This window comes from Miscanthus floridulus, chromosome 18 (assembly GCF_019320115.1).
Source record: "Miscanthus floridulus cultivar M001 chromosome 18, ASM1932011v1, whole genome shotgun sequence".
In the NCBI taxonomy this organism is placed as follows: Eukaryota; Viridiplantae; Streptophyta; class Magnoliopsida; order Poales; family Poaceae; genus Miscanthus; species Miscanthus floridulus.
Window position 1 is genome coordinate 44,142,898 of NC_089597.1, and position 72,089 is coordinate 44,214,986.

The following is a 72,089-nucleotide window of genomic DNA, read 5'->3' on the forward strand; positions in this document are numbered from 1 at the left end:
CGGACGCTGGGTGCCAGAGTCCGGTCAACTCCAATAAGGCTCTAGAGAGGGAGAATCCTGATTGGACGTGTCCTATCAGTGCTGACCGAACGCTGGTCAGGTTTTGGCTAGTGATCGGATGCTGGGTGCCAGAGTCCGGTCAACATCAGTAAGGTTCCAAAGGGCAGTTTTCGTGATCGGACGTGTCCGGTCAGTGTTGACTGGACGCTAGCCTATGTCCGGTCACAACTTAAACTGCACAGAGGGGGTGAACTGACCGGAGCGTTCAGTCACCTTGATCGAAGCGTCCGGTCACCCCACAGAGGCACATAACGGTTTGTTTTGAATGAGGGGTTATAAATACTTCCTCTATTCACTCAAGAGATCACTTTTGCTCATTCCAACAGCTGAGAAACACCCTTGAGAGTGCCAAGAAGAGCAAGGTCCTAGTGAGGTGATTGAGATTTGAGAATCCAAGAGAGAGGCCTCATTAGTGAAAGCAAGAGTAGCAAAGTGTTCATCCACCCTTCTCATTAGGCTTGTCATGGTCAAGTGAGAGTTTGTGCTTGTTACTCTTGGTGATCGCCATCACCTAGATGGCTTGGTGGTGATTGGGAGCTTGGTGATCATCCGGCGGAGCTTGTGGATGACCCAACTCAAGTTGTGAGCGGTTGTGGGTGATTCACCGCGATGGAGTGTCGAAGAATCAACCCATAGAGAGCACTTGATCCTTGCGTGGATCAAGGGGGAGCTACACCCTTGCGTGGGTGCTCCAACGAGGACTAGTGGGGAGTGGCGACTCTCTGATACCTCGGCAAAACATCGCTACGTTCCTCCTTCTCTCTTTACTTTGAGCAATTCAATTTGTGTCTTTACATTCATAGAATTGCCATGCTAGAGTATCATTGGAACATAGGTTGCTAAATGTTTGTGTGTTAGAACAATAAAAACACTTTCTAGGCACAAAGGGTGAAGTGGGCTAACCGTAGGGTTTAATTATTGCAAAGAATTTTAGAATTAGCCCAATTCACCCCCCCTCTCTTGGGCATCTTGATCCTTTCACTCACCATCCTCCCCAGGCGCCACAGCACCCGCAACAACGGGCTATCCCATCAGTGAAGGTGTGTCCTGCATAGGCGACGATGGAGGCGGCTTCATCACGCACTGAGCAACCATAACCGAAGAACTGGTGTCCACCAACGAAGTTTGAACCTCCTATGGGACGGATGCTACAACATGCCGGCACCCAGTCGCCGGAGTGACCGCTGGCCGGCTCGCAACGAGCGAGGCAGAAAACTCGTCCAACATCGGGTCAACCGAGACGAGCAAAGTGGGAGGGCCTACGCCCATGCACAGCGTCTTCGCCAGCGGATCTAGCTCAAGGAAGCGGCATGAGGCAGTCGAAGGAGAGGCGTTGTTGGTGTCAGCAGGCGCGCCCATGCGGATGTCTATCGCTGGCTCGCCCCTACGCCGCCGACGTCGTCTCTAGTGTCGACGGTTGCCGTCGACACCCCCTATGCCTCCCTATGTGAACCCATCCGAGGTCAGTGGGCAACCGAGAGGTGCGTGCTACGAGGCCGGTGGGTTGTTAGAATGAGCTAAGTGGCGAGGCAGGCCACCACCCTTCAGTGCCGACTTGGACCGCTTGTAGTCCCTCACGAGGTGGCGAAATTCGCGACAGCACAGGCAACGGCGTGGCAACTGGCAAGTCGCTACTCGGTGCGAGTAGGAGAGGCAGTTGAGACATCTATCGTAGAGCTATGCAGGGATGTTCTAAGCATGTGCACGCGGACCTAGGGTGCTACGGGGCTCAACTGAGGCAGCCACAGGTGCCGCCTCCTGTCGGGGTAGGATCTCCCGCCACCCATCAGCGTTGGGGGTAGAGACCCATCTGCGGGTGCCGATGCGTTGGCAGGCAGGGACCTGACCATCCACTGGACAAGCAGGGAAGCCATGCACCAGTTGGGGGCATGGCTGGCTGCACTTCCTCTGCCTTTGCATGGGTCCCTATCTAGCGTCCGCTCTGTCGCACCCCAGAACCATGACCGAATGGGTCTAGGCACGCACGGGGGACGCAGTGGGCGCCTTCGCCAGGCGACGAGCGGCCTCTAGGTAGGTCGCGGGGTGGTCACCGTTGGTCTCCTCCTCCTCATCGTCAGCCCACTGCTGGCTCTTGGAGCGCCCCACTATGCTGCCAACCGGATCGAAGGGGGTGGCGAAGGGGGAGAGGGAGGACGGCGACGCTATAGTGGAGCCACGCCCGGTGGTTGCCTCCAGGTCGAGCGCTGCTGCCCTGACCCGCGGCACGGGCCCTGCACCCACCAGCTGGGCGAGCGCAGCAGCAGGCCCGGTCACCGCCTGGCCATGCGGGGCTACCTCTGCCGTAGCCTGGCCGCACACTGGTGACGTGGGTGGCGGTGGCTGCGCATCTAGCGCGCCAACGCCGGCGACCGCGGTGCCCGGCTCAAGCGACGGCGGCGGCGATGAGCCTAGAGCGGCACCACCCACGGTAGCCAGCTGCTCGGGACCGACTTTCACCGGCACCTTCTCCTTCGGCGATGTCATGGGCCATGGCGGCAGCAGCGGCTGTGTCCGCACCGCGGCTGCTTGATCGCTGCTGGCCATGGATCCGACCGCCCGAGGCCCGTCTACACGGGAATCGGTCGCCTCCTCGGTCTATGGCGGTGGTAGCGCCCCATCACCGGCTTGCGCGAGCTGGGAGGCCGCGATGGTGGTAGCGGCAACGCTAGGCCCCAGCGGTGGAGGAGGGGGAGCGCACGAGGGGCGGGGGGGAGGAGTTCAGGGAGGGGCGGAGGCGGCCTCCGTGGCCGCGGTCGCGGCCGCCGTGGCTGGGGCGGCCCGCGCCGGTGCCGTCACTGTCGAGGATGGGGAGCATGGCATGGAGATGGTGGCTCGTGGGGGTGGGGGTGAGAGTGGGAGGGGGAGACAGGCGCCAGCAACGGGGTGGCGGTGCCGCCAGCTAGGGTTGGGTTGGTGGTTGGGCGTCGTATTGCTTTCTCTGTTCCTGAACGCTCGGCGCTCGTCTGCCTCCGTGAAGCTGCTCGGTCATTGAAATTCCATACTTGATGACAACCAATAAGTTCCGAATATCCATGTACATGGGACTGATGCGTAGCGAATAATCCATCATTTCATCATTTCAATGAAAGCTAGCCAATATTATGAAGACCAATATATGATGAAAACCAGTATTTGCCAAAGGTTAGTGACTGTATGAAAACCATACTAGATGGAGAACAAGATAACTCGTGTATAATGCTGCACCTGAGGAACAAACATACCACATAAACGATTAGGTGAGAAATACTCACAATGATGGATTCTTGCATGTTAGAGATACAAAATTGTTCGATCACGCCATTGCTTAGGCGTTGTGCGAGGGCGCAGGGCCTCCTACTTGGGTCGTCTCGATCAACCCGAAGTTGGACGAGATTGCTGCCTCGCTGTGCCTCCAGGCTACGGCAACCACCTCTTAGGAGGTTAAAGCTTCGTTGGTGGACACACGTCCTCCGGCAACGGCTCCTCAGTGCACAACGGACTCGCCTCTATTGTCTCCTGTGCAGGGCTCACCACCACAAACGGGACAACCCGTTGTCGTGGGTGCTGAGGCGCCAGGGGAGGATGGTGAGGTCTGGCCACCTAGGTTTGAGCCGACCAAGCACATGGCAGGTACTTCTACGCCGACGTAGGACGACCAAGCCACACTCAACCCTTCTACACCGACGAAGGATGGCCAGCCGAACAGCGACGCGACGCCCACGCCACGCGAGGTCGCTCGGCGCCTCGTACGGTTTACCGAGGAGGTGCAGCTCAAGCGAAGGTCACCCTTAATCGTCACCCTACTAAAGCAGAAGGCGGCAACCAAAAGGCCCCTGCCAACCAAGAGTAGATGGATTGCCGCTCAACCGCTAGCGCACGTACCGACCTCCGAGCGGGGCGAGGTACTCCTCATGAAAAGGATGGGCTCCCTATCACAGGTAACACCAACTTCATCCGTGTCCAAGCGAGCATACGACGCCATCTTCACAGGGAACTTGACGTCGAGCCAAGTTGTAGCTCTGGACAAGTTGTTTCCAGCGACCAATAATAGGGCTGGTAGAAGAGCCGCTCATACCCGCGCAGACCGCAGCTCGGTTGTATACCATTTATGTAATATCGAAATTTGAATCTGTATACTAGAAAGGTCAACCGGTAGACCTCCTAGGGCGCTCATCAGAATACGTCGTTTGTATGGTTAAACTCTTATTCTTAATTACAATGATGAGCAAATCTTTTGCGTATTCGAGAAAAATTGTAAAATACAAAATATTATCCTTTCAGAAAGGACACTAAGGCTAAGTGAGAAAGCCGCTTGGGCGATTTTTAATCAACAACTAAAATTGTTGCAATTATTTCTGCCATATTGGTAGGCATTATAAGATGAGTAAGAAGTACTTACAAGGATGTAAGAACCTGTAAAATGAAGATGGCTACTTTTGGGAACTTAACTGTTAGAAGTTCACACTGATGGAATTGCAACAGGGCTAAAACTAGGGATTATACCGATGTAATAATATGATGGCAGTGAACATATATAGAGATTAAGATATGTGAAGTCAAACTGTTCGTACAAAATGATTAGTAGAGCTTAAAATAAGCGAAAGTGCTCACGAGGAGATTTTCAATCTTTAAGTATCATGTTACCTCGGTTGCGTTCTGCTTCTAGATTTCTGAAATTAATGAAAATCCATTATCTAAAAAAAAGAAAGTGAAAACTTTGACGAAAACACGTAACTCTGCAGGAAGCCGGTTACTCCGATAGTCTATCAGAAACAGATGTGGTGCTGCGAGGATACTTCGCAGAGGCACCTGACTTGCCGGAGGTACATGCTTATTGCTTACCGCAGAGCCAAAATTGCCGGAAGAAACCATTGGTAAGGCGAAGCCTTGAAGTCCGGAAAATCCAAATATCAATCAAGAAACCAATGCTGAATTTCTGATAGAGTTGATGCGGAGGATAGGCCAAAGGTTGCCCAGAAAGTGAGAAGGCTGAGCTCAGAGCCTCAGACCGAAGAAGTGAAATGAAGTGACCTCGGTAACAGTTGGTGATAAAAAAAAAGGTAGCCTTCGCTGATAACACGAAAGGTCCTGAGATTCCTGAGTTAGCCTCAATGTTTTCTAAAGGTAATGTGATACTAATTTTGTGTTTGTAGAAGATATGGAGCGTCGTTGCTTGACACAACAGATTTTTATCTATAGCTGATAGTATAATGCAGGCATAGGAGCTAGTGCCCTTGTCAACATTCAGAACCATGACCTTCAAACAGCAGAGTAGTTCACTACTCAATACCTTCGACATGCGCCTGTCCTGCTGATGAAGCATGTCCCTTGGATTGCACAGAGTACTTGCTCTATGGAGCAGACGACGTCCAGTGAGAAGCGTCCCTAAGCCAGTCGCGGCTCCACGGTGACCTTCGACATTGCAGCGAGTTCATGCTTCTCCACCATCACCTCCTTTGGCGGTACAGGGAGGGGATGGATGGTGTACAAACATGTTTGACTTTCACTCTATATTTATTCATTGTACACAATATTGCAATCATGAAGGAACGTTAACGTCCTGATTCTTGACTTTGGCCCAACAATATAGGATATGCACTGCACAGCACAGGTGTGGTACAAGTGCCAAACTGTAAGCCGCTGTACCCTCTAGGCTCTAGCATAGGCAGGCTGATGAAATCCTATTAACCTTAAGAAGACGACGACTGCTGCTATATTATATTCTAACATATTTTCTAGATAAAGATTATATTCTACTAACACATTGACATATATATCTTGGCATATATGTTTCTGCATAAATCAACTGCTAGCTCAGTGCTGTTGGGAAAGGTTTGTTTGGCCGGAGACATATGTATCAAGACTTACTTCACTACGGGGCTGCGCTGCTCCCGAACGGTAGAGACAGAGATCAGAGACCGCGCGGCAGCGTCGCAGTGGAGGGCGGGCCGGTGTGCGCATCAGCGCCACGGCCACGGGACGCACAGCCGCACAGGGAGCTTAGTCTGACACTGGGAGCCGCACGGCATCGGCAAAATTTGGTACTGTACTCATGGCCGTACTGCTTCGATCTGTGGCGACGAAGATGAGGGGGATGGCCGTCTCCCCTCTTCATCACCCCCTCTCGCTGGGTGGCCGCCGACCTGGACCAACAAGCTCACGACAGCCTTTTAGCTCTTCTTCCTCTGCCCCTAGCGGCTCAACTCCGCCGCCAATCAACGACAAGGTACGGGCTCTGCTCTTAACAATTTTGTATTCCGTTTCTGTCACTGTTAGACATACCTGAGAGACCGGGGAGGCGTCGCGGGGGCGAACCACCTAGGTGCCATCGTTGGAGTATTAACTTTGCAATCACCAAATGTTTCAACTGATCGAGAAACGGAAATAAAAAAATATAGATATATGTAATTAAAACGATTGTGCTCATGCTTTAGTCATCACAGATCCCTGTAGTTCAGAATCAGATATATAATAATAGACTGCTGTAATACTGTTCAATTTAGTCCCTCTTAAGCTGCCCGCAAATACTGGTCAAAATTCGGTTATCTGTAACTCTGAAACATTTGTTACTCCCCGAATAGGTAGACTTGTTCGTACGAAATACTTAAGATATGTTAGATTTAATAAGATATGCTAGATTTAATAGATATATTCTAATAGAAAAACAAACCAAAGCTAAATTAGAGACTTGTCTTTACGGCTGGTGTATATTACATCTCTTTATTCAATTTCTTCCATTATATGTTGTTTGATGTGTTCTTTTCTATTATCATCATCTTCTTCAGAATCTCAGTCAGAACAAGAATGCTCCTGGTGAATTGCACAGGTAAGAACTTCGCTTGTTCCACTATGTGAGAATTTGAGGATATGCAATTGTATAATAAACTAAGGATTTACTGATTCACATCTCACTAAATCATGACCCCTTCACCACATGTCATCAAAGACAAAAACCACAAATCAGTTCCCACTATGGAGACTCATATCCTGAATTATTTCCAACTTTTGGACCTATAAATGTTTTATAGTAGTATATAATAATAACAAAAATTCCACTTGCACTTGTGATTTTCAGTGCAAAGCCTGCATACGTGAGATTTGCACCCAAAGTGTCTTACTTAACGCTGTTTGGTTCTGCGGCGTTTATCTATTTTTGGGTGAATCCGAGATTGGAAGAATTGGTCAACGAACTGAATGCTCTTCGTAGAGAGAGGTCAATCCTGATCAAAGCTGTGGAGGACTGTCAAAGAGAAAATATTCAAGCCAAAGGTGTGTTGTCCAATTCTTGTGAAGCCCAAAGCATATTAGGTATTAGTTTTATACACCATCTGTTCTTTTTTCTTTTAAGTTGTGCTCACATTTCAATGTGCAGACTTCATGACCTTAGAAAAACTGATTGGTGCTAGAATTTTTTTTTTAAAAAACAATTGATGCTAGAGTGTTCTTCATGATACGTGACTATGCTAACATTTTGGATCGGACAAACTTGGGGCGATCATTTGGGGCCCCCACTTAATGCTTTTGAAATGTTTTGGCTGGTCAAAGTGTTTTTAGGAAAAAAGTGGCCTCCAACCAAATAGTGGCAAAAAATTTCATGGGAAAGGCCAAATTTTGTCTTGGTACACTGAGGCCTAGAACTACTTTCCTGTGACTGTGGTCTTGTTAAAAAGATATACTACAAGAGAAAGTAACTATAGAAGTTTAGTTTTGGGGACCGCATAGAGTCAAACTGCACCTTACAACAAGTTGAAACTTGGGAGGGAGTACTAGATTGAGAGAAACTATCAGAGAACAGAATTGACTAGATACCTTGCTATTTTACATCTTGACATTAGGGAAGAAATTTGCAGACCACAACCCTGTAATGAATGGTTTGATTGTTTACCGTTTGGTTTTTTCGTCTTTTAACTCTTGTTTTCGGTGCAAGTTCATCCCTCTCCCTCCCTCCCGCATTTTCATTTTAGCTACTGTGCATTGGTAACATACATGTTGTTTTGCATTCTATCAGTGCAATTGCTAACTTTGATTGATCTATGCGACATCCAGGACATGGTAAGGAGAGTGATGGACAAAAAACTTCTTAGATGATTAAGATGTTGGAGTTGTTCCAAATTCACTCCAGGATATAGGCCAGGCTTCTGACGGAGCGAAGCGGAGGCCCGTCGCCGGAGGCTTGGGCCGGAGCGTAGCGGAGTCTGAAGCCGGCCCATCGGGTCTCGCCCCTGTGTTCGGGGGGTGCGGGGGGCGGAGCCCCCCGCGGTACGGTACGGTATATATACCCTTGCTAGGGTTTCGTGGAGACTTGATTCTCTTGTAAGCCGCCATAGGCGTGTAACCCAAAACTCTTGAGATAGTGAGATTGTTGCTGGCTGGTGCCCGTGGTTTTTCCCCTTCACATCGGAGGGGTTTTCCACGTTAAATCGTGTGTCTCCTCTGTGGTTTGATTCTTTACTTCATATTCCTATACGTCGTTCATAACAAGTAGGTACCGGAGCTTTGGTTGCTGTTAGGGTTCATGACGACGTCGATGAAGTTCGATCTTCCGCTGCTGAACTACGACACGCGGTTCTCGCTATGGCAAGTCAAGATGCGGGGGATTCTGGCGCAGACTCATGACTATGATGAGGCGCTGGATAGTTTCGGAAAGAGGAAGGCCGAGTGGACTCCAGAAGAGATCCGCAAGGATCAGAAGGCGCTCGCCCTAATTCAGTTGCATCTTCATAATGATATTTTGCAGGAGTGTCTGAAAGAGAAAACTGCTGCAGAACTATGGCTGAAACTGGAATCGATCTGTATGTCCAAGGATCTAACCAGTAAGATGCAGATGAAGATGAAGCTGTTCACCCTGAAGATGAAGGAGGAGGATTCAGTGATGAGCCACATCGCTGAATTCAAGAAGATCGTCGCCGACCTAGTGTCGATGGAGGTGAAGTATGATGATGAGGACTTAGGTCTTTTGCTGCTATGTTCTTTGCCAAATTCGTATGCAAATTTTCGTGACACCATACTTTTGAGCCGTGATGAACTAACCCTAAAGGAAGTTTATGAGGCTCTCCAGTCTAGGGAGAAGATGAGAGGCATGGTGCAGAATGACGGGACGTCGTCCTCCAAGGGCGATGCTTTGCATGTGAGAGGCAGAACTGAAAACAGATCCTCCAATGATGGCAATGATGGTAGAAAGAACTACGAAAGGAGAGGCCGTTCAAAGTCCAAGCCGCATGGTAATAAAAAGTTCTGTGTTTATTGCAAGCTGACAAATCATAATGTTGAGGATTGCAGAAAAGTACAGAATAAGGAGAAGAGGAAAAACAAGTCGGCTGGTAAGGTCTCTGTTGCTGCTGCTGCGTCTGATGATGATTCTGGAGATTGTCTGGTAGTATTTGCTGGTTGTGTTGCTGGTCATGATGAATGGATTCTCGATTCCGCATGTTCATTTCATATTTGCACTAACAGAAATTGGTTTAGCTCGTATAAGTCTGTGCAGAAAGGGGATGTTGTGCGGATGGGAGATGATAACCCGTGTGACATTGTGGGGATTGGATCAGTTCAGATCAAGACTGATGATGGCATGACACGCACGCTGAAAAACGTCAGGTATATACCAGGGATGTCCAGAAATCTTATCTCATTGAGCACGCTTGATGCAGAAGGTTACAAATATTCCGGTTCAGATGGCGTTCTGAAGGTATCAAAAGGTTCTCTTGTTTGCTTGAAAGGTGATCTTAATTCTGCAAAGTTATATGTCCTTAGAGGGATGTACTTTACCTGGTTCTGATTCCGCTGTTGCTGCTATTACTAATGATGAACCTAGTAAAACTAACCTTTGGCATATGCGTTTGGGACATATGAGTCACCATGGTATGGCAGAATTGATGAAGAGAAACCTGCTGGATGGCTGCACTTCGAGTAAAATAAAGTTTTGTGAGCATTGTATTTTCGGGAAGCATAAAAGGGTACATTTCAACACTTCAGTTCACACCACTAAAGGTACTCTTGATTATGTTCATGCTGATTTATGGGGTCCTTCCCGTAAGTCCTCACTTGGTGGTGCTCGTTACATGCTTACAATTATTGATGATTACTCTAGAAGGGTTTGGCCTTATTTTCTGAAACAGAAAGATGATACTTTTGTTGCTTTTAAGGACTGGAAAGTAATGATAGAAAGGCAAACTGAAAGGAAGGTAAAATTGCTTCGTACTGATAATGGTGGAGAATTTTGTTCGCGTGAATTTAATGATTATTGCAGATCGGAAGGCATTGTTAGGCATCACACCATACCCCATACTCCACAACAGAATGGTGTGGCCGAACGCATGAACAGAACCATCATGTCCAAGGCCCGTTGCATGCTGTCTAATGCCAGGATGAGCAAGCATTTTTGGGCTGAAGCTGCTAATACTGCCTGTTACTTGATAAACAGGTCGCCTTCTATTCCACTAAATAAAAGAACTCCCATTGAGGTATGGTCTGGTACGCCTGCTGATTATTCACAGTTGAAAGTTTTTGGATGCACTGCTTATGCTCATGTTGATAATGGAAAATTAGAGCCTAGAGCTGTTAAGTGTCTTTTCCTTGGTTATAGTTCGGGAGTCAAAGGCTATAAATTGTGGAATCCTGAAACAGGAAAGACTTTTATGAGCAGGAGTGTTGTTTTCAATGAATCTGTGATGTTTACTGACAGTTTGCCCTCAGATCATGTTCCAGAAAAAGAGCTGCAGCGTATGCGCATGCAGGTGGAGCATGTTGATGATGATACAGGTGTGCAGGTGGAGCCTGTTGATGAGCATGGTGACCATGATAATGATGTTGCTGAGGATGATGCTCATGATGATGTTCAGCAAACTCCTCCTATTTTGCAGTTAGAGGAGGATTTACCTATTGCTCAACGCAAGTCCAAAAGGACAATTGCACCTCCTAAGCGTCTTATTGAAGAGTGTAATTTGTCTTACTATGCTTTGAGTTGTGCTGAACAGGTGGAGAATGTTCATGAGCCAGCAACCTATAAAGAAGCTATTCGTTGTGGTGATACTGAGAATTGGATTTCTGCTATGCATGAGGAGATGCAGTCTCTTGAGAAGAACAGTACATGGGAGATTGTACCTTTGCCTAGGAATAAGAAGACCATCAGCTGCAAATGGATCTTCAAGAGAAAGGAGGGTTTATCTCCAAGCGAGCCTCCAAAGTATAAGGCAAGGTTAGTTGCTAAAGGCTACAGTCAAATTCCGGGTGTTGACTACAATGATGTGTTCTCTCCAGTGGTAAAACACAGTTCAATTCGTACTTTCCTTAGTATTGTTGCTTCACATGATCTTGAGCTTGAGCAGTTAGATGTGAAGACTGCGTTTTTGCATGGAGAGCTTGAGGAGGACATATACATGGACCAACCAGAAGGGTTCATAGTGCCTGGCAAGGAAAAATATGTGTGCAAGTTGAAGAAATCCTTGTATGGTTTGAAACAGTCCCCTCGTCAGTGGAACAAGAGGTTTGATTCATTTATGTTAGCACACAGTTTTAAAAGATCTAAGTATGATAGCTGTGTTTACATCAAGCATGTTAATGGATCACCTATATATTTGCTGTTATATGTTGATGATATGCTGATTGCTGCCAAGAGCAAGATTGAAATCACTAAGTTAAAGAAGCTATTGAGTAGTGGTTTTGATATGAAAGATCTTGGTAGTGCTAAGAAAATTCTTGGTATGGAAATTAGTAGAGACAGAAAATCTGGCTTGCTATTTCTTAGTCAACAAAATTATATCAAGAAAGTTCTTCAGCGTTTCAACATGCAAAATGCTAAGGTTGTTAGTACCCCTATTGCACCTCACTTTAAGTTGTCAGCTACTCAGTGTCCTAGTACAGATGCAGAGATTGAATACATGTCAAGGGTTCCTTATTCTAGTGCTGTTGGGTCTTTGATGTATGCCATGGTTTGCTCTCGTCCAGATTTGTCATATGCTATGAGTCTTGTTAGTAGATATATGTCTAATCCTGGCAAAGAACATTGGAGGGCAGTTCAGTGGATTTTCAGGTACCTCAGAGGCACAGCAGATTCCTGTTTAAAGTTTGGAAGAACTGATAAGGGTCTTATTGGCTATGTGGATTCTGATTATGCTGCTGATCTAGACAGGCGAAGATCACTTACAGGTTATGTGTTTACTGTTGGCAGTTGTGCTGTGAGTTGGAGGGCTACTTTACAGTCAGTTGTTGTTTTGTCTACTACTGAAGCAGAATATATGGCTATTTGTGAAGCGTGCAAAGAATTAATTTGGCTGAAAGGTTTGTACGCTGAGCTTTGTGGAGTTGAATCTTGCATAAGTTTGCACTGTGACAGTCAAAGTGCAATTTACCTCACTAAAGATCAGATGTTCCATGAGAGAACTAAGCACATAGATATCAAGTATCATTTTGTGCGTGATGTGATTGAAGAAGGTAAGCTGAAGGTATGCAAAATTAGTACTCATGATAATCCTGCTGATATGATGACAAAGCCTGTTCCTGTTGCTAAGTTTGAGCTGTGCTCAAGCTTAGTTGGTTTAATTGGATAGTCCAAGAGACTATTGTTGGCACCAGTGGTTTTCTATCTTTGTTATGTTCAGGATGAAGGGTTGATTTATGATACAAGATGAATTTGTCTCAAGGTGGAGTTTGTTGGAGTTGTTCCAAATTCACTCCAGGATATAGGCCAGGCTTCTCACTCCAGAATTTGTCTCGCCCCTGTGTTCGGGGGGTGCGGGGGGCGGAGCCCCCCGCGGTACGGTACGGTATATATACCCTTGCTAGGGTTTCGTGGAGACTTGATTCTCTTGTAAGCCGCCATAGGCGTGTAACCCAAAAACTCTTGAGATAGTGAGATTGTTGCTGGCTGGTGCCCGTGGTTTTTCCCCTTCACATCGGAGGGGTTTTCCACGTTAAATCGTGTGTCTCCTCTGTGGTTTGATTCTTTACTTCATATTCCTATACGTCGTTCATAACATAAGATGATCCTTGAGCAATACAAAGTTGAGCTGAGAGGCAGGATCTATGGTTTGTTTTTTTTTCTTCCAGAAAGACTAAACAATGTCATCATCTTGGTTTTCATATTGTGACATGTTCTTTTAATTGGCATGAACTTTTAATCTAGTAGTGTATTATGATGAGTTAGTGTTGGCATGAACTTTTAATCTAGTATTGTATTATGATTTGCCTGTGTTGTGTTGCTACACGTTGGTTCTACAGCAATGGTGATGTAAATTAGTGTTCTACAGCAATGGAACATTTGCTATAGAACCTGCAACACTAATTTCTACTACAGCAATGGTGGTGTAAATTAGTGTTCTACAGCAATGGAACATTTGCTATAGAACCTGCAACACTAATTTCTACAACAGCGGTGGCGTATAACTAATTTACGCAATGGATTTGCAAGTTGAACATTTGCATTTATTTTTCTGTCCATCTTTTCCTTCCCTGAACCATCCTGCGCACAACATAGATATTAAGCGGCTTCTGTTAGCTGTTCTGAACTACCCGTATGCATTGAGGATTTCTTCTTCGGTGTACAAACAACAACATGTTTGACCTTCACTCTGTATTTATTGTACACAACATTGCAATCATGAAGGATATGCACTGCACAGCACAGGTGTGGTACAACTGCCAAACTGTAAGCCGCTGTACCGAAAATCTCAACAAATCTTATGTCGTCCTGAACTGAAGAAAAGTGTGTCACTTTGCTCCTCCTTGTATGTCATTCCCACCCTGCACTCCCTGCCCTCTAGCATAGGGAGCCTGATTAATCCTATTATGCCTAGGACTCCTACTATATTATATTCTGACATTAGTTTTTCAGATAAAGATTATTATGTTGGCATATATGTTTCTGCATAACTCAACTGTTAGCTCAGTGCGGTTGCGAAGGTAGTTTGGCTGCCCCCAAACGGCAGCGTCAGAGTTCAGAGACCGCTCGTTCTCGTTCAGCCTAAGATCCATCTCGGCACGATTAGATGCTCGTTGCTTGATTAGGAGGACAATATTTTATGAACCATCAAGGGACAAGAAGCAGAATCTGTTTGGTGTTGACTAAAAAACACAGAGTAGCAGGGAGAGAAGAGAGAGGACAAGGCAGTCCTAGTAAGCTAGGTATCAACACGGAGTTAAGTTTAGTATTTGAAGAACCAGCGATCCTCTTTCTCAACTGCATGTAGCAGACTGTATCCGTCATTAGAAAACTAGAGATCAGGGCATCATGCCGCATTGGCCGATGCCCCTCCAATCTCCATAGTCCATCCAAACAAAGATTTGTTCCTGCACGACACGACATATATATACGCAGTTGTTTATATTCGTGTTAATTTGTGGTACGATCAAACAACACATTCTCAGTTCGCTCTCTCGTCACGTAGGCTGATGGGCGCCATGTGACCGGATCCACCCCTGACACCAGCAGCCGCTCGCCGGTGAGGTCACTGCTGAACAAGTCACGATGGCAGCTGCTGCCTGCTGGTGGCCTGGTAGGGGAGAAGTGCTGCTCCAAGAACAGCTGTTCAGAGATCTCTTTAGAATATTAGAATATTCTTTCCAGCTCCAATTACGCCACACAAGCTAAGCCTGCAGCTCGTCTCCACTCTTTTGCTGTGTTCAGCAGTTCAGCTACTAATAAACCTAGTAGGCTAGCTCTAACCCTGCTGCTGCACCAGGTAGCAGGTCATAGTCGTCACCATGTGTGCCTCAAATTACAAGGGAAGTTATTATCATGAAAACAACAGCCAAAGTTGGGCGAGAAGATTGTTTAGCTTAGGACCAGGCTGCTGCTACCTTGTGAATGTGAACAAGTTGCTGGCTTGCATTGCAGCTGGAGCACACAACACAAGCCAGCTGAGTGCCTGACTGCTGCATCCCTTCTTGGTGCATGCTGGCTGGAGATTCCTCTTTTCTTGCCTTCCAAGCTCCAAGATGGGTTATCCTATCCTCCCCCCCACCCCCCCCCCCCCCCCCCCCCCCCCCCCCGCTCCCCCTTGGAATAAAGCAGATTCCAGTGCGTGCTGTGCTTTGCTTGCCTGAACAAAAATCTTAGCCTTGCTGCTTGCTTTGCCCTGCCAAAGCCTTGGCATGCTCCATCTGGACCATTTGATCATGTCTGGAAAGTTTGATTAATTTTTCAGACAGTTTTTTCTTTCGACAAAAGTTTAGGAAAAGTGTGGCCAAAAAGAGATGGCCAAAAGGAAAAGCCCGTCTAAAATCTTGTGAGAATTATTTGACCCGTAGGGATTAGGGGATGGGATTTAGGGATGGATGGACGGAAGATGGATCATTATTCTCTCTCTCAGGGAGCTCCACGAGAGCTGCTTGCAACTGTCAGCAAATTCCGTGGTGATGACAAGGACACAAAGCACTTTGTTGCTTAAAATACGATTAAAGGACTGGAATCAACTGTTATTAGGGTTTCGGGGTCCACAGCCCTCGCGCGGAATAGTCGAGGTTTCCCGTTATCAAGAGCAAAATGAAATACGTATTTGAAATCAAAGTCAAACCACGAACTTTGCATGCATATGGATAATTACATATGCGTATCATATTAGGCTTATTATACCACACAAAAAAGTTTAAACTTATTCCGACAGTACCATGCATGTATTTTGAAATCCAAACTTTGTTATCTTTGACCAGCAAATGACAAGTTTATTCTGCAAAAATGGTTACATTGGAATTGTATTTACAAGTATTTTTTACTAATTAAACTTTTGTTGTCATAAATTATAGGGTTAAGTCCAATTTACACCCTCCAACTTGCAGCAAAGTTCGGATTTCAACCTCGAACTTCAAAACCGGACAACTTTGGCCCTCCAACTCTCAAAAAAGTTCAACTTTCAACCTTCCGGGCGGTTTTGCGGATGAACAGTAACTTTTGATATTTTTGGGAGCGCCGAAATTTTATATTATTTTTTCGAGCATCTTAACGCCCTCAAATGAAAAAACTCAAAACTACAAAGTTGTAGATCTCATCGAGGTCTACAATTTACATATAAAAATTATCTTCATCCGATATCGTATTGAAGGGTTTTCTATTTTTTGAAATTTGAGTCTTATCACGCAATAAAATATGGTGCTGAAATTTTTTATTATTTTTTCGAGCATCTTACTGTCCTCAAATGAAAAAACTTAAAACTACAAAGTTGTAGATCTCATCGAGGTCTACAATTTACATATAAAAATTATCTTCATCCGATATCGTATTGAAGGGTTTTCTATTTTTTGAAATTTGAGTCTTATCACGCAATAAAATATGGTGCTGAAATTTTTTATTATTTTTTCGAGCATCTTACTGTCCTCAAATGAAAAAACTTAAAACTACAAAGTTGTAGATCTCATCGAGGTCTACAATTTATATATAAAAATTATCTTCATCTGACATCGTATTGAAGGGTTTTCTATTTTTTGAAATTTGAGTCTCATCACGCGTGAAACAATTTTGTCGCGTGATGAGACTCAAATTTCAAAAAATAGAAAACCCTTCAATACGATGTCGGATGAAGATAACTTTTATATGTAAATTATAGACCTCGATGAGATCTACAACTTTGTAGTTTTGAGTTTTTTCATTTGAGGACAGTAAGATGCTCGAAAAAATAATATAAAATTTCAGCACCATATTTTATCGCGTGATGAGACTCAAATTTAAAAAAAATAGAAAACCCTTCAATACGATGTCGGATGAAGATAAATTTTATATGTAAATTGTAGACCTCGATGAGATCTACAACTTTGTAGTTTTGAGTTTTTTCATTTGAGGGCGTTAAGATGCTCGAAAAAAATAATATAAAATTTCAGCTCTCCCGAAAATATTAAAAGTTACTGTTCATCCGCAAAACCGCCCGCAAGGTTGGAAGTTGAACTTTTTCGAGAGTTGGAGGGCCAAAGTTGTTCGGTTTTGAAGTTCGAGGTTGAAATCCGAACTTTGCTGTAAGTTGGAGGGTGTAAATTGGACTTAACCCTAAATTATATATTATAAGAGAAATTAGTGGTTAAAATGTGTTCTTGAAAACTGCAACAAGTTAAATTCCACCTTATATTTTGAGACGAATGGAGTACAACTCAACTTGTATGCGGGAAAAATAAAAATAAAAAAGGTAGAATCCCTTGGGTAACTTCATTAGTTTGGAGAGTAGATCAAGCCTAATTTTTGTTTAGGGCCAGCATGGAAAAAGTGGATTGTTTTTTTTTAGGGGGGGGGGGGGGGGGGGGGGGGAAGGTGGATTATTGGAGCGAGGAAAACAAATTTCAACCTTCAATAAATAAAACTGGTGAGTCCTGAAGTATTTAAAAAAACAAATACATACCTATATGATTTTCATGTTCCAAACTTAATATTTGAAATCAATATTGATAGTCAATCAAAACTATAAAAAAATTGATTAGGTGTTCTCTCGCAACTGCATGTAACTGCAGGGCCGACCGAGTTGTAGCGTCTCGCCGCGCCAGGCGCTCGTGCTGCCTACGCGCTGAATTGGTTACCAGTTCCCTCCATGCAAGAGTATGCGACTCAGCCTAATCATCTCATGAGAATTCAGAAGTCTCGTCAACCTTAACACAAGGACAAAGTTCCCATCCCCAGAAAAAAAGAAGAGGCAGCGTAGGACAAAACGTGTCTGATTGTAATTTTGTGTGTGTGTGTGTATATATATATGCCGTCTATATACGCGCACACGCTATCATGTACAGTACATGTTCCTACAAGGTCACAGGCTCACAGCACATTTGTACACTCGCGATTGCGGCTGTATATCTGTGCAGTGATTTTGCAAACATGTGATCTACTCCGTTAAACTATCGGAAATGCTGGGGTCAGGGCGCGACGCCCTCGTTGCCATGGGCGGCGAAACGGCTCAACTATCTCAGATGCCTCCTCCGATCGGTTGTTTGATAAAAAAAAGTTCAGCTGTCTTCTTCACTCACGGATCTCCAGAAACGTCATTCCCCAATCCTCACTCGCCGTTGAATTACAATTCCGCGCTCCACGCGCTCCCGCGACGCTCTCGACCCCCGACTGGCCGGCCGCCATCCTCCATCTCCACCTCACCTGAGCGCCGCCGGCCGCCTTCCTCCCTCTGCACCGCAGTTCACCGACCATCGTGTGGCTTCAGTTCGTCGCGCCCGCCCGACCACTTCTATCCCTCTCCAACGGCACCTCAGCCCAGGAGCGGCGACTAATCGGCCTCCGCCTCTCTTCCTCTCCATAGACCTCGCCCACATCCTCCCTCGATGCCGACATCCAGCAATGCGAATGAGATCGGGCAGGGGGCAACGCTGGTGGTGCTGTCGCGCGTCTTAGGTTGGTCCCCATCGAGCCAAGGGCACCCACGAAGCGCGGCCCGTGCTGGTGGTGCTCGCACGCTGCTGCTCAGCACTAGCTCCCACTCTGAGGTCGGAATCGACCGACCCTGGCCTCTCCCTCCCCCTATATTTTAAATGTATGTTTCAAGTGTTTCAGATATTATCAGAGGTATGTTGCAAGTGTTTCATATAGACGTTGTAAAAGTACATCAAGATGTTGTATATGTTGCAAATGTCTTAGAGGCATGTTGCAAATGTCTCAGAGGCATGTTGCAAGCGTTTGTTCAAAATGTTTCATCTGTTTCAGACATATGTTGCAAGCGTTTTTTATCTGGATGTTGTACATGTTTCACACATATGTTACAAGAGTATTGTCGGGTATCGATAGTAGGGATACCCAAAGCAAGAAAGTTAGCGCCCACGCTGACTTCCCCGGATGGCTTGAGACGTATTAAAAGGTCTTGTCCGACCCTAAGGTCGCGGGCTCCGTCTCGCCTGACCCGAAGGACGTGGTTTCCGTCTCGCCCGACCTCAAGGCCATGGGCTCCGTCTCGCTCGACCCCTTGGGTGCAGGCTCCGTCTCACCCGACCCAAAGACGTGGTTTCCGTCTCGCCCGACCTCGGGCTCAGTCTCGCCTGGCCTCAAAGACGTGGGCTCCGTCTCACCCGACTCTTTGGGCACGAGCTCTGTCTCGTCTGACCTCGAGGACATGAGTTCTGTCTCGTCCGACGGTGACCCGTACCGTACCGCCGCCAACCACTCCAGGTCTAAGCATATGGGCCTGGGTCAAAACTCTAACGATAGGGAAGAGGCTGGTACACCTCGATGTTACCCGTAGCAATGACGGGCCATACCTGGGGATTCACATCAAGAACAGTGTCGGACGTGCCGGTGATGTTCTGCCTAATCCTCGTTCGGACGCCGACAGGCGCGTCAGTTCACCACGACATCCGCCGAGACGGAGTGGAACGCCTACGCATTACGTCAGTGACGAACATGGCCGTGACATAGAGCCGCCCCTATTGACATCTACAGAATCAGCGGGACCCGCATGAAGGAGAAGAATGACCCGACAACTCTGGAAGCCTTCTTCTCTCTCGTTCTTCTCATTTTCCTCTTCTGTAACCCGTGCTTTTTCTTTGCCTATAAAAGGGAAAGCAGGGTGCCCCGCGCTGGGGGATCAAAACACAAGAGCACGACACGAGCACATGCTGAGTGACAATCGAGCTCTCAGCATCCGTTTACTTCTTCCACTATAAAAGGATCAAGATGCCCAAGAGGGGGGGGTGAATTGGGCTAATTCTAAAATTCTTTGCAATAATTAAATCCTACGGTTAGCCCACTTTACCCTTTGTGCCTAGAAAGTATTTCTATTATTCTAACGCTCAAACGTTTAGCAACCTATGTTCCAATCATACTTTAGCATGGTAATTCTATGAATGTAAAGACAAGAATTAAATTGCTTAAAGTAAAGAGAGAAGGAGAAACGCGGCGATGTTTTGTCGAGGTATCGGAGAGTCGCCACTCCCCACTAGTCCTCGTTGGAGCACTCGCGTAAGGGTGTAGCTCTTCCTTGATCCGCGTAAGGATCAAGTGCTCTCTACGGGTTGATTCTTCGACACTCCATCACGGTGAATCACCCACAACTGCTCACAACTTGAGTTGGGTCATCCACAAGCTCCGCCGAATGATCACCAAGCTCTCAATCACTACCAAGCAATCTAGGTGATGGCAATCACCAAGAGTAACAAGCACGAACTCTTACTTGACCACGACAAGCCTAATGAGAAGGGTGGATGCACACTTTGCTACTCTTGCTTTCACTAATGAGGTATCTCTCTTAGATTCTTAAATCTCAATCACCTCACTAGGACCTTGCTCTTCTTGACACTCTCAAGGGTGTTTCTCAGTTGTTGGAATGAGCAAAAGTGCTCCCTTAAGTGAATAGAGGAAGTATTTATAACCCCTCATTTAAAATGAATCGTTATGTGCCTCTGCGGGTTGACCAGACGCTCCGGTCAGTTCACCCGCCTCTGTGTAGTTTAAGTTGTGACCGGACACTGGCCAGCGTCCGATCAGCACTGTCCAAATGCGTCCGGTCACGAAAACTGTCCTATAGAATCTTACTGATGTTGACTGGACTCTAGCACCCAGCGTCTGGTCACTTTGCTGCTCAGCGTCCGGTTAGTAGCCGGAACCTGACCAACGTCCGGTTAGCACTGACCGGACACGTCCGGTTAGCACTGACCGGACACGTCCGGTCAGGATTCTTCCTCTCTGGAACCTTACTGGAATTGATCAGACTCTGGCACCCAATGTCCGGTCACTCACCTCTCAGCGTTCGATCGCATCCAGATGACTTCACCTTGATCAAATGAACTGACCGAACTCTGCGCCAGTGTTCGGTCACACCGGAACCAGTGTTCGGTTAATATTTGACCCTCCATTCACTTTCAACTCGCAATCATATATGAATGAAGTTTGCTCCAATTAATCTAAGGGCTATTTAGGAGCTACCTAGTGCTAGATTTGACAAGTGTATACCACACCTAACCCACTAGACTCACCTAGGTCATGCTACCCATCCATACCCTCTTAATAGTACGGCCAAAGGAAAAACAAAGTCCTAAACTACTTTAAATGTCTCTTCAACACCAAACAACACTTAGAACTAGTCAATCCTTAACCTTGTCGTCCATCCTTTGAAAACCGAAACGATTTCTATCGTATAGGCATGACAACCATGATTGCCCAATCAATTGTCATTACCGTGACATAACTTAATTGTTTCTGCAAAACACACGTTAGTCACAGTAATCTCGTATTGTCATTAATCACCGAAACCCAACTAGGAGCCTAGATGCTTTCACACTAGAGACTTGGGATCATCTCCCTCTCTCGCCTGTTTGTAACCCCCATTGCAAACCAAGTGCCGGTAACACGAGCATAAGGCTGGACGAAAAACTCAAAGCTCGTTAGCTCGCTCGGCTCGTGGCTGGCTCGACTCGGCTCGGCTTGGCTCGTTATGATAACGAGCCGAGCCGAGCCAAGATTTTAGCTCGTTAGCTATAATGAGCCAACTCGAGCCAGCTCGCGAGCCGCTCGCGAGCTAAACGAGCCAAGCTTCCAGGAAAAAAAGTATCAAAACTTGTATTAGTTTTTGTATTACTTCATGTCTTACACTTTATAATTGACTGGTACCTGGTCTAGACCCTATAAATTGACTGGTAACTGGTCTAGATGTATTTCTTTTGTATTATTATTATTCTTAAATTTTACATAAATGCAAATATTATATTTTGTGTATTTTTTATACCTGGCTCGCGAGCTTAACGAGCCAGCTCGAGCTTTTAACGAGCCGAGCCGAGCTGGCTTTCTGGCTCGTTAGGATAACAAGCCGAGTCGAGCTAGCTCGTTATCTTAACGAGCCAGAACGAGCCGAGCTCAAACGAGCCGAGCTGGCTCGTTATCCAGCCTTACACGAGCAACAGCGAACTGGATGTATGGACGTTCCGCCCGAACTAGTATAAACTCTTATGTCCTCCGAGCACACCATCCGAGCTAGACGCGCAAATATAAATTTACTCGTCGGTGGTCCAAAAACACCGACAAGTATGTTCGAAATGTTTTAGTTGTTTTCAGTCTTATGTTGCAATAAGTGTTTTCGATGTTGCATATGTTTTACACATATATTGCAAGCGTATGTTTCAAATATTTTATCTCGTTCAGACTTATGTTGCATTCAAGTATTTCACATTGCAAATATTTCGAATTTTAGAGGTATGTTTAGAAAATCATGGGGCACGGTCCAGGCGCTGGAGGAAGGGCCGTGGCAAGCCGGGGGCCAGCAAATGGGGCGCAAAGCGCGCCTAGGGTCCTGTGGACGTGGTGTGCTCGTCCTCATCTGGGTTCTTGGGTCCCACCTGCACAGAGAGAGGAAGGGGTCAGGGGGAAGGAGTGACGAAAACAGCCGGAGTGCGCATGCGGTGCGGGACGAGGCGGATGAGAGTGGGGTACACGTGCTGGGTGGGGCAGCGATACGGCGCAGCGAGAGGCACGGACGTGCATCAGCGATACGGCGCAGCGGCTGGCCCGGACGGGCTGAGGCAGTGCGGAGCGTCCGGACAGGCTCATATGCTCCGCACGATCCGGACGCTAGTAATCCCCTTAAACTATCTATATATTCGAGTATTCGTTAAGAAAAACTGGTGACCAAATTTATCCGTGGCCCAGCAAGCCGGCTAGACGGCTCTGTAAAAAAAGTCTCTGGTTGCCAATAGCGTGTCCGGAAGAAGCGATGGCGAGTAGCGACTACGCGCGATTCGCTTGCTATCCCGCTGTGAGGAGCCGTCACTAAAAACCCACGACTCCATCGCAACTGCCAACGCAAGCAGCAGCAGCGACCGCGGAGGGTGGAGACGCTCTCTCGCCAATCGCCCATGGCCACGGGCACCGGGCGACCGTGGTGGGCGCTGCCGCCGCCGCCATCCGCGGCGGCTCCCTCCGCCCCGCGGTTCCCCTCCCCGCCGTCGTCGTTCACGGCCGACCCGCCCTCGGAGTTCCTCTGTCCGATCTCCGGCACGCTGATGGCGGACCCAGTCGTCGCGCCGCCGGGCCAGACCTTCGAGCGCGCCTGCATCCAGGCCTGCGCCGCGCTCGCCTTCTCCCCGCCCGCCGTCGCCGCCGACCTCTCCGAGTCCCACTCCTCCTCCTCCTCCCCGCTCGTGCTCGTCCCCAACGTCGCGCTCCGCACCGCCATCCTCAACTGGTGCGACCGCCTCGCGCTCCCGCACCCGGCGCCGCTGTCGCCGGACACCGCCCACGACATCGTGCGCCGCCTCATGCCGCCGCCGCAGCGGCAGGAGCAGCAGCAGCGCCCGCAGACGCAGGTCGCCTCGTCGGTTCGGGTGAGGAGACCCAGCGTCGTCGACGGCGGCTCCGCGCAGGTGCAGGTGCAGGAGCCGAGCTCCAGGCAGAGGGGTGACGCTCTGGAGGAGGAGATCATGGCCGCGCTCGGGACGGAGGGCGCCACCCCCGTGGAGCAGGCGTCGGCGATGGCCTTGCTGCGGCAGGCGACGCGGGAGAACCAGGAGGTGAGGCAGCAGCTCTGCACGCCGCGCCTCCTCGCCGCGCTGCGCCCCATGCTGCTGTCGCCCGACGCCGACGTCCAGGTCAACGCGGCGGCGGCGGTGGTCAACCTGTCGCTGGAGCCCGAGAACAAGGTGCGGATCGTGCGGTCCGGGGCGGTGTCGCCGCTCGTGGACGTGCTCCGCGGCGGACACCCGGAGGCGCGCGACCACGCCGCGGGCGCCATGTACAGCCTCGCCGTGGAGGACGAGAACCGCGCCGCCATCGGCGTGCTCGGCGCCATCCCGCCGCTGCTCGAGCTGTTCGCGGGCGCCGCGGGCCACCGCGCGCGGCGAGAGGCCGGGATGGCGCTCTACCACGTATCCCTCTCCGGGATGAACCGGTCCAAGATCGCGCGCGCACCGGGCGCAGTGCGGACGCTGCTGGCCGCGGCGGAGGCGCGGGACCGCTCGAGCGAGGGCGACGCCCCCGCGCTCCGGAGGCTGGCCGTCATGGTCCTGGCCAACCTCGCGGGCTGCCCCGACGGGCGCGCCGCGCTGATGGACGGCGGCGCCGTGGCCGCGGTCGTCAGGCTGATGCGCAACGGCTCCGTGGCTCCCGGGAGCGCCGAGCAGGAGTATTGCATATCGACGGTGTACGGAATGAGCCGGGGCAGCATGAGGTTCCGCGGGCTCGCGCGCGCCGCGGGGGTCGAGGCCGCGCTGCAGCCGGTGGCCGAGGGCGACGGCGGCGTGGGGCGAGACCTGGCGCGGCGCACGCTGCGGGCTATGCGCGGCGAGGACGACGAGGCACCTGTCACGGCCACCGGACTACTCGGACGGCAGTGGGACGACGGCAGCGTCGTGTCGGAGGGGCTTGTCTCCATCCGGCGGCCACCGCACCGGAGCAATTACGCCGGGCCGTCCGGGTCAAACACAACCCAGTTCTGAATGAAAAAAAACTTGAGTCAAAGTCTTCCTTTCCTGCACGCTGTTGTGCCGTCTCGATTCAAGTCTTTGGAACTGTATTTGGGTACCATATAGCAGAAAAATACTGCAAGGTCCTTCTTGGTCTTGTATAAACAGTAAGGTTTATTCTTTTGTTTGAATTGAAATGTAACTTTATTGGATTTTGCAGTGTTTTTTTTTTGGTTGAATTAGGCCCTGTTTGGTTACCCCTCTTAAAAACTTTAAGACCTAAAATCTAGATAAAATTTGCCTAGAGAACTAAATACCCCCTCCTAAAAGCTCCTTAAAAACTTTAGGAGGGGCCAAAAACTTTAGGAGCTCAATCCCTCCTAAAATCTCCTAAAGTCCATCCTGGATCTGGGGTACCCCTCTCAATTGCACGCTCCCCCACACCCCCGCACCCACATCCCGAACGCCACCGCCCCCGCTCCCTCCCTCCTCCACGCTGACGCCTGCCGGATCCGCCGCCCCCGCTCCTCCTCGGCGCCGGTGCCACGATGTCTGCCTTGGAGAGGCCGAGCGCCGGGCCGGTGAGGAAGGATAGCACGATGTTCGGCACCGGCTCCGCTCCAATCTCCACCGCCGCGTCCTACAGTGCCGGTGACCCTCCCCACGGCGGGACCGACGCCGGCGTCGGCCGCCGCCATCCCTCATGGAGCTGGTGAGGGGGAGGCTTGAGCGAAGAAGCAAGAGGTCAGGGGGAGTGAGGGGGAGGCGGATCCGGGTAGCACGGGCATGGATCTGGCGACGGCGGCGGTGGATCGACGACGACGTTGCCGGACGAAGCAGTGGCGGCGGCGGAACGTGTGTAAGGCGTGGCTGCGGCATTTGAGGAGTGGGGAGGAGACTGGAGGGAGAAAGAGTGGCGTGCGGAGCTGAGGGAGAAAGAGAGTAGCGCCAAGGGTAACTGGGGATGACATCATGGTCCTTTTGCCACTACATTATTGCCTTTAGTTAGTTTTAGGAGGTAAAACCAAACATTCTTTTATAAGGTTTTAGAAGACTGACTAAAATTTTTAGGAGCTTGGAACCAAACATGCCCTTACTAAAACTGTAATTGGGATCAGAGAAAAGGAATTGTTCTGGGTTTGTGATATTAATATCAAGTTGACCATATGCAAATTTAACCCTTATTTGGAACACGACTACACGAGAACTTTCTTGATTCAAGCAGCAACCTGCTCGCTGCAGCTGTAGCTGTTTCTAGTGTTATCTGCAGTGCACGCTAGTTCTATTCTTGCAGTCACAGCCAACAACTGCCTCCTATGATACCTATGTTCCACTGCTTTTTGTGGTTCACAGATGCTGAAGGACCTTTACAGACGTGCATAGTGCAGCTGGGTGTCAGGAACAAATATAATCTTGGCAGGACATTTTGCATTGACAACGGTCTGTTACGACTCAGAAAGGCTCAATGATTAAGTTGATTCCATCACTTGAAAAGTTGAAATATTGATCTATTGGCCATGACCTCACCAGATCTGAAGTCAACTCTTGGTATGTTTCCACTAGTAGAGACAATAAAATTTCCTTGCTTGCATGAAAATATATAGAAGCACAAGGACAGCGTTACAATATGTGCATCAACACGTTATGACCATGGAAAAGACCCATCCTGTCGAGTCCAATGCCATTTGATTACTCAGATCTTGGAAGCTGTAAGCTGCAGATCAATAATGCATAGCGCACACAATGGCACAAAGACTTCTTTTTTTTGTCAAGTAATTGCTCACGAAGATGTGATGAACAACAATATCAACAACTATAACACTAAAAGTTTATTCCGTTACAATATGTGCAATATGTATTTCATTTGTAAGAAGAGCATACACAGATGAGATATTGATCAATGAAGCATTCTTCGCTTACGAGGACATCACTGAGCCCTGATTCCTGAATAAATTGAAAGCATGTGTCAAATAAAATGGTTCTGCAGCAATGCAGAACTACGAATTGACAAAAAAAAAAAATCTCTCTTTGTATATAGGAGATGCACAGTATAGGCTCAGATTTTAAGTTTTTTGCATGCTCACCTTCCGAATTCAAGGTATTGGGAGGGGGATATCGGTTTAGGACCTCCAAACCAATCAATCAAGAATATGTTTTCGATTTCCAATTTGAAGATTTTGAAATGATGATTCTTTGGCCAATCTATCAAGCAATAACATATGGTTATTTAGATAACAGATGGTAGATAACCTCTCTGCATACTGCATGTTAGAAGTATGAATTTACCCTTCATTTCAGGATGTTTGGTGAAAAGTGCTAACTTGGCCAAATCTGCTTCAGATGACTCAAGGTCAACCATCTTCAACTGCAAAAATAGCAAATGCCACTTCATATAACAACTTCTTATATGAGAGAGAAAAAAAAGAGTACAGCATGGTGACATCCACAATACAGAATAGTTTGTAAATCATGTGTTATATTCAACCTATGTCCATTGTGGGAGAGGACTAAAAGAAGGGATTTCATCCTCTGTTGAATGGTACTTTATTAAATCTCACATGTTATGACAAAAATTTACTCTTTTTTAGTATTTCATCATAAGAAATAATTTAAGAGGACACAGCCTCAAATACATGTTGATTGTCATGATTGCGGAAGGTGATACCACCGAGTTCTCGTGACAACTATAATTTATAAGAGTTTGCTACTTCCATGTGGTTGAGAAGAGATTTCCCTTCTTTTTGTTGGAAACTTCATGATCCAGTCAAAAAGTTTAATTATGAGAAATACAAAAGGCATTACCATTACTAACATGAAATGGGAACACATATGCATCTGTAAGTATACAACTCATAGCCCAAATAGTGACAAGTTCAAGCCCATCAACAAGTATTCATTTTATAGAAACATCAGTTGTGAAGTTTATAGGTAGAAAACCAGTTCAAGCCCAAATAGATCATTGTCAGTTAAATGATTCAATCACAACTAAACAAACAGGCTAAATGGATATAAAAAGCAAGTCAATGATCATCATATCATGGCTGTAATTTTTTTAGTACCTTTCCATTAAGGGTAAGTTTTGCACAAGTGGGGTTTTCAGGATCTATTTTCCCACATGTCCCCAGAGGGAACTCACTAAGGGTAAAGGAGGTCCTTTCATCCTCCAGTGCATCTCTTGCAGTAGGATCCAGAGTTGTCAGATAAAAGTAGGGGATTCCACGGCCCTCGCCTGGGACTCCATCACTATATGAAACTACATTGCTATATATAAAAGAAGCAATGAATCAAGTTCACCAGTCAGAAAAGAGTATATGGCAGCTGTTTGCAGCAGTGAGACAAGAAGGAATACCCAAATGGAGCTCCACTTAAGTCACTTGATATTGTGCTGCAAATGAAATATTGAAGTATTGATCAGTAACCAACCAAACGGAAATTGATCTACAATAACCTGAGAAACACTGCCGGAGGCAGGGGTGTGTGTGTGTGGGGGGTGGGGGGCAGCAGGGGCCATGGCCCCACCCAACGTTTGCTGCAAAAGAAAAAAAAATACTAATGTGCATATGGCCCAATGCTCAAGCCCATGTACGTAGAGACTACAGACTAGAGAGCCGAACCGTCGGGCGTCGGTAGTCTGACCGTCCTAGGTTGATCGCGATCCTGCGTTCCTGCCACAGTGCCGCCGGCGCCGCCACACACGCTCCGTCCTCCGCACTTCCGTCCGGCGTCCAGGTCCAGCCTCTCCGATCGTCCCTGAGGTAGAGTGCAGACTGCAGTCTTCCTGTTCCTGTTTGTTCCTGTCTGCAGGCTGCAGCACGTCCAGGCAGCAGGTTGCAGCCATCATCATCCGTTCAGGTGTTCAGGACTTCAGTCTTCAGGTCTATTCTATTAATTTTTTTCGTGTCCATCGGTTTAGAGCTAATGCCTAATTAGCTAATTAAACTATTTTTTTTTAAATTGAAGGATAATCATCATGAAACTTAAAAGGACGACAATTGACTTATTGAAAAGGAGATTGCAATGGAGTTTACAACCGATGAACTTATTGATGACTTCGATGCGATTCAGACGCGCAGAGCAAAATTTAAATGAAACATTTAGTTCCTTTAACCATTTATGATTTATGCTTATATTTTCCATCATCTCAAAAATGTCACTACATGCATAAATAGTTATTTAATAGAGATTTTGGTATTTCAATATATGATCGAACTCTATATATATATTGGAATTTATACTATACTATACTATACTATATGTATTTGATTGTCCGGCCCCCGCTATATAATATTCCTGGCTCCGCCACTGCTGAGAAAGGAACAGAATTGAACATATTTACTGAATTTAATTGTGCAATTCACTGGTAATATGTTCACTAACAAACTGGACTTATTGACATGATGCCTCATGAATACAGTGTACTTTTAAGTCCTGAATTATGAGTTTGTCTCTGTACAGTTCGCATATCAGGGTAGTGACTTCTCCCAAATCAGTCTTAAATTTTGGGCATGTATCATTGGCGGAGTCAATTTGGGTGCCTGGTGTGCCCAGGCACAACCAAAATGCCACGACATCAGCAGGAAGTAGTTCCATATTTTCATATTAGTTGGGAGCAGTCCTTTATTTCGACATTCAGGCAACTATATCACCAGCCCATTAGCAGGTGGAGGTCTCTCGTCTTGGGAGACTAAAATCATGTGACAGTGCATAAGGCCAAACTGTAATTTTCCTTAGACCTTAGTCTTTTTACTCTCATGTTCATTCAAAGTCATGGGAGACTAAAATCATGTGACATTTAAGCTATGTATTAGTATTATACGGTTGAACTTGTACATGCATGAGCATGAATTCTATTTTACCCCTTTAGTAATGAATTGGTTGAGTGTGGTTTGTTCGACCCTTGTGCTTTGTGCGCACCCATAACTAAATTTCTAGCTCCACTACTGGCATCTACACAACGCCCCAAACTACAAAAGCAAGCGGTTCGTATGCAATCACAAAAACTTCTGGAGGCTACGAAGCCTCAAGCAATTTGTAGCCACTCTCAGCACTTACCTCCACTAGATAACAACATCGATTCCAAACTCGAAAGCGACAATTTTCTACTGACGCCGGCAGTTGCCCGATACGATCGAACCAACAAGTGCTGCTACCCCCTAAGAACTTAAGAAGGACACCCGTTGCTAAGGAACTAGCTCCGGCACCAAATCGTGGTGGCAAGAGCACGGAAAGAAGGGTTTCGGGATGAACTGGAGGGAACCTGAGGACACCCCACGTGTTCTGGGCGGCGAGCCACCTCGCGGTGGCGGTGGCCTCGGAGGGGGAGGGCTTGCCAGCGAAGATCGGTCGGGCGGCAGCGGCAGGCGCCGATGAGCGGACGACGATGAGGAAGGCGGCGGCGAAGGCGAGGTGAGCAGGGGAAAGCATGGCGATTTCTTGGTTTGGCTGTCAGCTACAGCTAGCTAATCGTGCTGGTGTGGGAGTCGATCGGTGCCTCGGTATTTTGTAGCGAATTTTCCTCTATGCTAGATGTGGATAGGGTCGGAGGAGCCGGTCGCAATCACAAGGTTAAAAATGGGATTGAGGATAGTTCAGGCTTACTGTGATTATTATGACAATTAAACCGAAGAAACGACCGTACTGATAGACACCGAGCCGACTACTAATTCGGTAATCGGATTTAACTAACCAAAACTATTTCAGGTAATCCGGTCTTAGGCATCGGATATCTTAAGTAACTGAATAATCGAAATAGTCGTTATTTGTTTTGAATTATTGTTTATAAGTATTGTGTTTGAACCTTCAACGATTGAATGATTATGTTTAATTGTAACAACTATATTGGTACTTTGTGTCATATGTCATTTACATTTATCTTGTGATATTTTTAATGTTAAGACATGCTTTGAGATAGAAAATTGGTGGCAAAATTTACTGTCAAAACATATCCTAAAACTATCATGTTAGTTCGGTCTAGACACGAAATCAAACCAAAATAACCAAAATGACTTACTCGATTTTTAGTATTATTTTGCAATATATTTTGGTCTTCATTTTATATGACCGAAACCTTAGAAAACCAAAAGACTGAACATAATTCTTCATGACCAAACACCCATGGGCTTCGAAGAGATACAATACCTAGAGCATCTCTGTCAAATTGACTAAAAGAGACCATCTTTCCCTATATCTAGTGATAAAGGAGATTTGGCGAAAAAATAACCTTGACCAGATCCTCTTCTTATTTTTTCTCAATTGAGAAAAAGAACCCCTCAAACCCTTAAAAAAGGGAGAGAAACTTGTCATCTTTTCATTTTCACGCGCTAAAATCAGGTTTGCTGCGGTGTTGGGGCGCCATGGTAGCCCGCCATGCAAAAAAACAAACACTGTCGGAGCAAGCAAGCCCCGGGTGGGCCTTGCCGTTGCACCGGGTGGCCGAGAGAGCAGAAAGGGAAAGGAAAGAGATAAGGGAAAGAAGAAAGAATATTTTTGAGCATTTATATGTGAATCTCATATAATAAAGAGGAAGAGTTTTCTCAATCTGCTGTAGCTTGTACCAACCCTCCCCAATGACCTAGAATTATGTTTTCTCAATCACTTATAGCAATTTATAAGAGAAAGAGGAAAAATAATTTAACAAAGGCGCTCTTAGTTTTAATTTTATATGTGAGTAGATTAAGTGCTATTTTAAAAAGAGGATAAAATATACTTTTCCTTTAGTTACAAAAGTAGAACATTGGTTTACACTCCCTCCGTTCCAAATTATAAGTCACTTTGACTTTTTTGATTCATCAATTTTGCTATGTATCTAGACATATTATTTATCTAGATGCATAGCAAAATTGATGTAAAAAAAAAGTCAAAACGACTTATAATTTAGAACGGAGGGAGTAGGATTTAAAAAAACCAAATCGTGATTACTTTTCTTATGTGAAAACAAGAAGGGAAAAAATAAAAGGAGAAAAAAAACAAGAAAACTCCCAGCTCCTCCCAAAAATAATACAATTCTAAATGTATTCTTAATTAAGTTGCCTAAAGTTTAACTAAATATATAGATAAAAATATTAATATTTATAACGTCAAAGCACGTGGATTCTGAGTCCGAGGGACAACTGACTGCGGTTGGCTCCGAGCAAATGTCTGCTACGTTGGATTGAGGGAATGGGATGCTCCGGAGCCGGATGCTGCTACCGTGGAAAAAGTTTTATTTGTTTTTAATAAAATTATTGAAAACAGTTAAAGAAAAATAATTTGCTTATATTCTTTGTTTTAAAGTTGAAATTATCATAAATTTCAAAACATGATTTTATTAGGAATGGTTAGAGATGCTTTTATATATGTAGAAATTTTTATGGGCATTACCGCGTCCGGACGCCGGTGCCTGCTGCTTCATTCACGCACAAGCAGGAGCCCGTGCCTCCCCGTTCGAACACCTGAGCCCCATCTCGCTTCTTGCCTGCACCCCCTCCACTTTCGGCACGCACATGCCGCGCGAGCACCGCCCGCGGCCTCCCCATCCGTTTTCGGCGTAACTTTCTTGCGCTGCCCTGAACGTCACCATGAATCAAGCCTTAAATATGGGTTTTGGTGATAATGACCATGGAATTAGAGAATTAATGAGATTTATCGAGATGACAAGCAGGAAATTTATATTCGATGATGCTACATGAAACGTAGGAGCCTCCTATTACAAATATAGATTGCTTCAAACTCAAATTAGGTTTAAGATTATTTTATATCATGAATTTGAGTATAGAAAAAACTGTACTATAAAGGGGGACACAATGCTTAAGCTAATATGTGCTACCACGTGCTCAAACAACCACAAGCATCCTCAGATTCACAGCCAAGACAATCTACACTTCACTATTATCCTTGTTGTCTTGCGTGGTGCGAGCTCCGACTCACCCGACCCCTTGGGCGCGGGCTCCGGTTCGCCCGACCCTTTGGTCGCGGCCTCTGTCTCGCCCGACCCTAAGGTCACAGGCTCCGGCTCGCCCGACCCTTTGGTCGCGGGCTCCGTATCACCCGACTCTAAGTTCACGGGTTCTAGCTCACCCGACCCTTTGGTCGCGGGCCTCGTCTCGTCCGACCTCTTGGGTGAAGTGTCCATTGAGAGCTAGGGGTATATATATCTTTCCTCTTCTTTCCCAACGGCTATCTGTGACTTAAGTGACCGTTGGGGGCTGGGGGTATATATACATTTCCCTTTCCTTCCTAACGGTAACCTGCTCTCTTCTTCCTCACTTCAGCACTCCCAAAATAAAGCAGGAGCTCTCTCTCTCACTCCATTGTTGACCTACAACCCCCAATCAAATTTATTGATTTTCCCATCAATCCTTGAGGGAAAAGGGTCCACAACTTGATTAGAGAGCAACTTCATTGATTCCCAAACTCTAAAGAGCACTTGGTTCACATTTTAACCGGCGGTTGTGTTTGTTACTCTTGGAGCTTGGCTCCTAGCCGGCTAGAGCGTCGTTCGTGGAGCTTGTCAACTTGTATGGCAGTCCCGGGAGGTTTATAACCATCTCTTAAAGCTAGTAAACTCACCCCTTATCTCAAGAGTTAAGTCTCTTGACTTGAGAATGAGGAAGGACTGAAAAGCTCTAAGCCTTAGTGGCTAACCTCAACAACGTAGAAGTAGGCAAGCCTTGGTGGTGAGTCGAACCACGGGATAAATCATTGTGTCACTTGTGCTTGATTTACATTACTTGCTTGACATATTGTTGTTGAGGTGATTTCTAGAGTTTGAGGCTGATCTACTTGTGTGTGGTGTTCCCACCACCTTCAGCTGTCGATCTATGATCTACTACCCTGCAAGAAGCTAAGAAATTTACCCTATCTAAATTTTGTTGGGTAGATTTTGAACTGTGAACTAATCTCTCCTGCAGGTGCGGTAGTGCCGCGGGTGAATTTGACTTCGTTTTGAGTTAAATTTTTATAGGCCTATTTAACCCCCTCTAGGCGTATCAGAGATCCTACAAGTGGTATCGAAGTGGGTTACCTCATGTGCGCTTCACCGTGTGAGGTATGGTGCCTGGGGGAGGATTCGGTGTTGTGAAGCCCGTCAACGTCGATCCAAAGGAAGTCGGGCTGCATGACACCGACACCAGCGAGCTTAGCACCTCTACAGCAAGCAACTTCACGCTCCCACAACTAGAAGCGACCGATGCTAAAAAAGCTCAAAATGAAGAAAGAAAGAAGAAGAAGAAGAGAGGTAGATAGAAAAGAGAAAAGAGAAGCAAGAGAAAAGGAGGAGCAGCAGCGGTTAGAAGAGAAGAAAGAAAGAAAAGAAGAAAGAAGACTCAAGAGAGAAGCTAGAAGAAATAGGTATGAATGCCTTAAGGAATTCTTGCTTAAACAAGGCTTTGAAATAGGTAAAGCCGACCCTACCCTTTTCACTCATAAAGTTGGTAAAGATATATTTGTGTGCCAAATATATATCGATGACATAATATTTGGTAGTACTAATCATACTTTTTGTGAGTAATTTAGTAGGATCATGATGAAGAGATTTGAGATGTCCATGATGGGTGAGTTGAAGTTCTTTCTCGGGTTTCAAATCAAGCAAGTGAAGGATGGATCTTTTATTAGTTAAACGAAGTACACGCATGATATGCTCAAGAAGTTTGACATGATGAATGCCAAGCCTATCAAAACTCCTATACCAACCAATGAACATCTTGATCTCAACATTAAAGGGAAAGCCGTGGATACCAAGGTATATCGTTCTATGATCGGCTCTATACTTTATTTATGTGCATGTAGGCCCGATATTATGCTTAGTGTGTGCATGTGTGCTAGATTTCAAGCTAACCCAAAAGAGTATCACTTGGTGGCCGTTAAGAGAATCTTGAGATATTTAGTATACATTCCTAACCTTGGTTTGTGGTATCCTAAGGGCTCTAAGTTGAATCTATTCGGGTATTTGGATTCTGATTACGTCGGTTGCAAAGTAGATCAAAAAAGCACTTCGGGGACATGTTAATTCCTTGAACGATCCCTAGTATCTTGGAGTTCTAAAAAGTAAAATTGTGTAGCCATTTCCACCATCGATGCTGAGTATGTTGCAGCCGGTGCATGTTGTGCCCAACTACTTTGGATGAGGCAAACTCTTTGTGATTTTGGCTGTCATTTCACCAAAATCCCATTATTATGTGACAATGAGAGTGCCATTAAGCTTGCAAACAATCCTATAAGCCACTCTAGAACCAAGCACATAGACATCTGATATCATTTCTTGAGACAACGAAACCAAAGGAGATATCAAAATTCACCATGTGAGCACTGAAAAGCAACTAGCCGATATCTTCACAAAGCTCCTCGATGAGTCAATGTTTTGTGCTTTGCGTAGTGAGCTAAATATACTTGATTCTCGTAATGTGGTTTGAGTTTTAGCATGCCTCTGTTTGATAAACAAGTATCTAGGCAAAAGAGTTGAAAAAATTCATATTGTGCATAAAAATGCTTTATAAAAGGCAAATTATGTATCATGATCATGGTCTGTATTGATTATTTGTTTCTGGTCATGGTATATAGGTGATATGTGTCCATATCTTATACAGAGAGAGTCATATAGATTATATCTAACTCCCACTATTTTTGGGAGTGCGGCAATACCGCGCCTGCCGTGCGACAGTGCCGTAATGCGGCAATGTGGGGCTAGGCATGCGGTAGTGCCGTATTTTGAATCTCAATTGAGATTTGGCCCAAACGGTTTTACTACAGGGCCCATCTATTCTTCCTCTTATCCTTAGGTCTGTAATCACTTCTTTCCCTCTCTCTGCCCTTCGACGCCGATGCTGTGCCTCTCTCTCCTCTCGTGCGCGCACCGTCGCCATCGCTTGGCCACACGTTGCCGATCTCAGGCAGTGCCACGACAGCTACCAGCACTCCCTCAACATCGCTGATGGCTACTACTACCCCTGGCCTGAGCAGTTTCTTCCCTCTCCTCTCCATTCCTTGTTTGAGAAGATGGAGCATGGAGATAATGACTGAAGGGGAAAAGGAAGATGAATGAGCAAAGAGACAAGGATCCACTTGTCGTGGTCGAGGGAGGTCAACATCAATAGGCAGTAGTGCAGCTCCAAGGGGACTTGGTGATAGGGGGAGGCGTGTGCAATACATTGAAGATGAGGAGAGGCTTGAGATGATAGGTTGTACCACTAACGCTATTCCTGACACCCCACAGCATATCTCTGAGTTTGATGGTAGATACATGAGAGATTTTGAGGGTGAGATCATCATGAGACCTTTAGATGACTCCTGCCAGCATGCAGTTATCAACTATTTCAAGAGTTGGAAGCTGGTGGAAGACATGAGAGGGATCAATCCCTATGCAGTGCGTAAGGATTTGGATTGATTACAGATTCTAGAATAAGTTTCATTCCAACTTTTATGCCACTACCATTCTTGCATCCAAGAAAACCAAGACCATCAAGATACAATATATTGATTGGGATGAGATGCAGGAGAAGGAGGAGCCTGAGTTTGACAAGGTAATCAAAATTTGTGATAGGTTCTAGCTTTTAGACATCTTGGGTTTCTAGTATAACTAGAATGAGGAGGACCTTGCATAGTTTCATGCCACATACTTCTATGACCAGACCACTGATGAGATTCACTAGATGATTGATGGTCGGTACTACCGAGTTGACTTTGTCACTTTCAGCCAGATTCTTGGCTTTGGGGAGGAGCACAGAGGTTACACATATATTCATGATGAGTCTCGAGTTGAGATCCATGACATCAGTTACATGTGGAGAGATAGAAGGATTGCAGATGGCAAGAGGAGTAGTCTACATAGCTTCTATTACATCCTCAACAACGTCATCAGGAACACCATCAACCCAAAGGATGGAGCAGCCTCAGATATTAATGGCTATATGAGAAATCTATTGGCTAGATTTGCTCTAGGTGAGGACAGGTTCAATGTCCCTAGATTCATGTGGACTAAGTTGAGATTTGCAGTGGAGGATGGGAGGAGGGGGCTGCCCTATGCCCCTTACCTCATGTTCATGATTGAGAGAGTCACTGAATTTTATTTTCTGAAGGAGAGATGCACGCCATCTATAAAATTGAGAAGACCCAACCAGCTACAGCTACTCAGGGAGCGGGGAGCTCTCATGCTCATGTAGACATCTCTTAATCTTCTCACTCTAGGTCTCATAGAGGAGGCAAGATGAAGAAGTTTGGCAAGTGGTTGAAGGCAAACTTCGGCAAGTGCACCTATGCAGCTGACAGAGCGTATGAGGCATAGCTTGAGCAGCATCAGCAGCATGGATAGGACCTTCCACTACTTCCTCCTATTCCACCTCCTCCACAGTATGACCTTCCGAGTCTCTCTAACACAAATTCAGATTATGAGGATGATGGTGATTATGAGGAGCAGCAGGGACAAGTAGCAGATTGAGATAAGACCCTAGAGGGATACCGTTAGAGATAGGAACCGAGGCATTCCACTAGTTCCACTCGATACACCGCCACTACTCACCATCAGGGCCATGCACGTATTGACTCCGACAACGATGATGGTGATGGTGGTGCTGGGACTGCTACAGAAAGTGATGATATTGATTGGACAGACATCCAGGGAGATGATGAGTATGTGTTGATCTTTCTTCTTTTCTTCTCTTTTTGGTGCTTTATGCCAAAGGGGGAGAAAATTAGATGGAAAATTAGAGGGGTCAACAACTTTTCGTAGCAGTTGCGCTACTTCATGTCCTATTTGACGAGTGTTAGTCTTCGCTAGGTGGAAAGTTTGAGAGTCGCTCAAAACTCTAAATTATGAAACAATGCTACTATTTGACTCTTTGTGTATCGAATATGGACATGTATCGTTATGTGGATTAGAAGTCATCTTATTATGCTAGGTTGCATATCTTTTTTTGTCTAAGCTAACTATGTGGTGCTTGACTCTGTCTAGTTCTTACAGTCAGGTGCGGCACTGCCGCATAGTAGCAAGCACATGTGTGCATAAACTATTATTTGTATCATGTTTTACATACCTGACACAGTATGCAACACCCCATAGGAACATGGATGTCGGGGGAGCCCCCATCACTTTCACTAAAATGTGAATCATGGCTTCTTATGCCAATTTGAGAATTCAATTCTCTATTCACATACTTAGGGGGAGACTCTACACCCATGGCTTGAAAATCAAAGTATTTATTTCATATCTTTTGTAAGCTCTAATTGGGTTGTCATCAATCACCAAAAAGGGAGAGATTGAAAGTGCAATCAAGCCCTAATTGTGGATTTTGGTGATAATGACCACGTAATTAGAGAACTAATGAGATTTATCGAGATGACAAGCAGGGAATTTATATTCGAGGATGCTACATAAAACGGAAGAGCCCCCAATTATAAATATAGATGGCTTCAAACTTAAATGAGGTGTAAGATTCTTTTATATCTTGAATTTAAGTATAGGAAAAGACGTACTATAAAGGGGGACACAATGCTTAAGTTAATATGTGCTACCAAGTGCTCAAATAACCATAAACATCCTCAGGTTCAAAGCCAAGATAGTCTACACTTCACTATTACCCTTGTTGTCTTGTGTGGTGCGAGCTCCAACTCACCCGACCCCTTGGGTGCGAGCTCCAACTTGCCTGACCCCTTGGGCGTAGGCTCCGGTTTGCCCGACCCTTTGGTCGCAGGCTCCATCTCGCCCGACCCCAAGGTCACGGGCTCCGACTCACCCGACCCTTTGGTCGTGGGCTCCATCTCGCCTGACCCCAAGGTCATGGGTTCTGGCTCGCCCGACCCTTTGGTCGTGGGCCTCGTCTCGCCCGACCCTGAGGTCGCGGGCTTTGGCTTGCCTGACCATTTGGTCGTGGGCCTCGTCTCGCTTGACCTCTTGAGTGTACTATCCGTTGAGGGCTGGGTGTATATATATCTTTCCTCTTCTTCCCCAATGACTATCTGCGACTTAAGTGACCGTTGGGGGCTGGGGGTATATATACCTTTCCCTTTCCTTCCCAATGATAACCTGCTCTCTTCTTCCTCACTTCAGCACGTCCAAAACAGAGCAGGAGCTCTCTCTCTCTCACTCTATTGTTGACCTACAGCCCCTAAACAAATTCATTGATTTCCCCATCAATCCTTGAGGGAAAAAGGATCCACAACTTGATTTGAGAGCAACTCCATTGATTTCCAAACTCTAAAGAGCATTTGGTTCATGTTTTAGCCGGCGGTTGTGTTTGTTACTCTTGGAGCTTGGCTCCTAGCCAACTAGAGCATCGGCCGTGGAGCTTGTCAACTTGTGTGGCAGCCCTGGGAGGTTTGTAACCATCTCTTGAAGCTAGTAAACTCATCCCTCATCTCGAGAGTTAAGTCTCTTGACTTGAGAATAAGGAAGGGCTAGAAAGCTCTAAGCCTTAGTGGCTAACCTCAACAACATAGAGGTAGGCAAGCCTCGGTGGCGAATTTAACCATAGGATAAACCATTGAGTCACTTGTGCTTGATTTACATTACTTGCTTGACATATTGTTGTTGAGGTGATTTCTAGAGTTTGAGGCTGATCTACTTGTGTGTGGTGTTCTCACCACCTTCAGCTATCGATCTGTGATCTACTGCCTTGTAGGAAGCTATAAAATTTACCCTATCTAAGTTTCACTAGGTAGATTTTAAACTATGAACTAATCTCTCTTCAAGGTGCGACAGTGCCATGCTAACATAGCAGCAGTACCGTGGGTGAATTTGACTTTGTTTTGAGTTGAATTTTTATAGGCCTATTCGACCCTCTCTAGGCGTACCAAAGATCCTACAAGTGGTATCAGAGCGGGTTACCTTATGTGCGCTTCATCACGTGAGGTATGGAGCCTAGGGGAGGATCTGGTGTTGTGAAGCCCGTCAATGTTGATCCGAAAGAAGTTGGGCTGCATGACACCGATAGCAGCGAGCTTAGCACCTGTACAGCAAGCAACTCCACGCTCCCACAGCTAGAGGCGACCGATGTCGAAAAAGCTCAAAATGAAGAAGAAAAAAGAAGAAGAAGGGTAGCTAGAAAAGAGAAAAGAGAAGTAAGAGAAAAGAAGAAGGAGCAGCAGCGGTTAGAAGAGAAGAAAGCAAGAAAAGAAGAAAGAAGACTCAAGAGAGAAGCTAGAAGAAAAAGAAGAGAAGCAAGAAAGAAGAAGGAACAAGAAGCAAAAGCCTCCAATGCATCTTCAAGTGGGCTATCTAGCAGCTCTAAAGATGGTGATGATGATGAGTCCTACCAAGTGCATAGCAAGAAGGACAAGAAAGGTAAGGGCAAGAAGAATGATGACAACAAATATGCCGCAATATCCTTTAACTATTCTTCTATGTCTATGACTAACCATGATCGCAAGTCTTTCATCAATATGCCCACGGGCAAGTTACCTTATTTCGATGGGACTAACTTTGCTAAGTGAAAGCACTTGATGAGAGCCTGTCTTATAGGTCTTCATCCTGACATTTGAGAGGTTGTTTGCAATAGATTTGAGCCACCAATTGATCCCAAGAATCCAACCATGGAAGAAATAAGAATCATCCACCTCAACAGTCAAGTTACTAGTGTGCTACTTAGTGCCTTGGATGGTGATGAGTATAATAGAGTAATTGGTGTGGATGTTGCCAAGCAAATTTAGGATACTTTGCATCTTGCACATGAAGGGGTTGACAATGTGAGAAAGGCAAGAATTGATTTATTGATGTCCAAGCTCAACCGATTTGTTATCTTGGATGGAGAAGGGTCACAAGAGATGTTTGATAGGTTGATGACAATGGTGGGCAAGATTGGAGGCTATGGTTGTGATGAGCTAGATGATCATAAAGTTGTCAAGATTATGTTGGAAGCTTATTCACCTATAAATGAGACCGTAGTCACTCTAATTAGAGACACAAAGAAGTTTAAGTACTTCACACCAAATGATGTACTTGGGAGGATCTTGACCTTTGACATGCAAATAAAAGAAGCAAATGAGAGGAAGAAGCTTGGAGAATTGTAAGCAAAGTTAGAGGGCATCAAGATCAAAGATGTAGCTCTCAAGGCCAACAAATCAAGCAAGCAAGGCTCTACAAGCAAGTCCAAGATCAACCAACAAGCTTCAACTAGCAAGCCCAAAGCAAGCAAGCAAGTTCAAGAAAGAGTAGAGACCACATCATCTTCAAGTGAAAGTGAAAATGATGATGATCAATATGAGAAAGTTGATGATGTTGCTCTCTTTATGAAGAGGTATCACAAGGGGCTAAAGAAGCAAGGATACAAGGTAGTGAAGAGAAGCTTCCCAAACAAGAAAAAGAGGACATGCTACAATTGTAAAAGCACCGATCACTTCATTGCCAAGTGTCTATATGAGATCAAGGATAACAAATACAAGAAGGATAAGAAAGAGGAGAAGACTGACCGTAGAAAGAGCAAGAAGTACATGGAAGAGGCTCACATTGGGTATGAATGGGACTCAACTAAAGAAAGCACAAGTAAAGAGGATGAGAAGGTTGCAACTATTGCTATTCACAAGTCATCCCCTACACCAAGGCTATTCAACGACATGTCCGATGATGACTACTACTCCCCTCATATTTGTCTCATAGCAAAGGGTGAGAAGGTAAAATCCATATCAAAGGCTAAATCTCCTCCACCTCCTAGTGATATCTCTTGTAGTGATATTAGTGATAGCTCCAGTGACGATGAATCTAGTGATGAAGAAATAAACATGATAACTAAAAATTTGGATGGAAAGACCAAATTATTCATCACTAAACTAGTGGAGGACTTAGAGAGTGTCCAAGCCGAGCTAGGATCTAGAGAAGAAACTCTTATCCAATAAGTGGATCTCTATATTGCTAGCAAGGAAGCTCTTGCATTAAAGAAAAGTGAGGTGAAATCCTTGTGCAAGGCCTTGGCCAAAGAACAAGGGGACCACACTATCACAAAGAAAAAAATATTGCTCTCAAGAAAAAGTATTGTGACTTAGATGAAAAGCACAAAGAACTCGAGCTGCAATATAACATTCTTTGGGATAGCATCTCACATCCCTCTAAGGCAAAGGATGCCTCTACTACCTCCACTAGTCAAGGTTGTGGAAAATGTTATAATATTGATTTAAATGCTTATTCCACTAACCTTGCAAACATGGAGGCAATGAGAAAAAAAATTGCTAGACACAATGAGATCATTGTCAAGGGCTGCTTGAGTGGTAAGGCTTAAGTAAGTAACAAGAAGACAAATGATTCAAAAGTGTCTCAATTCAAGCAAGGGAGACACCCCTCAATCAAGCATGGGCTTAGGCACACTACAGGAGCCAAGACAAATGGAAGAAAGATTATAAATGGCTATGAGTGTGTCAAGTTTGAGAGAAAAGAAAGAGTTGGTACTGATCAGCCTACATAGTCAACAACAGTGCCGCACCGCGGCGGTGCCACAGTGAAGGTCGGTTGTGCCGCTCTCCGCAAAAATGGAAAGGCTAGCAATTCTACTCCTGATCAAACTAAGCCCAAGAAGAAGGTGTTCCAGCAGAAACAGGTTCAGCAGAGGCCAAAGAAATTAGTGTGGGGCACTATGAACAAGTATGCCTATCAAACAAAGTTTCAACCACCTCGACAAAGATTGACTTTGTGTTTTGTTTTAAGGAACAATAGCAGTGGAAAAGTGGTTGCCAAATATGTTGGAAAGGAAGTCAACACATATAGGAATACTTCTATTTGGGTTCCTAAATTTCTTGTGACTAACATGCAAGGCCCCAAGTCAAATTGGGGACCTAAATCAAGCAACTAAATCTGTTTTGCAGGCATACTTCTCCGGTGGGTCAAGTTGGGTGCTTGATAGTGGATGTACAAATCATATGACCGGAGAAAGGAGTATGTTCTCATCATATACCCTGAAGATGGACTCAAATGAAAATATTCTCTTTGGAGATAACTCTAAGGGGATGTGATTGGTCTTGGTAAAGTTACTATAAACCTTGAGCATTCAATTACAAATATTTTGCATGTTGATTAGTTAGGATACAATTTGTTGTCCGTCTCTCAATTATGCGAGATGGGCTTCAATTGTCTCTTTATGGATAAGGGTGTGGAAGTCTTTAGAAGGGAGAATTCCTCTATTGTCTTTATGGGTCATTTAAAGAACAAGCTTTACCTAGTTAATTTCAACAAAAGTAAAGCTAATATTGAGACTTGTTTAGTGACAAAATCTAGCATGGGATGGCTTTGGCATCGCTGACTAGCCCATGTTGGGATGTGTAACTTGGCCAAACTTAAAAAGGATGAACACATTCTTAGGCTAACAAATGTTCACTTTGAGAAAGATAGGATATGTAGCGCTTGTCAAGCCAAAAAGCAAGTTGGCATACCTCATCCACCAAAGAGCATCATGACTATGACGCAACCATTGGAGATCATACACATGGATCTCTTTGGACCGGTTACCTACCTAAGTATCGGAGGTAACAAATATGGTCTTGTTATTGTTGATGATTATTTCCATTTCACTTGGGTATTTTTCTTGCTTGATAAGTGTCAAGTTATAGACAAAGTGAAAACTTTTGTTAGAAGAGCTCAAAAGGAGTTCGGTCTCCTCATCAAGAAAATGAGAAGCGATAATGGGACTGAATTCAAGAACACCCAAGTTGAGGAGTTTCTTGATGAAGAAGGCATCAAGCATGAGTTCTCAACTCCATACACCCCTTAACAAAATGGTGTAGTAGAGAGGAAGAATCGTACACTAATTGACATGGCAAGGACAATGCTAGATGAGTACAAGACGTTGAACCTCTTTTGGCACAAAGCCATCAACACCGCTTGCCATACCATCAACCGCCTCTACCTACACAAGAAGTTGAGGAAAACTTCATATGAGCTTCTAACCGGTAACAAACCAAATGTGTCCTACTTTAGAGTGTTTGGGTGCAAGTGTTTTATACTTAATAAGAAACCCAAAACCTCTAAGTTGCACCTAAAGTTGATGAAAGTTTTCTTCTTGGTTATGTATCAAATGAGCATGCCTATCATGTTTTCAACAAAACCTCTAGGAAAGTTGAAATAGCGGTAGACATGACATTTGATGAATCTAATGGCTCTCAAGTGGAGCAAGTTGATTCAAGTGTTGTAGGAAAGGAGGATTCACCATGTGAAGCAATCAAGCAATTGGCTATTGGTGATATAAGACTACAAGAAGACAAAGTCACTGAAGTGGAGGTTTCTCAAGCTGCCGATGAACAAAGTTCAGCTAATGTACCTGATGCTGAGGGGGAGCTGACCCCTGCTACAAATTAGTAGAGTGGTAGTGCCGCATATAAGAGCGGTAGTACCACACTCCCTCTAACAACAGTAGCAAGTCCAACTCCGATTCAAGGATAGAACCTACAACCCATATTCGAGCAAGAAGATAATGAAGATCCAGAAGATGGATAAGAGGCCATTGATCATCCAAGGCTAAGGCAAACAATAAAATAGGATCATCCCATTGACAACATCTTTGGGAGTCTTTGAAAGGGGTAACAACTCATTCACATTTAGCAAGCTTTTATCAATATTACTCGTTTGTTTCCTCTTTAGAGCCTCTTAAGGTAAAACAAGCACTTGGAGACTCGGATTGGGTGATGGCCATGCAAGAAGAGCTCAACAATTTCAAAATAAATCAAGTGTGGACCTTGGTGGAGAGACCCAACACCAATATCATTGGCACCAAGTGGGTCTTCTACAACAAGCAAGATGAGAATGGCGTGGTGACAAGAAACAAGACAAGATTAGTTGCTCAAGGTTTCACTCAAGTAGAGGGCTTGGACTTTGAGGAAACATATGCATTGGTGGCAAGACTTGAAGCAATCCAATGCTTCTAGCCTATGCCACTCATCATAATTTCAAGCTATATCAAATGGATGTGAAGAGTGCATTCCTCAATGGCCCCATTCAAGAACTTGTCTATGTTGAGCAACCACCGAGTTTTGAAGATCCCAAGTTCCACAACCACGTCTACAAACTCCAAAAGGCGTTCTATGGGCTTAAGCAAGCACTAAGAGCATGGTATGAATGCCTTAAGGAATTCTTGCTTAAACAAGGCTTTGAAATAGGTAAAGCCGTCCCTACCCTTTTCACTCACAAAGTTGGTAAAGATATATTTGTGTGCCAAATATATATCGATGACATAATATTCGGTAGTACTAATCATACTTTTTGTGAGGAATTTAGTAGGATCATGACGAAGAGATTTAAGATGTCCATGATGGGTGAGTTGAAGTTCTTTCTTGGATTTCAAATTAAGCAAGTAAATGATGGAACTTTTATTAGTTAAACAAAGTACACACATGATATGCTCAAGAAGTTTGACATGGTGAATGCCAAGCCTATCAAAACTCCCATACCAACCAATGGACATCTTGATCTCAACATTGAAGGAAAAGCCATGGATACCAAGGTACATCATCCCACGATCGTCTCTCTACTTTATTTGTGCGCATCTAGGCCTGATATTATGCCTAGTATGTGCATGTGTGCTAGATTTTAAGCTAACCCGAAAGAGTGTCACTTGGTGGCCGTTAAGAGAATCTTGAGATATTTAGTACACACTCCTAACCTTGGTTTGTGGTATCCTAAGGGCTCTAAGTTTGATCTACTTGGGTATTTAGATTCTGATTACGTCGGTTGCAAAGTAGATAAAAAAGCACTTCGGTGACATGTCAATTCCTTGAACGATCCCTAGTGTCTTAGAGTTCTAAAAAGCAAAATTGTATAGCCCTTTCCATCACCGATGCTGAGTATGTTACAGTCGGTGCATATTGTGCCCAACTACTTTGGATGAGGCAAAGTCTTCGTGATTTCGGATGTCATTTCACTAAAATCCCATTATTATGTGACAATGAGAGTGCCATTAAGCTTGCAAACAATCCCGTAACCCATTTTACAACTAAGCACATAGACATCCGACATCATTTCTTGAGAGACCATGAAACCAAAGGAGATATCGAAATTTACCATGTGAGCATCGAAAAGCAACTAGCCGATACCTTCACAAAGCCCCTCGATGAGTCAAGGTTTTGTGTTTTGCGTAGTGAGCTAAATATAGTTGATTCTCATAACATGGTTTGAGTTTTAGCATGCCTCTGTTTGATAAACAAGTATCTAGACAAAAGAATTGAAAATTTTCATATTGTGCATAAAAATAATTTATAAAATGCAATTTATGTATCATGATCATGGTCTGTATTGATTATTTGTTTCTGGTCATGGTATATAGGTGATATGTGTCCATATCTTATATAGAGAGAGTCATATAGATTATAACTCCCACTATTTTTTGGAGTGCGGCAATACCACGCCTACCATGTGGCAGTGCCGCTCTGCGGTAGTGCTAGGCTAGGCATGTGGTAGTGCCGCATTTTGAATCTCAATTGAGATTTAGCCCAAACGATTTTACTGTGGGGCCCTTCTATTCTTCCTCTTATCCTTAGGTCCATAATAACTTCTTTCCCTCTCTCTCCCCTCTGATGCCGACACCGTGCCTCTCTCTCCTCTCACGCCCGCACCGTCATGGGTGACAAGTTCTAGCTTTTAGACATCACGGGTTTTCAGTATAACTAGAATGAGGAGGTCCTTGACAGTTTCATGCCATATACTTCTATGATCAGACCTCTGATGAGATTCACTAGATGACTAATGGTCAGCACTACCGAGTCGACTTTGTCACTTTCAGCCAGATTCTTGGCTTTATGGAGGAGCACAGAGGTTACACTTACATTCATAATGAGTCTTGAGTTGAGATCTGTGACATCAGTTACATGTGGAGAGATAGAAGGATTACAGATGGCAAGAGGAGTAGTCTATAAAACTTCTATTACATCCTCAACAACCTCATCAGGAATACCATCAACCCAAAGGATGGAGCAGCCTCAGATATTAATGGCTATGTGAGAAATGTGTTGCCTAGATTTGCTCCAGGTGAGGATAGGTTCAATGTCCCTAGATTCATGTGGACTGAGTTGAGATTTGTAGTGGATGATGGGAGGAGGGGGCTACCCTATGCCCCTTACCTCATGTTCATGATTGAGAGGGTCACTGGATTTTATTCTCTGAAGGATGGGAAACACACCGTCTATAAAATTGAGAAGACCCACCCAGCTACAGCTACTCAGGGAGTGGGGAGCTCTCATGCTCATGTAGACATCCTTGAATCTTCCTGCTCTAGGTCTCGTAGAGGAGGCAAGATGAAGTTTGGCAAGTGGTTGAAGGCAATCTTTGGCAAGTGCACCTATGCAGCTGACCGAGCGTATGAGGCATAGCTTGAGCAGCGTCAGCAGCGTGGATAGGTCCTTCCACTACTTTCTCCTATTCCACCTCCTCCATAGTATGACCTTCTGAGTCTCTCCGACACAGATTCAGATTACGAGGATGATGATGATGAGGAGGAGCAACAGGGACGAGCAGTAGATTGGGATGAGACCCTGGAGGGATACCGCCAGAGACAGGAGCCGAGGCGTTCCACTTGATACACCGCCAGTACTCACCGTCAGGGCCGTGCATGTTTTGACTCCAACGACGATGATGGTGATGGTGGTGCTAGGACTGCTACAGGATGTGATGATATTGATTGGATGAACATCCAGGGAGATGATGAGTAGGTGTTGATCTTTCTTATTTTCTTCTCTTTTTGGTGCTTTAAGCCAAAGGAGGAGAAAATTAGAGGGGTCAACAACTTTTTGTAGCAGCTACGCTGCTTCATGTCCTATTCGATGAGTGTTAGACTTCGCTAGGTGGAAAGTTTGAGAGTCGCTCAAAACTCTAAATTATGAAATAATGCTACTATTTAACTCTTTGTGTATCGGATATGGACATGTATAGTTATGTGTATTAGAAGTCATCTTATTATGCTAGGTTGCATATCTTTTTTGTCTGAGCTAGCTGTATGGTGCTTGACTTTGTCTAGCTCGTACAGTCAGGTGCGGCACTACCGCACAACAGCAAGCACATGTGTGCATAAACTATCATTTGCATCATGTTTTACATACCTAACATAGTATGCAACACCCCATAGGAGCATGGATATAGGGGGAGACCCCATCACTTTCACTAAAATGTGAATCCTGGCTTCTTATGCCAATTTGAGAATTCAATTCTCTATTCACATACTTAGGGGGAGACTCTACACCCATGGCTAAAAAAATCTCGGTATTTATTTCATATCTTTTGTAAGCTCTAATTGAGTTGTCATCAATCACCAAAAAGTGGGAGATTGAAAGTGCAATCAAGCCCTAATTGTTTGTTTTGGTGATAATGACCACATAATTAGAGAACTAATGAGATTTATAGAGATAACAAGCAGGGAATTTATATTTGAGGATGCTACACGAAATGGAGGAGCCCCCAAGTACTAATATAGATGGCTTCAAACTCAAATGAGGTTTAAGATTCTTTTATATCTTGAATTTTAGTATAGGAAAAGTCATACTATAAAGGGAGACACAATGCTTAAGGTAATATGTGCTACCAAGTGCTCAAACAACTATAACCATCCTCAGATTCATAGCCAAGACAGTCTACACTTCACTATTACCCTTATTGTCTTGCGTGGTGCGAGCTCTGACTCGCCCGACCCCTTGGGTGCGAGCTCCGACTCATCCGACCCCTTAGGTGCGAGCTCCAACTTGCCCGACCCCTTGAGTGCAAGCTCCGACTCGCCCGACCCCTTAGGCGCGGGCTCCAGTTCGCTCGACCCTTTGGTCGCGGGCTCTGTCTCGCCTGACCCCAAGGTGGTGGGCTCTGGCTCACCCGACCATTTGGTCATGGGCCTCGTCTTGCCCGACCTCTTGGGTATAGTGTCTGTTGAGGGCTGGGGGTACATATATCTTTCCTCTTCTTCCCCAATGGCTATCTACGACTTAAGTGACCATTGGGGGCTAAGGGGTATATATACCTTTCCCTTTCCTTCCCAACAATAACCTGCTCTCTTCTTCCTCACTTCAGCACGTCCAAAACAGAGCATGAGCTCTCTCTCTCACTCTATTGTTGACCTACAGCCCCTAAACAAATCCATTGATTTCCCCATAAATCCTTAAGGGAAAAGGGTCAACAACTTGATTAGAGAGCAACTCCATTGATTTTCAAACTCTAAAGAGCACTTGGTTCACGTTTTAGCTGGCGGTTGTGTTTGTTACTCTTGGAGCTTGGTTCCTAGCCGGCTAGAGCGTCGCCCATGGAGCTTGTCAACTTGTGTGGCAGCCCTAGGAGGTTTGTAACCATCTCTTAAAGCTAGTAAACTCACCCCTTATCTCAAAAGTTAAGTCTCTTGACTTGAGAACGAGGAAGGGCTGGAAAGCACTAAGCCTTAGTGGCTAACCTCAACAACGTGGAGGTAGGCAAGCCTTGGTGGCGAGCCAAATCATGTGATAAATTATTGAGTCACTTGTGCTTGATTTACATTACTTGTTTGAAATATTATTGTTGAGGTGATTTCTAGAGTTTGAGGCTGATCTACTTGTGTGTGGTGTTCCCATAACCTTCAGCTGTTGATTTATGATCTACTACCCTACAGGAAGCTAAGAAATTTACCCTATCTAAGTTTTGCTAGGTAGATTTTGAACTATGAACTAATCTCTTCGGCAGGTGCAGCCGTGCTGCGCTCACAGAGCGGCATTATCGTGGGTGAATTTAACTTCATTTTGAGTTGAATTTTTATAGGCCTATTCATCCCCTCTAGGCGTATTAGAGATCCTACACACCAGCATCGGGAAGAGGAGTAGGGGTGCGGAGGATGCCTAGCCAACGCCTAGAGGAGGTGAAGACACCGAGGCGAGGCAGTAGAAAAGCGATGAGGGACATGCAACACCTATTTTACTTTTGAAACTTCAAGATGCAACACCTGCAATCATATGTCTGAAGGCAGATGAAACACTCTGTGCTTCTAAAATGCTTACAAAAAACACTTGGAAAACACTTGAAAACCATTGCAAATCATACACAATATCTAGATAAAACACTTGCAACATATGTGTGAAACGTATGCAATATATAGATAAAACACACTTGCAACATACATTCGAATACACAGATGAAACATTGAAAACAGACATTTGCAACATATGTGTGCAACCATTGCAACATATACAACATCTCAATCTAGTTTTGCAACATCCGCATAAAATAATTGCAACATACCTATGAAACACATGAAACATACGCTTGCAACATGTGTTTTCAGCACATTGCAACATCTCCTTGCTGCTTGGGAGAATGGAGGCTCGTCGGTGTGTAGAGTTCGCCGGAGGCAGTGGCCCGATGGTGGTGGCAGCATGAGACAGCAGGGAGGCATCAGCCACGCGACATGGCATGGAGGTAGAGAACAGCCGCGGCTTAGAAGCGGCCGCACGCCGCACCTGGTAGGCAGGGCCGACAGTTCGATGATTGAGCGCCATGGCTCGTAGGTGGTCGCACGTCGCGCCTGGCAGGCAGGGCCGACAATCTGTTGGCCAAGCACCATTCCTCGGAGACGGCAGATGAGTAGGTAGGTGCGACGAGCGGATAAGGGTGACGAGCGTTTTTTTGTTTTTAATTAGAAACGGACAGGAACGAACAGACCTTCTGACGTCAGTATTATCGAATTTTTATGGTAATGTACCCAGTTGGCGTACTATAAACGCGCTGAGGAAGGGGCCATTTGGTATGGCTCCTGGGGCAGCTCTCGGAGTAGTTTTCCAGCTTTAGCTACCAAATGCCACCGAACGGATCCTCTTCACAATCAGAGCCATGGAAAACGCGCTAAGGAGAGGAGAGGGTGGGAGCTGCAAAAGGGTAGCTTCACCCAGCTCCGTCCTCAGATGTGTGGACCTAGGGCGGATTTGCCCCCGATGTAGCGTGGGAGCATGTGAAGAAGAAGGACGCAGGGGAGGATGACTACCAAGGTAGGCATGGGCGCGGAGGAGGACGGCTGCCAAGGTAGGCATGTGCACGGAGGAGGATGGCCAGCTAGGGAGGCGCTAGTGCAGAGGAGTTGCTGGGAGCCTAGGACGACGGTCGCGGAGGAGCCGCTGGGGCCCGAGGTCGTGCGCGGCCACTGCTGTCGGGGCATGCGTAGAGGCGCCGGGGAGGGCCGGCACGTTGTAACACCTCCGGTGTTTATCACCAGTTAAGCAATGGGTTTGAGCTCAAACATGACATGTCAAGTGGTAATCAAGGTGTCAAGATCAAATCTACATGATGGAGCTCCAACTTAAACTTGGGCCACGCACAATGGCTTATATATGGACCCTTGTTAAGATTATGCAAGAGTAATGCTAAACATGCTTATTCCATGTACATTACATCCACATGCATCCATCTAGACCCGTGGAAAAGTTTCATGAAGTTCGGAATCAAGAAGTCACATGAAATGATAAGTTATATCCTTATTGGAATGACTTTATTAAGTGCTTGAATTGCACTATTAAGTGAATGGAAATGTAGGTCATCAACCAAACCTTGCAACCTTACCCAAAGGACTCTAATTGAACTCTACAACAAAAGTTATGAAGGGTTCGTGTTGAGCCGAGATCAAGAAAATACATCAATCGGTCAATAACTCTAATTTAAGCTTTACAGTGACGATACTTTGACCTATGTTGACCACCAACTTACAATGCTTGTATGGAGTTTCACCTTAAATAAAAGTTGAAGATTGAGTAGAGTAGAACAAACTTTGTTTTTGGAACAAGAGCCAAATCAACTTGGAACTAAGTCAAACAGAGGCTCGAAAATTAAATCAGCGGCTATTTTCAGACTTAGAATTTTTCTAAGTCTGGAATTCATCGTCGTCGCCATTGGCATTCCGCGTTCTCCAAAATTCGTTAAGAAACTTGAGTTGGTCCAAAAATAAAAGTTAGGTTATATTATGGAGAAGAGCATGCAAAAAGTTGGAACCCGTTTGGTTTTGTGTTGATGGTTAATTCTGAGTTTTTCCTAATCACCATCATCACGCTGACAAACCAAAGTTTGGAGCACGTTATCTGCTAAACCATAACCCTAATGACCCTGAACCCTTAAGCAAAGTTGGAGAGCATCAGGTGTAGACCAAACTTCATTTTAGACCCATGGACCAATTCGGACCCGAGTCGGCCCAAAATGGCGTCCCACCTTCCCTACTCCGGCACACGCCACCTATTCGCTGAATTGCTTCTATGGGCGACGCACGTCCGTGAGCGTGGCAGCCATGCGCGAGCCACCCCTGCTCCACGCGTCATGGACGCCCTGCCTAAGTCGCGTCGCTGCCACACGCTGTCCCGGCCAGAGCTTCACTCCGCGCTCGCTTCTCCTCGCTCTACTTCGCTCGGCCGCCGCTCCAGAGCGCGCCCACCATGGCTACCGGTGAACAGAGCTCCAAGCTGCAGCGTCTGCCATCTCCAAGCCACCCTCTGCTCTAACTCACCTCCCCTTGACTTCCTACCCATCCACCGCAACCGAAGCCTACCTTCTCTGGCTCCCTTCGCCGTCGCAGCTCACCGTCGCCGAACTCCGCAGCGTGGAGCCGCTGTTGCTCGTGGATAGGCCGACCTGCCCCGCCTCGGACCAAGCCGAACAGCTCCGCGAGTGCGCACGAGGCCGCTGGTGCTCGCGCTGCCCTTCTCCGCCGCCGCCGGCCCTCCTCCGGCCGAAGTCCAGCCTCACCGACGGTCTCCCCTGCTCTAATTCGCGTGAGGGACTTCACGCATAAATTTGAATAAAGGGAGGGGTCTAACTGCGAAGTCTATGACTCAAATGAATAGTGCCGATAAGGACCCATTTGCTGAAAATTTGCTGAATCTTTGGAAATTCATAGTAATTCATAGGAAATTCGTAAAATAGCAAATGAGGACTTTTTGGAATCCTTGTGAAATTCTCTATGCATTAGATCTATAATATGGCATGTTTTAGTTTCAATATTTTGCGGTAAAAATAGATTTGTGCAGTAAGGTTGTAATGCTAGTTGAATTTGTTATTTTTCATGACTACAGATCTAGGGCTCCAAATGAAGTGAATTTTTTGTGGCATGCTAATCATGTGATAGTTGATGTGTGGTAAAAATTTCAGGAGTATTGGATGAAGTATGGGTGAGTTATTGGTTTATCTTGCTCTCACATGATTTCTTGCTTTAGCAACTTGTCTTTTTCATAGAGGTTGCTATACATATTCAAATGGAGTGAAATTTGTACAGTAGACTATTGAGAGGATATGTGAGCCACTGTAATTCTTGTAGAATTTATTGTATACTTTTGGTATATGTTCATTAAGTCACCTTGTTATCTAAAATAAATTAAGAAAGGCATTAAAAGAATTTATTTGGTCATGAACACTAGGTTTTCTGATGTTCTTTAGTCATGTGTGACATGTTGGTAAAGTTGGTTTTGCCTAATTATGTGTTTGCAACATAAGTTAATATTTATTTTCTTGCCGATGTGGTTTATGGACAGATCTGGGAACTTAGCAAAGTTCTTTATGACAATGTGCTTTGTTGTGAAACTTGTTTATACAAAAGTTGTAGATAATTTATGTATCTAGCTGCTGTTAAAATTTGGTATCATTTGGCCAAGTAGTTTGTGAGTTATGCCTGTTTAAAGTTGGGTTTCAGAAATAGCTGCTCTCTGTCAATTGTGGACCAGTTTCTGTAAATGTATAATTTCGACCTACTTAACTTGTGAATCATGCTATGATGGTTACATATGAAATGTAGATAATTTTATAAGCTTTCCAAAATGTCTTCTTGCAAGTCATTTGGATTTGTGTAACTCTAGTTATAGCTAAATCTTGTAGCTGCTGTTTGCATGTCTAAAAATTGACAGATTCCAATTATAGTTGTTTGCTTGTATATTGCTAAGTGTGGCTCAAACCTTTGATGATGGTTGAGTTAGAGTACCTGAGATCTTGGGAAACTTATGTCATGCTTGGTGTTGTCGTCTTCCTTGCTATCGTGGGATGATAAATTGTGAGATATTTAAAGTAGGCAATGCGAAGTGCTTGTGCATCTTAATGTAACCTCGTGCTTGTCTTACTTACTGCATGCGATGCATTGTCTATTGCACTTCCATGTATTCATACACTTGCATATTGCATCTCATCTAGATACGCTAGATGCACCACGTGAAGGATGCGATGTTGGAGCCAAACCCGAAGACAGCGTTTGATGAATCTATCCCGAAGATGAAAGGACTAAGCAAGTGCTAGGACTTGAGATGTCACCAGGATGGTGCAAGCTAACTGAACTGACTTATGTCGGATCCCAGGCAAGCCCCGGAGCATATTAAGCCTCCTAATTTCCGAAATGCAGTTACAATATTATTATTATATATATTGTTGCATTAAGTTTAGGTGTTGGATGCAAACACTTGCTGCATTGGTTACCCAATTCCTTGTCCAGATATTGTTACCCTGAATCCTATGTAGCTCAGGCTCATGTAGTGCTTAGCCCTGCTTTAACATGGTAGAAGTCAGGTGATTTCCTGTCACCTGCGAGATATAGAAAGATACATATGGCATGGTTGGCTATATTTGCTATCGTGGAAAAGAACCAGTCTTAATTTGAAATGAAGACCGGGTGGAGGCTTGCCGGTTTGCAGTGACTCCGTCTGCGTCGCTTAAGGACTGATTCTTGGAGCCTTTCCTGTTCATGTTGAACGCATACCTCTCTCTTAGTTGGCCGGCCCGAAGACCGACCGCGAAGCCGAGTAGCTCAACTCAGGCCAGGAGTCGATAAGTATAAAGTATGCCTCGGAAGGGAGCTGTAGGCGTGAGTCCAAGGGCAGGTGATTTAAAAGTCCTGATCGTCCTGGCAGAAGGGTAATCCCTGAGAGCATTGGCGCTGATCGAACCCGCGAATTTGGTTCCTGAGTTGTCCCAAAGGTAACCCACGGCTACCCTTGCTAAGTATGCCAGGGTGAGAGTTAGGAATACCCCCTCAGCTGAGTTGTAATTCGATTCGAGTCGCCGTCTCTCCCGGTTAGTGAGAATTTAACGGGCTTATCTCCAAAGTAGATACACTAAATAATATAATGGTTCAGAAATGATGATATGATGATGACAGCCTGATTATACCTGCTATGGTTAATATTGTTTGCTCCTAATAAGTGAGTGCTCTAGTACAGGTGCTAATCTAGTGGACAGGTAAATGATGATAAACTTGAAGCTAAGTTTAAATTGGTCACTATATTCATAAGCTCTTTTATGCAACTGTGTCAAGCTAGCCCACCTCATAAGCCTTGCATGACCCTTGGTGTCCTTTATTTTTGGTTTTAACGGGTAAGTCTAGCTGAGTACCTTCTCGTACTCTGGGTTTATCCCACCATGTTGCAGGTGAAGTTCTTGGCCTGTTGAAGATGGTGGTTAACCGCCGATGGCTCGGTGATTCTATAGTTACTTCTCATCTATATGCTTTTGTCGCATGATGTCACTTATGCTAGCAAGGTATTTGGAACATATATTAATGTAATCTTTTGAAAGCTGTGTTGTTTTTACTAATCGGTTTTGAAACCCAAACTTGTACTATTATTTGTGAATCCATTTATAATATTATTTTCCGCTGCAACCCTACGTATGTGATGTGTTTTTGCTTAATCACGCGATCTTGGTTGTGATGTTGATTTACCGAGGTCTTTCGGGACACTCGGCGGACTACCGGGTTTATATGAGTGAAAGTATGTGTGTGTCAACGTGTTAGCGGGGACAGCCGTACTTGATCTTGTATAAATTGGGCGGTTCTGTTACAGCTGCCGTGGAGGTGGGGATGTGATGCGATAAGGGCCTGTTCGCTTGAACTTATCAGCCGGCTTATCAGCTAGAATCTACAGTATTTTTCTCTCACAACAAAATAGCTGCAGTCGACTTTAATGCCAGCCGAACAAGTCACTGCGGGCGACGCAACGTGAGGCGAGGCTGGGAACTGTGGCCTGCGATGCGGGAAGGTAGGGAGAGAAAGAATAAATAAATAATAAAGAGAAACAAAAGGTAAGAAAAGAAGAAAAAATAAAAAATAGTATTTTATACCTTTCATCCTTATTCGCTATAAGAAGAAGCTATTTTGTCAAACAGTCCAGAAAACAGATTCAACTCCCTAAATAAATCTGTTTCGCAGATGAATCCGTAACCGTAACTGTTTTGGCTAAAGCCAGAGTTCTACTAAATAGACCCGAATTACTAGCATTTTGCATGTTTGGATCCCATCCTCAGGGAACCCCACAATAAAAGTTGACCCAGCATTTTCAACTGCAGAAGTATCCATGAGCGCACGGCTACTACAGCAAATCATAAGCAATAAACAACGACGCCCGCTCAAACACCCTGTTTGCTTGTGCTTATTTGACTTATAAGTCGTATTTTTTCAGTTAATAAACAGTATTTTTTTCTCACATTAAATCAATTAATTATACTTTTAGACATGACTAATCAGCCAAACAAGCCCAAACAAACATGGCGCAAATCTTGACGTCACAGTCCAACGATCCGCTACAAACAAATTCTGCACAGCGGCAGCCGCCGCAGCAGCACTCGTCGCACGAACCGCCGTGATCACCTCCCGATTTATTCACCAACGCCAAGCTCTTCACTGCTCCAGCACGGCCTTCCAGCACGGCGAGGACAGGTGTAGCTCGCCGCCTGCGCCGCCGCTGTCGCCCCTCTCCTCCACACCCTCACCGTCCTGTCCGCCGAGCCACTGCACACCACTTGCCCGGCGGCGGCCAGGCAGTGTACGGCACCCGTGTGGCCCCTGAGCGTCGGCGGCGGCCACGCTCTCTCCCGCACGCTCCCACACGATGACCGTCTTGTCGCACGTGCCGGAGTAGAGCACCTGTCCATCGGCGCCCAGCGCCAGCGCGTTCACCGCCGCCTTGTGGCGCTCCATGGTGGCGACCAGCGCGAGCTTCCCCCGCGCCCCGGCTGGCGGCGCCTCCACGCCCTGATCGTCCTGTCGGCCGAGCCGGTGTACACGTGCCCGTCACCCGACACGCCCACGGCGTTGATGGCGTCATCGTGTGCGGGCGCGACGGACTCGACGCAGCGGAGGCTCGGCATCAGCCGCCACGGCTTGAGGCTCCGGTCCCACGACACGTAGTACATCTCCGCGCCGTCCGGGGAGAGCGCGAGCGCGTTGACCGCGTCGATGTGGTGCACCAGGTGCGCCGCCTCCGGTGCCGCCGCCGGACCTCCACGTAGTTGCTCGGGAACAGGAACGTGCGCAGGCAGTCCGCGGCGGTCGGCAGGACGGCGCGCAGGCGCAGGGCGAGGTGGTCGCTGCGGCTGCTCCCGTCCCTCCGGCCGCAATGCCACACTCTGATCTTGCCGTCCTGGTGCGAGCTGACGAGGCCGCCGTTGCTGGTGGCGATGATGCTCTTTATGGGACTGCTGGTGGCTGCAACCGTGGATGTGGACTGCTCGGCTCGTTGCACGTCTATGGCCATGGCCATGTCCAACGCCCAAAGCCTGATGTGCCCATCTGACGAGGCGACGTAGAGCGAATCGCTGTCGAAAACGAGCCCGGAGACGTAGGATGAGTTGCCTTTGAGTGTGGCTAGGCACGGGCTCAAGTTTGGATTTTGGGAATACTGAAACGAAGGGTGACTCGGTTGAGATGGGAATGATATGATTTGTTCCTCGAACACATCCTGATCATCTTGGGTTTCCCCTTGTGTAATGGTAGAACTACTCATGGAAATCCAGCCAGTTATCAGAGACAAGAGCTCACTGCAGTACTGCAACCTGCATGGAAGCAAAGAAGGTTCTGATAAGCATCAGTAACACAGTGGGTTATCTTTATAGTAAGTGACCTCAGAGATGAGAACGCAGTGCAAAAAGATGCAGCTGACAGGTACTTGAGTGGGGGAAAACACAGTCTAGTATGCTTTAGATTATGGGGACAAGATTTCTTGGTAAAACGTCTGTGTCGAGATGGCTGCATGCATTCATTCAAAGGTAAAATCATGCCCTGTATCGATTAGCTTTCATCGGATAATTCACGGAACAGGTAAAGGTAGCAAGATCTGTCCAGCCTTGCCGTGTTGGGAGTCCATGCAATGCAACTTCCTTTTTCTTTCTCCCCACTTTCCAACGTGTACATTTTTCCACCAAAGGTTAGATAGCTTGCAATTCTCACTCGAAAGTAATCTGATCCGATCTCCATATGCATCTCATTTCAGACTTCACAGTGATTCATCGTTACAGGTTTTGTAAACTTTGTTGCAGTAATATATCCTTGCAAAAATACTAAAGGATATATTGATGAATTGCTATCTCAACTTTACATACATCAATTCCTCGAATTACAAAGATGCCCGAAATTAGACAGGTAATGCACCCGATGACAACTGCTCCCTCCATTCCCAAGTTATAAGTCGGTTTGGTTTTATCCTAAGTCAAACTTTTCGAGTTTGACCAATATATTTCTATGAACCTGGTCAAACTTAGATAATTTTAACTTAAGACAAAGACAAAATGACTTATAATTTGGAATGGAGAGAAAGTACTACTGAATGAGGAGTATCAATTTGGCAATTATCTCACACTCAAACAAATTCCAGTGAGTCAGTGACAAGGGGTGTGATGAAAAGTACGGGGATCATGTATCAATGAATGATTCAATGCCTACTCACAGTCCATGTACAATTCGAAAATAATATTTGATTGTAAACTTACTTCGAACAACATAGTATTGGTGTTTTTTCTTGAAAACCATTAATGGAAATGTATGCCACATTTCCTATATATTCAGTCTCACTCAGAACCAGCTGCCTAAAGCATTAAGCCACCCCCTCCAAAAGAGAAAAAAAAAAAGCACTCAAACGCAAAGACATATCCCAAAGATTAGGAATAAGGATAGCTACATCAAATCCCTAAAAAAAATCTTGGCTACTTAAAGGTCTTGTGTCTGACAAAAGAAACGAGTTACCAAGGAGCAAAGTTCAAAAGAAATAGCTTGATTGTGAGAAGAGTAAAAATCCTCTAGCTTCGGGGAAACCGACTTGAGAAGCCCAATCAATATCTAACAGCGCAAGAGGCAGACAGGCACTATACATGTTGCTTATCAAGGACCGAAAGACATGATGTAACAGCAACATCGATAAGATAGGCACTGTTAAAGCTACATGAAAGCCCAGTGCAGCAAAGAAGCTGTGTGTTCTAACTCTCACATCGATAAGATAGGCACTATACATGGTGCAGCTCCGGGCGGGTCTGGCTTCTCCTCTTAGTTCCTGTAGCATCACTGTTTGCCACTGTAACAAGGAGCCATTTCATTTCCTGAGAAGAAAAATGAACTACAAAGAGGAGGAGCCAGAGAAGCCACGATGTGCAGCTTCACCGGCTCCACGCTACAGTGTCGCTGCATGCTACAGTGTAGAGCGACTGAAAAACACCAGCCGCCTCTACAAATCGATTTGTAGGGGCGGTTCAGTCTAGAACCGCCCCTACAATACAATTTTTCATAAAAAAAATTATAATTTAAATTCGACCAGAAACATATATTTTTCATGCACAACTCCATCATAAAAGAAACCCCTATGCTACATTTTTTTCAACTATAAATGGTAAGGCTCATAGTATTATGGATTACAGAACTTCATTTAATATCACAATAACATGGTTGCTACAACAGTTTCCTACATTCCTCGTTAATCCGTATAAGTTACTTGAAAAGTTCAAGTCCTAAAAGAGGTGAAAGAAACTTGTTCTTTAAGTTTCAAAAAACTTTAACAGGACAATAATACACTTGTAAGGTTCTATTTATGTCTCAGCCAAATGAACTCAAGTCTCAAGCTAGTGCTTCATTTTCAAACCATAATTAAAGAATCATCTAAAAATTGACTCAAACAAACACATATTGTCATAACAAGACAGACTAACCTGCAAGATTCGGGAAATGGCACTTTGAAACTTGTCTATTGGAAGATTAACAATACTGGAGAACACAGGTAGAACCTGGGAGCATGAGGATAATGATTAATGAACATAACTAGTCAGTAAGAACTTCGTGCTTTCTTAAAGCAAGCAACAACCTTTGTTTTAGAATATAAGATTTTTATGGAAGAAATCAGATATTTGGATGGAACCGCAACATCAGTGAGGGTTTGTAAAACCTGCATGGTGCAATTTCATTGGTTATAAATATACATCCAATGCAAGAATACAATCTTATATAAAACAATCAAATGACAGTATGAAGTGAAACCAACAGTCAATGACAGAAACAATTCCTCACTAACGAGCAATGCAAACAAACAATCAGTATAAATTGGAATTTATTTATTGCAAGGTACTCGGTAGCTACCAATTTGCTTCCCAAACATAAATGAAATATTTTTAACAAATAGTTCACTGCAGAAGGAAAGTTCTGTCTTTAGGGATCAAACATACTAACAATCACAGCTACACTAGAGGGGCATTTGGCATTTTCAAGGAGATCCGTTAGATAAAAAACCAACACAACCAGTGAAGAACATAACATGACCAACAGAGGCATGGTGATCCTTTGCTATTATTTTTACTACTATCTCACAGGCAAATTTCAGATACAAAAACCAATCCAGTTGCATTTACCTAACCTGAAACTATTTTTTGGAAATAGTACTGAATCACACAATGCTTGATTGTAAAACAATGCTAGACTGTAAGACCTCAACAAGTCTAAGAGTATCAAAATCAGAGTATTCCTCACCCTTCATCATCTAGTTTGCAATTAGACTGCTTTGATCAACAAGATCTAGAATCCTTGAACAATGCACCATCTAATTACCAGAACTCAACTCATATTATTCTAAGCAGTCTTAGACAGGGTTTAAGCTACCACTAAACCACCTACGTAGCTGATCAGCAAGCACCAAATTGCTGCCAACTTTAGACTCAAAAAGTGAGGGATCTCTCAGCACCAAACACCTACAGACTGATGTACTTATTCACTAACAAACTAACAACCAGCCTCCCTGGACCAGAACCAAGAATTGATTTCCATCACGCCAGCACATCAGAATTACAAGACAAGCTTCACTGATAATGCATAAACAGCACAACATTACAAGAGAGGGACGTTTCGTGGATCATGGAAAAACACAACATACCCAATACACGATAGCAGCCTAAATGGGAACGCACAAGAGCATCAGGAATCAACGCGATCATGTCAAAGCAGTAGGAGGGGCAGGGATAAATCATGAAGCCGATGAGGCGCGCGCGCAATGCCACCGTCGTCCTCCTCCGCCAGCCTCATCCGCATCACCTGACACGCTCGACCACCTCATCATGAAACCGAATCAAAGGCTGGATCTGATATTGTTCGAGAGGACGGGAGGGAAAGGGACATGGAGACTAACCTCGACGGACGGTGGGACCGAGAGGAGGTCGCAGTGGCGGCGGGCGCTAGAGAGGAGACGCTGCTAGGGTTTTGCCCAGCGCAAGCGCGAGGCAGTGCTGCTTATATTGCGCTTGGCCCGGCAGACGCAGGCAGCACAGTTGGGCCAAGTCGCCGTCTCGCAAGTCCAAAAATCCCATGGGTCGTCGATGATGTCGAGGTGGCGGGCGACGATGTCGAGGCATGGAGTTGGTGCCGGTTCAAGTGGAGGCAGCGAGCGATGGTGCAGAAGGGGTCGTCGGGTGTCAGCCACCGCCGCGCCGCGAGCCAGAACCCTAGCTCCGGGCCCCCCGCCGCCTTGGGCGCCGCCTCGGCCTCCACCTCCTCCATGGCGTCCTCTGGCCTCAGCTGCATCCCATCGCTCTGGGCGGGCCCCTCTCCGAGCCTCCGCTCACCGCGTGGGGGTGGTGACCGGATCTAGGCCTGTTGTGGCCGGATCTACCACCGACCACCAGCCAGCACCCATGCGCTGCCTCGATCGGGGCTCCACGCATGAAAGGTCCTAATATGGCTAGAGGGGGGTGAATAGTCCTATTTAAAAATCTACAAATCAACTGAGAGCAATTTGATTAGTGTGACAAATAGCGTAATGCAAACTTGCTCTAGCTCTACAAGGGTTGCAAGCCACCTATCCAACAATTCTAGTTGCAATGATTACTTAGGCACACAAACTTGCTATATAACTACTCACTAAGAGCTCTCAACCTTGCTACTCTAAAGAGCTCAACTAGATGAATGACAATAATAAAGCAAGCTCTCAATTCTAATTACACTAAAGAGCTTGTATCAACTAGTTTGCAAGAATGTAAATAGGTGAGTAGGGTGATTATACCGACGTGTAGGGGATGAACCAATCACAAGATGAAGATTAAGCCAATCACCGGGAGAATGCAAAGACAAGAGACAATCGATTTTCTCCCGAGGTTCACGTGCTTGCCAACACGCTACGTCCCCGTTGTGTCGACCAACACTTGGTGGTTCGGCGGCTAAGAGGTGTTTCACAAACCTCGTCCACACGATAGGACACCGCAAGAACCGACCCACAAGTGAGGTAACTCAATGACACGAGCAATTTACTAGAGTTACCTTTCGGCGCTCCGCCGGGGAAGGTACAACTCCCCTCACAATCACCGGAGATGGCCACGAACAATCACCAACTCAGTGCCAATCCTCCACCGCTGCTCCAACCGTCTAGGTGGTGGCAACCACCAAGAGTAACAAGCGAAATCCACAGCGCAACACGAATACCAAGTGCCTCTAGATGCAATCACTCAAGCAATGCACTTGGATTCTCTCCCAATCTCACAAAGATGATGAATCAATGATGGAGATGAGTGGGAGGACTTTGGCTAAGCTCACAAGGTTGCTATGTCAATGAAAATGTGCAAGAGAGTGAGCTTGAGCCGGCCATGGGGCTTAAATAGAAGCCCCCATGAAATAGAGCCGTTGTACCCCTTCACTGGGCACACTGCGGGCTGACCGGACGCTCCGGTCAGACTTGACCGGACGCTGGCCCTCAGCGTCCGGTCGCCCGATGGACGCCACGCGTCACTTGCTTCAAACGCTGTTCGTCAGATTTCAACGGCTACGAAGCTGACCGGACGCTCTGGCAAAACTGACCGGACGCTGAAGCCCCAGCGTCCGGTCGTTTCCAGTAAGCTCCCCGAGGCGTATTTTTTCGACCGGACGCGTCCGGTCCACCTTGACCGGACACAGACCAGCGTCCTGGTGCAATACCCTAGGTACTGTGCAGACCCGTCAGTTTGACCGGACGTAGCCTATCAGCGTCCGGTCCCTGAGTGACCCAGCGTCCGGTCAATAGACCGACACGCGCACCCTCTGCTGCCACTGACCGGACGCACCGGTCCAGCCGAGGCCAGCGTCCGGTCACTTACAGTGACCTCCAACTTTTCTGTCTAGGGCGCCGGTGGCACCGTCGGACTGTCCGCACTCTACGGGCGGACACTCCGCCGGTGGAGTTTCTTACCCTTGCACCTAAACTTCACCACCCTTGATCAAATGTGCCAACCACCAAGTGTATCACCTTGTGCACATGTGTTAGCGTATTTTCACAAACATTTTCAAGGGTGTTAGCACTCCACTAGATCCTAAATGCATATGCAATGAGTTAGAGCATCTAGTGGCACTTTGATAACCGCATTCCGATACGAGTTTCACCCCTCTTAATAGTACGGCTATCAATCCTAAATGTGATCACACTCGCTAAGTGTCTTGATCACCAAAACAAAATGGCTCCTACATTTTATACCTTTGCCTTGAGCCTTTTGTTTTTCTCTTTCTTCTTTTCCAAGTTTAAGCATTTGACCATCACCATGCCATCACCATTGTCATGATCTTCGCCATTGCTTCATCACTTGGAGTAGTGCTACCTATCTCATAATCATCTTGATAAACTAGGTTAGCACTTAGGGTTTCATCAATTAACCAAAACCAAACTAGAGCTTTCAATCTCTCCCCTTTTTGGTAATTGATGACAACCCTTATACAAAGATATGAATTAAAGTTTATTTGAATCCATGTTGCTTGCCCAAGCATATTTACCATGTGTAAAGGATATGGACAAGTTTCATGAACTCCATATGATAGCAATTGCTCCCCCTACATATGTGCTAAGAGTTTGGATTGTAGCTTGCACATATGCTTAGATAGGAAATATAGGAGACAATTTCTACCAAATGATGCTAAGGTATAAGAGATGGACCTTTGAAGCGTGATACCAATCGGAGTGCACCAATATACCATCCTTAGCACCATTAGTAACTAGACATATACAAGAACTAGAATACCCCATGAGATCAACATTACATGCAAGGGTCTAGTTTCCATAGAATGAACATAAGTCTAGTTACTTAGCCTATGCATGCTAGTTTTTCATTTCAACATTCAAACCTACAACTAGCATACACCACACAAGCATGGATATTTGAAATTAAAACTTATGCCATGCAAGCAAACATATGTAATGCTCATTCAAGTGCACCATACAAGTTTATGAGCTTGCTCCCCCTATTTGTATGCTCAAAATTTTAATTGATCCCCTTCTTTTGTCATATATTATCTCTCCCCCTTTGTTTCACTATCTTTGTACACTATTTCTCCCCCTTTGTCATCAATGACCACAAAGGCTTAAAGTATAGATAGGGGTGACCTCAAATTATAGATATGTTGGGGTGAAACCATGTGAAATGAGGATCATTTTCCCAATTTGGTTCAATCTAGATTACTTGCAAAAGATATTTAACTCGGTTTGATCCAAGGACAAGCTTCTTCACACCTCCAAATAAGGGTTATCTTGTACCATGTTGAGTTAAACACTTATAGCTCATTTTCTAAATCAAACACTAGGTTTACAAGCCCACAAACATGTCATATGCTACCACTAGATCATTTCAAACATACAAGCAATAGTGGTACCATACAAGCATCAAATTCATTTGATTTTCATGAATGAGCCTATTCAAATGTGAAATATGTCTAGATGCACTAATCATGTCCTTAGCAAGGATGTATGCCATGCCAATCAACTTTTACCTTGGATTGCTCGAAGGAGAGGCATGTCATATAATGGGGTGCATCAACACATATTGGAGAAGTCAAGTATGTTCAATTCATTCCTTAGCTTGCAAAACCTCTTCTCATCAAGTGGCTTGGTGAATATGTCGGCAAGTTGATCTTCGGTGCCCACACTCTCTATGCAAATGTCCCCTTTTTGTTGGTGATCTCTTATGAAATGATGACGGACATCTAATATGCTTTGTTCTTGAGTGTTGAACCGGGTTGTTGGTGAGCTTTACGGCACTTTCATTGTCACATAGCAATGGCACTTGCTTGAACTTGATTCCAAAGTCACTCAAGTAGCCTTCATCCAAAGTAATTGAGCACAACAACTACCGGCCGAAATGTACTCCGCTTCGGCGGTTGAAAGTGCTACACTATTTTGCTTCTTTGATGACCAAGATACAAGTGATCTTCCCAATAGTTGACATGTGCCCGATGTGCTCTTTCTCTCAACTTTGCATCCCGCATAATCGGAATCCGAATATCCAATCAACTCAAATCTTGCTCCTTTGGGATACCATAATCCAACATGTTGTGTATGCTTCAAGTACCTCAATATTCTCTTTGTTGCCTTCAAATGACTTTCTCTTGGTGAGGCTTGAAATCTAGCACACATGCATACACTAAACATCACATCCGGTCTTGATGCGGTCACATAGAGTAGACTTCCAATCATAGACCGATACATCTTTTGATCCACCATGTTGCCACTAGTATCACTATCCAAGCTTCCACTTGTCCCCATTGGTGTACTAATAGCTTTACTATCATCCATTCCAAACTTCTTGAGCATGTCCTTGATATACTTGCCTTGACTTACAAATGTGCCATTCTTCATTTGCTTGATTTGAAGACCAAGGAAGTAACTAAGTTCTCCAATCATAGACATCTCAAACTCACTTGCCATCATCTTGCCAAACTCCTCACAAAATTCTTGATTTGTTGATCCAAAGATGATATCATCAACATAGATTTGCATTACAAACAAGTCATTTCCAAGCTTCTTGGTGAAGAGAGTGGTGTCAACCTTTCCCATCTTGAATCCCTTAGAGAGTAGGAAATCCCTCAATCTCTCATACCATGCTCTAGGTGCTTGTTTCAATCCATACAAAGCTTTTCTCAACTTGTAGACATGGTTGGGTTTCTTCTCATCTTCAAAACCGGGAGGTTGCTCAACATACACAAGCTCATTGATGTACCCATTTAGAAATGCACTTTTCACATCCATTTGGTACAACTTGATGTTGTGGGCACAATGCATAAGCTAGCAAGATCCTAATTGCTTCCAATCTTGCAACCGGGGCATATGTTTCTCCAAAGTCAAGACCTTCAACTTGAGTGTAACCTTGAGCCACTAATCTTGCTTTGTTCCTTATTACTATCCCATCTTGATCTTGCTTGTTCCGAAAGACCCACTTAGTTCCAATCACATTATGATCCTTAGGCCTCTCAACTAACTCCCATACTTGGTTTCTTGTGAAGTTGTTTAGCTCTTCATGCATAGCATTGACCCAATCAACATCATTCAAAGCTTCATCTATCTTCTTAGGCTCAATGGATGACACAAATGAGAAGTGCTCACAAAATGAATGCCAATCTTGATCTTGTTTGCACATCCTCTTGAAATATCACCAATGATAGTGTCCAATGGATGATCTCTTGCAACATTGGTTGGTTGAAGCACTTGCACTTGATTGCTTGCATTAGATTGATCACTTGGTTGAGATGATGAACTAGCCATTTGTTGATCTTGCACATTGCCATTACTAGTGCTTGCTTGGATTTGATCATGAGAACCACTAGATTGCATATTTGAGTTAGAGAGCACTTGATTCTTGTCATCTTCAATATCAATCACCTCTCTAGGCCTTAACTCACCAATGTCCATGTTCTTCATTGCATTGACCAATTGAGTGCCTTTTACATCATCTAGGTTCTCATCTTCCTCTTGGGAACCATTTGTTTCATCAAATTCCACATCATGAACCTCCTCAAGAGTACCACTAGCCAAATTCCAAACTCTATAAGCCTTGCTAGTAGTGGAGTAACCAAGCAAGAAACCTTCATCACATTTCTTTTCAAACTTGCTTAATCTAGTGCCTTTCTTCAATATATAGCATTTACAACCAAAAACCCGAAAGTATGCTATGTTGGGACTTTCTTCCATTCAATAGCTCATAAGGTGTCTTTTCCATCATAGGGTGACAATAGAGTCGGTTGCTATAGTAGCAAGCCGTGTTGATTGCTTCGGCCCAAAATGAATGACTCACATTGTACTCACTCAACATTGATCTTGCCATATCAATCAAGGTTCTATTCTTTCTTTCAACTAGCCCATTTGATTGAGGAGTATACTTGGCCGAGAATTGATGTCTAATTCCAAATTCATCACATAACTCATCAATTCTAGTGTTCTTGAATTCACTACCATTGTCACTTCTAACTTTCTTGATTGTTGTTTCAAACTCATTGTGAATGCCTTTGACAAATGATTTGAATGTTGCAAACACATCACTCTTGTCAACAAGAAAGAACACCCATGTGTATCTAGTGAAATCATCCACAATCACAAATCCATATTTGTTTCCACCAATGCTAGTGTATGTGGTTGGTCCAAACAAGTCCATGTGCATCAACTCAAATGCCTTAGATGTGCTCATCATGCTCTTCTTAGGATGTGTATTACCAACTTGTTTTCCTGGCTTGACATGCACTACATAACTTATCCTTTCTCAAATGTGACATCTTTCAAGCCTCTAACTAAGTCATGCTTAATCAATTTGTTCAATTGTTTCATTCCAACATGACCAAGCCTTCTATGCCATAACCAACCCATGCTAGACTTAGTGATCAAACATGTTGACTAATTGAGCTTCTCTAGCATTGAAATCAACTAAGTATAGATTCTCATATCTAAATCCTTTGAATATCAAGTTAGAGCCATCTACACTTATGATCTCTACATCATCCACACCAAATATGCACTTGAAACCAAGATCACACAATTGAGCTACCGATAATAGGTTGAAATTCAAGCTCTCTACTAGTAGCACATTGGAAATGCTCAAATCATTGGATATTGCAATCTTACCAAGCCCTTTGACCTTGCCTTTGCCATTGTCACCAAATGTGATACTATCAATCCCATTGCTCTTGCTTTCATTGATTGAATTGAACATTCTTGGATCACTGGTCATGTGTTGTGTGCACCCACTATCAAGCACCCAATGCCTTCCTCCGGCTTTATAATTTACCTACAAAAGAGATCAATTCTTTTTAGGTACCCAAACTTGCTTGGGTCCTTGTAGGTTAGTCACCAAGGTCTTTGGTACCCAAATGGCCTTCTTCTTTGGGCCCACAATTGGTGTACCAATGAACTTAGCCTTCACACCATTGGCACCCTTATAAAGCATGTAACAAGAATCAAATTTGATTGAGGATACATTAGGTAGCTTGTTCTTGTTAGTCTTGCAATTTTGCTCTATATGCCCAACTTGCTTGCATTTATTGCAAAACCGACCATTGCCCTTCACAAAGCTAACTTTGGGAGTGACAAAGGCCGCCTTGCCTTTCTTGGGGGTATAGCCTAATCCCTCTTTGTTGAGAGAAAACCTTTGGCTACCCAAGCACTTTAGCAAGCGGGCATCTCCACCATAGGCATTGCCTAAGGTATGAGTGAGCTCATTCACCTCTTCTTGAGGTTCTCATTTTCCACCATTAGTGATGTATCATTCATAGGTGGAGTAGTAATAATTATGCTACAAGAAGTGTTAGTAGGAGCAACAATAATGGGTTCATGAAAAGATTCATCAATAAGATCACATGTTAGTCCCACATCACATATTATGATCACTTGCTCCTTCTTGGCTTCTTCCACTTTGACTTGCTCAATAAGAGAGGAGTGAGCCTTTTCAAGCTTAGAGTGAGCTTTACCAAGCTTCTTATGGGCTTCCATTAGCCTCTTATGAGTGGCATTGAGCTCATCAAGGGATTGCTCAAGAAATGTAACTTTCTTGTTTAATTCCTTGCACTCCTTTCTCTTCATCTCAAAGCAAGTATGCACTTGCTCACACATAGTCCATGAGCTCCTCCTTGGAGTACTTCTCATTATCATTATCACTCCTACAAGCATCACTTTCACATTCTTCATCATCACTCACATCATATTTTACCTTGGTAGGTTTTGCCATGAGGCACAGTCGATGGAGTGTCGAAGATGGAGGGCTTGTTGTTGATGGCAATGCTTGCTAGTGCTCTCTTGATAGATTTCTTGTCATCATCACTAGAGCTATCACTATCCAAAGAGCCATCACTATCCCATGTGACCACATAGCCTCCACCCTTCTTCTTCTTTTGGAAGGTCATTCTCTTCTCCTTCTTCTCCTTCTTTTCTTTCTTATCCTCCTTGTGCTTCTTCTTCTCATCCTCATCATTGTCACTATTGTATGGACAATTTGCTACTACATGATCGGGCTTTTGCAATTGTAGCATCTTCTCACATACTCTTTCTTCTTGGTGTGATCTCTTCTCTTTCTTGCACCATAGCCCTTCTTCTTCATGAACTTGCCCATCTTGCGCACAAAGAGAGCCATAGCTTCATCATCAATATCACTAAGATCATCATCACTTGATTCTTTCTTGGACTTGCCCTTGTTCTTTGATGATGATGAGCTAGCCTTGAATGCTATGCTTTTCTTCTTCTTGTCTTCTTCTTCCTTCTTGTCATCCTTGTCATCCCCCTCCCTTTCCATATGGTATGTCTCTTGTGTCATGACATCACCTAGTACTTGGTTGGAGGGTAATATCCTTCAATCCTCCTCTTATGATTAGCAATCTTAACATCTCAAATCTTGGAGGTAGGCACATCAAGAACCGATGAGAGACGTCATCATCCTTGATCTTTCTCTCCCAAAGCCTTCAAGTCATTGACAATTACTTGCAATCGATGGAACATTCTCCGAATGCTCTCATCTTCCTTCATCTTGAAGCTTGTCAATTTGTCCTTGAGGATATACAACTTGGCACTCTTCACCGCCGGTGTGCCCTCATATGTTTCCTCCAATCTCTTCCACACCTCATTTGCTCTTTCACAATCCTTGATTTGCTCAAACACCTTAGAATCAATGGCATTGTATATAGTGTTGAGAGCCATTGTATTGCATTGCTTGTTGATCTTATCTTGGTTGGTGGGATCATCGGGATCAATGATAGCATAGTCATTCTCGGTCACTTCCCATACTTGATCATTGATTGAACCAAGATACATCCTCATCTTTCTCTTCCAATAATCATAGCATGTGCCATCAAAGAACGGTGGTTTGCCCCCCACATGGTTGAACACAACTTGAGCCATAATTTGACACCGAGGTTGTTAAGCCTTCAATCAAACGGTGACCACGGCTCTGATACCACTTGAAAGGTCCTAATATGGCTAGAGGAGGGGATGAATAGCCTATTTAAAAATCTATAAATCAACTAGAGCAATTTGATTAGTGTGACAAATAGCGTAATGCAAACTTGCTCTAGCTCTACAAGGGTTGCAAGCCACCTATCCAATAATTCTAGTTGCAATGATTACTTAGGCACACAAACTTGCTATATAACTACTCACTAAGAGCTCTCAACCTTGCTACTCTAAAGAGCTCAACTAGATGAATGACAATAATAAAGCAAGCTCTCAATTCTAATTACACTAAAAAGCTTGTATCAACTAGTTTGCAAGAATGTAAATAGGTGAGTAGGGTGATTATACCGACGTGTAGGGGATGAACCAATCACAAGATGAAGATTAAGCCAATCACCGAGAGAATTGCAAAAGACAAGAGACAATCGATTTTCTCCCGAGGTTCACGTGCTTGCCAACACGCTATGTCCCCATTGTGTCGACCAACACTTGGTGGTTCGGCGGCTAAGAGATGTTTCACAAACCTCGTCCACACGATAGGACACCACAAGAACCGACCCACAAGTGAGGTAACTCAATGACATGAGCAATTTACTAGAGTTACCTTTCGGCGCTCCGCCAGGGAAGGTACAACTCCCCTCACAATCACCAGAGATGGCCACGAACAATCACCAACTTGTGCCAATCCTCCACCGCTGCTCCAACCGTCTAGGTGGTGGCAACCACCAAGAGTAACAAGCGAAATCCACAGCGCAACACGAATATCAAGTGCCTCTAGATGCAATCACTCAAGCAATGCACTTGGATTCTCTCCCAATCTCACAAAGATGATGAATCAATGATGAAGATGAGTGGGAGGACTTTGGCTAAGCTCATAAGGTTGCTATGTCAATGAAAATGTGCAAGAGAGTGAGCTTAAGCCGGCCATGGGGCTTAAATAGAAGCCCCCATGAAATAGAGCTGTCGTACCCCTTCATTGGGCACACTGCGGGCTGACCGGACGCTCCGGTCAGACTTGACCGGACGCTGGCCCTTAGTGTCCGGTCGCTCGATGGACGCCATGCGTCACTTGCTTCAAACGCTGTTCGTCAGATTTCAACAGCTACGAAGCTGACCGAACGCTCTAGCAAAACTGACCGAACGCTGAAGCCCCAGCGTCCGGTCGTTTCCAGTAAGCTCCCCGAGGCGTATTTTTCGACTAGACACGTCCGGTCCACCTTGACCGGACATAGACTAGCGTCCGGTGCAATACCCTAGGTACTGTGCAGACCCGTCAGTTTGACCGGACGAAACCTATCAGCGTTCGGTCCCTGAGTGACCCAGCGTCCGGTCAATAGACTGACACGCGCACCCTCTACTACCACTGACCGAACGCACCGGTCCAGCCGAGGCCAGCGTCCTGTCACTTACAGTGACCTCTAACTTTTCTGTCTAGGGCACCGGTGGCACCGTCGGACTGTCCGTACTCTATGGGCGGACACTCCGCCGGTGGAGTTTCTTACCCTTGCACCTAAACTTCACCACCCTTGATCAAATGTGCCAACCACCAAGTGTATCACCTTATGCACATATATTAGCGTATTTTCACAAACATTTTCAAAGGTGTTAGCACTCCACTAGATCCTAAATGCATATGCAATGAGTTAGAGCATCTAGTGTCACTTTGATAACTGCATTCCGATACGAGTTTCACCCCTCTTAATAGTACGGCTATCAATCCTAAATGTGATCACACTCGCTAAGTGTCTTGATCACTAAAACAAAATAGCTCCTACATTTTATACCTTTGCCTTGAGCCTTTTATTTTTCTCTTTCTTCTTTTCCAAGTTTAAGCATTTGACCATCACCATGCCATCACCATTGTCATGATCTTTGCCATTGCTTCATCACTTGGAGTAGTGCTACCTATCTCATAATCATCTTGATAAACTAGGTTAGCACTTAGGGTTTCATCAATTAACCAAAACCAAACTAGAGCTTTCAGCGCCGCCGCAGTGGAGGCAAGGAGGAGGGCGGGGGAGGTGAGGAGGAGGTCGGATCTGCGCGGGGAAGACGAGGAGGAGGGCGGCGGAGGTGAGGAGGGCGTCGCGGTGTGGGAGGGAGGGTGGGAGGGAGCGAGCAGGTGGAGGCAGGGTGCGAGTGAGCGACCCGAAGAGGAAGGAGACTGCAGCCTTTTTATACGTGCAGCATCTGTAGTGGCGGTCGATGATTGAGCCACCTCTACAAATCACAACACCAAAGGCGGCTGGTGAGTGAGCCGCCCTACAAATCTACCCATTTGTAGGGGCGGCTCGTATCACCAGCCACCCTTACTATTAGATTTATAGGGGCGGTTGGAATCATGGGACCCGAGCTCACCCACTGTAGGGGCGGTTGGTAGTGGAGCCGCCCCTACAAAAAAAAACCCCGTTGCTAAAAATCGTTTTTGTAGTAGTGATGCCATGCTACTTAAGAGGAGTAGTGTTAAGACTGATCTT

General features: G+C 45.2%; 2 protein-coding genes and 1 pseudogene across 2 annotated transcripts; 1 reads left to right on the forward strand and 2 right to left on the reverse strand.

The window, feature by feature from the left end:
• Nucleotides 1-22,649: 22,649 nt before the first annotated feature.
• On the forward strand, nucleotides 22,650-24,546 carry LOC136521229 (U-box domain-containing protein 39-like). The gene has a single exon (XM_066514934.1). It carries the CDS (start codon nucleotides 22,789-22,791, stop codon nucleotides 24,364-24,366), a length of 1,578 nt encoding a protein of 525 aa, XP_066371031.1. The 5' UTR covers nucleotides 22,650-22,788; the 3' UTR covers nucleotides 24,367-24,546.
• Nucleotides 24,547-26,124: 1,578 nt separating this feature from the next.
• Nucleotides 26,125-29,853, reverse strand: LOC136520408 (uncharacterized). The gene is made up of 6 exons (XM_066513912.1): nucleotides 29,591-29,853; nucleotides 27,683-27,718; nucleotides 27,393-27,594; nucleotides 26,620-26,698; nucleotides 26,418-26,535; nucleotides 26,125-26,277 (listed from the first exon to the last, which is right to left on the reverse strand). The coding sequence occupies exons 1-6, from the start codon at nucleotides 29,755-29,757 to the stop codon at nucleotides 26,250-26,252; spliced, it is 630 nt and encodes a 209-aa protein (XP_066370009.1). The 5' UTR covers nucleotides 29,758-29,853; the 3' UTR covers nucleotides 26,125-26,249.
• A 25,821-nt stretch (nucleotides 29,854-55,674) lies between these two features.
• On the reverse strand, nucleotides 55,675-60,983 carry LOC136523725 (protein JINGUBANG-like; annotated as a pseudogene).
• Nucleotides 60,984-72,089: the final 11,106 nt, after the last annotated feature.

Excerpts from the sequence above, each read along its gene's own strand:
- LOC136521229 (XM_066514934.1), top strand. The coding sequence starts at position 22,789 with ATGGCCACGGGCACCGGGCGACCGTGGTGGGCGCTGCCGCCGCCGCCA.
- LOC136520408 (XM_066513912.1), bottom strand. The coding sequence starts at position 29,757 with ATGCTTTCCCCTGCTCACCTCGCCTTCGCCGCCGCCTTCCTCATCGTC. Across the intron at positions 27,719-29,590 it reads AACACGTGGGGTGTCCTCAG|CACAATATCAAGTGACTTAA; the intron begins GTTCCCTCCAGT and ends TTTCATTTGCAG. Across the intron at positions 26,278-26,417 it reads CAATACCTTGAATTCGGAAG|GAATCAGGGCTCAGTGATGT; the intron begins GTGAGCATGCAA and ends CAATTTATTCAG.